At 39.9% G+C, this 72,089-nt stretch overlaps 1 protein-coding gene across 2 annotated transcripts; it reads right to left on the bottom strand.

Annotated features, from left to right (window-relative positions):
* Positions 1–15,884: 15,884 nt before the first annotated feature.
* LOC134343551 (uncharacterized) lies at positions 15,885–62,139 on the bottom strand. 2 transcript variants are annotated; one of them, XR_010017261.1, is made up of 4 exons: positions 62,018–62,135; positions 37,702–37,932; positions 24,246–24,306; positions 15,885–20,412 (listed from the first exon to the last, which is right to left on the bottom strand). XR_010017261.1 is itself a non-coding variant. In XM_063042290.1 (3 exons), the coding sequence occupies exon 3, from the start codon at positions 17,626–17,628 to the stop codon at positions 16,918–16,920; it is 711 nt and encodes a 236-aa protein (XP_062898360.1). In that variant the 5' UTR covers positions 17,629–20,412; positions 37,702–37,932; positions 62,018–62,139; the 3' UTR covers positions 15,885–16,917. The 2 variants fall into 2 exon arrangements, 1 of the variants encoding a protein (XP_062898360.1); XM_063042290.1 differs by lacking the exon at positions 24,246–24,306 and having other exon boundaries at positions 62,018–62,139.
* Between the last annotated feature and the right edge of the window lie 9,950 nt (positions 62,140–72,089).

Raw genomic sequence — 72,089 nt, 5'->3', positions numbered from 1 at the left:
ATCTCTCAGGATTAGAAATATATAAAAGTAAATCATCAGCATAGAGTGATAATTTATGGGACTTTAATCCCCGAGTTATCCCAGTAATATTTGAAGATTCTCGAATAGCAATTGCAAGAGGTTCTAATGCAATATCAAATAATAGGGGACTAAGAGGACAGCCTTGTCGAGTACCACGAAAGAGAGGAAAAAAAGGTGAGTTTAAAGAGTTAGTACGAACCGAGGCTACAGGGGAGTAATATAACAGTTTAATCCAGGATATAAATTTCAAGCTAAAATTAAACATTTCAAGCACCTTAAATAAATAAGGCCATTCTACTCTATCAAAAGCTTTCTCGGCATCTAAAGAAATAACACACTCAGGAACATTTTGTGAGGGAGTATAAACGATATTTAACAATGTACGAATATTATAAAAAGAGTAACGACCTTTAATAAAACCCGTTTGGTCTTCCGAAATAATAGAAGGAAGTACTTTTTCTAGTCTATTTGCTAATAACTTAGAAAAAACTTTAGAATCAACATTTAATAAAGATATTGGTCTATAAGATGCACATTGAGCAGGGTCTTTATCCTTCTTTAATATTAAAGAAATTGATGCTCTATTAAAAGATTCCGGAAGTTTACCAAGTTTCAAAGAAGCCTCAAAAACCTTATAGAGCCAAGGAATCAATACAGAAGCAAAACATTTATAAAATTCAACGGTAAACCCATCAGGGCCAGGAGCTTTCCCCAGATTCATAGAAAAAATAACATTCTTAATCTCATCCATTGTAATGGAAGTATCTAATAAAGAAGACATATCCCGTGAAATCTGAGGGAAGTCTAAGTTATCTAAAAAATCATTCATATATTTAGAATCTCGAGGAGACTCTGATTGATATAAAGAAGAATAAAAATCACAAAAGGTTTGATTAATCCCCACATGATCCAATATCAATCGATCATTTTGGTTATAAATCTGATTGATTTGAGATTTAACATAATTAGATTTCAATTGATTAGCCAGCAGCTTGCCAATTTTATCACTGTGAACATAAAAATCACTTCTTGTTTTCTTTAATTGGTTTACAATCGAGGACGAGAGTAGTAAACTGTGTTCCATTTGAAGTTCAGTTCTTTGTTTGTATAGCTCCTCAGAAGGAGCCATAACATATTTCTTATCAATTTCTTTAATCTTGTCCACAATTGCCATCTCCTCCTGCTTCTGTTTCTTCCTCAAAGCAACGGAATACGAAATAATCTGACCCCGAATATAGGCTTTAAAAGTGTCCCAAAGAGTGTTAACCGAAATATCTTCTGTATAGTTAATTGTAAAAAAAAGCTCAATCTGTTCATTCATAAAATTAACAAAGTCCGAGTCCTGAAGCAACAGCGAATTAAAACGCCATTGTCTATTGTTTGGTATATTGGCCATAATTTTAATAGAAAGCTTAAGTGGAGCATGATCCGAAATGGTTATAGAATCATAATCACATTTAATCACTGAAGGAATGAGACGAGAATCAATGAAAAAATAATCAATTCTTGAATAGGAATGATGAACATGTGAAAAGAAGGAAAAATCTTTTTCCTGAGGATGCAGAAAACGCCAAATGTCCGTCGACCCAGAATCAGAAAGGAAAAAATTAATCAAATTTGCAGATTTATTAGGTAAAGTCCGTAAAGGAGCCGAACGGTCCAAAGCTGGAGATAAACAGGTATTAAGATCTCCGCCCCAAATCAATGAAAACTCGTTCAAATTCGGAAACTGATCAAACAATGATTTATAAAATTCCGGACAATCCATATTAGGAGCATAAACATTAACCAAAACTACTTTTTTATTAAATAGTAAACCACTAACCAATAAAAATCTACCATTCGGATCAGAGATAATATCCTGTTGTATAAAAGTAACTGAGGAATCTATAAAAATAGAGACGCCTCGAATCTTAGCATTAGAGTTCGAATGAAATTGTTGTCCCTTCCAGAATTTGAAAAAACGTAGTCTGTCCCCCCTCCGTACATGGGTCTCTTGTAAAAATAAAATTTGTGCTTTAAGTCTCCGGAACACTTTAAAAACTTTTTTCCTTTTAATAGGATGATTAAGACCATTAGTATTCCAGGAGACAAAATTAATAATAGACTCCATAAATCCTAAAGTCAACCCACAACAAGGAGGATTGACAATAGGCGCGACCCACAAACCCGGAGAGGAAACAGAACATACAAAAGATACCGGGGAAAAGGACGCAACCAGTACTTCAATAATGTATATAGCCCAAAGAGAAACAAACTAAAACGTGAAGCCCCTCCCACCACCCACCACCCCAAGACCCCAAGGCAAAATCTAAAGCAGACCCGCCAGAAAGAAGCAAGCGCTAAAACTACCCCCATGACTTCCGGTATACGCTCCCTAAAAAAAAGGTATAAATATGAAAAAGATCAGCTAATTGTAAAACAGTAAAAAAATAAGTAAAAAAAAGTTAGCTCAATTAAGATACATACAGAACAGAACAAAAGCCGGAAAATATATATTAAAAAAAAACCACAATAAACCTCAAACTCATGAATAGACACAGCAACAAAAAAAATAGAATTATTAACATAAAGTGATTATAAAAAGCAAAACAGAATAAAATTTAAAAAAAACTACAAAATTTAAGGCCGCACAGGAAATACGTAAGATGACAAAAGGGAAGTAACCACCCAGAATCCCCTGGGAAAAGAAAGAAATGACGCAGTTAAAAAGAAAGTTTAGCAGCCATATTAAGAAATCAAAAGTAAACTTTTCTGCCCAAATAGGGCACAGAAAAGTTAAAACCAACCAATTCACAGCCTCCGATCAACGGAGATAATTAAAAAAAGGCAATTAAGATGTTGAAGATGAAAGTTGATCCAGATAACTCTGGGCATCCGATGGAGAATCAAAAAAACGAAGGGCTCCATCTAACATGCGAATCCTTAGACGTGCAGGGTACAGCAGCGCTGGTCTTAAATCCATCTTATAGAATTCCGACATCACGGATCTGTAACGGACCCGTTGGTCCCAGATTGGTTTACTGAAATCTTCCACGAATCGGAACTTAAGATCCGAAAAATCAATGAAACCTTTAGATCGAGCGAATCGAAACAGTCTCTCCTTGTCTTGAAAATAATGAAAACGTAAAATAACATGCCTAGGTCTATCTGACCTAGACGAGTATGATGGGATTCTGTGAACACGATCCAGTAGCGGTGGTTGGTCAGGAAATACAGTAGGGAATGCATCTTTTAAAAGTTGAGAGAAATATTTCATGGGGTTGTTGGCTTCAACGGCTTCCCTCACGCCGATCATTCGTAAATTCTGCCGTCGCATTCTAGATTCCAAGTCAGAGTTTTTAAAAGTCAAAAAGTCCAGTTTCTTCTTCATTACATTAATTGTTTCTTCGATTTTCCCCATCTTAAGCTCACTTTGTTGCGCGAATTTTTGAAGATCAGATATAGCCGACTGATGTTCCGCAATACATGTTTGCATCTTATCAATTAAATCGGCAATTTTCTGGAAATTAGTTGAGATTTCCGTATGAATCAGGTCTTTAACAGGGCCTGCAATTTCCGTACGAATCATCTCCCTAACAGAGGTTGAAATTTCCCTCTGAATTAACTCCGATATCGCTTTCAAAGTCACCGGTGATTCAGTCGGGGGGAGATCCGTAGCTTTTGGTTTAACCGGAGGTTTACCATCCTTGCCGTCTTTCCCGTTCTTAGACATAGCAGATCTAAGTATCATCCAATTGTCAGAGAATTCAGTTTAATTCAAAGTATTATAAAAATTGATGCCTTAATGGTTAATTAAAGTATAGCTGACCATAGAGAAAAAAAACTCAGAGGTAATGGAGCGAGTCAAGAACGCGACTTCACTCCATGAGCGCTACCGGGATCTGTACCCCATTCCTGCCTTCTCCCCATATCCCTTGACTCCGCTATTATTAAGAGCTCTATCTAACTCTTTCTTGAAAGCATCTTCTGGGGCAGAGCATTCCTCAGATCCACAACTCTCTGGGTGAAAAAGTTTTTCCTCAACTCCGTTCTAAATGGCCTACCCCTTATTCTCAAATTCTGGCCTCTGGTTCTGGACTCCCCTAACATTGGGAATATGTTTCCTGCCTCTAGCGTGTCCAATCCCTTTATAATCTTATATGTTTCAATCAGATCCCCTCTCATCCTTCTAAATTCCAGTGTATACAGCCCAGTCGCTCCAATCTTTCAACATTTGACAGTCCCGCCATTCCAGGAATTAACCGTGTGAACCTCCACTGCACTCCCTCAATAGCAAGAGTGTCCTTCCGCAAATTTGGAGACCAAAACTGTACAGAATACTCCAGGTGTGGTCTCACCAGGGCCCTGTGCAACTACAGAAGGACCTCTTTGCTCCTATACTCAACTCCCCGTGTTATGAAAGCCACATGCCATTAGTTTTCTTCAATGCCTGCTGTACCTGCATGCTTACTTTCAGTGACTGATGAACAAGGATACCAAGATTTCGTTGTACTTCCCCTTTTCCTAACTTGACACCATTCAAATAGTAATCTGCCTTCCTGTTCTTGCCACCAAAGTGGATAACCTTACATTTATCCACATTAAACTACATCTGCCATGCATCTGCCCACTGACCCAACCTGTCCAAGTCATCCTGCATCATCTCAACATCCTCTGCACATTTCACACTGCCACCCAGCTTTGTGTCATCTGCAAATTTGCTAATGTTACTTTTAATCCCTTCATCTAAATCATTAATGTATATTGTAAATAGCTGTGGTCCCAGCACCGAGCCTTGCGGTACCCCATTAGTCACCGCCTGCCATTCTGAAAGGGACCCGTTAATCCCCACTCTCTGTTTCCTGTCTGCCAACCAATTTACAATCCATGTCAGTACCCTACCCCCAATACCACGTGCTCTAATTCTGCCCACTAATCTCCTATGTGGGACCTTATGTATCACAGCTTGTTGTGGCAACTCCTCTGCACATGACTGCAAGGAACGGTCGTGAAAGGTGAACACAGCTCAGCACGTCTCAGAAACCAGCCTCCCCTCTATGGATTTTGTCTATACTTCTTGCTGCCTCAGTAAAGCATCCAGCTTAATCAAAGACCCAATTTATAGTATCCAGACATTTTTCCTTCTCCCCTCTCTCATCAGGCAGTTAGATGCAAAAGCCTGAAAGCACAGTCCACCAGGCTCAAAAACGGCTTCTACCCTGATGTCATCAGACTTCTGAATGGTTCTCTAGTATAATGTAATAGACTTGAGACCTCGGAATTATTATCACCGGCATGTGGCATGAAATTTGATAACTTAGCAGCAGCAGTTCAATGCAGTACATAACCTAGCAGAGAGAGAAAAAAAATTTAAAAATAAGTAAATCAATTACGCATATTGAATAGATTTTTAAACAGTGCAAAAACAGAAATACTGTATATTAGAAAAAGTGAGGTCGTGTCCAAAGATTCAATGTCTATTTAAGAATCGGATGGCAGAGGGGAAGAAGCTGTTCCTGAATTGCTGAGTGTGTGCCTTCAGGCTTCTGTTCCTCCTACCCGATGTAACAGTGAGAAAAGTGCATGCCCTGGGTGCTGGAGGTCCTTAATAATGGACGCTGCCTTTCTGAGACACCATTCCTTAAAGGTGTCCTGGGTACTTTGTAGGCTAGTGCTCAAGATGGAGCTGACTAGATTTATAACCTTCTGCAGCTTCTTTTGGTCCTGTGCAGTAGCCCCTCCATACCAGACTGTGATGCAGCCTGTCAGAGTGCTCTCCATGGTACATCCATAGACCTCATTATAATCTTGTACCTTACTGCCTGCCTGCATTGCACTTTCCCTGTAGATGTTCAAAGTAAATTTATTATCAAAGTACATATATGTCACCATATACAACCCTGAGATTCATTTTCTTGTGGGAAATCACAGTAAGTCCAAGGAACGCAATAGTATAATTGAGAGACTGTTCCCAACAGATTGGACAAACAACCAATGTGCAACAGACGACAAACCGTGCAAATACAAAAGCAAAATAAACAAATAAACAAACAAACATAAATATCAAGAACATGAGATGATGAATCTTTCAAAGTGAGAACTTAGGTTGTGTGAACAGTTTAGTGATGGGGGAAGTGAAGTTGAGTGAAGATACCCCTTTGGGTATGATATTGTGGCCATCACTGAGACGTGGCTAAAGGATGCATGTATCTGGGAGCTGAACGTCCAAGGATACACGGTGTATTGGAAGGATAGGAAGGTAGGCAAGGGGGAGGCGTGGCTTTATTGGTAAGAAATGATATTAAATCATTAGAAAGAGGTGATATAAGATTGGAAGGTGCAGAATCTTTATGGGTTGAGCTAAGAAATTGCAAGGGTAAAAGGACCCTGATGGCAGTTATTTATAGGCCTCCAAACAGCTGCAGGGATGTGGACTACAAATTACAACAGGAAATAGAAAAGGCTTGTCAGAAGGGCAGTGTTAGGATAACTGTGGGGGATTTTAACATGCCAGTGGATTGGAAAAATCAGGTCGGCACTGGATCTCAAGAGAGAGAATTTGTAGAATGTCTGCGAGATGGCTTTTTAGAACAGCTTGTTGTTGAGCCCACTAGGGGATCGGCTGTACTGGATTGGATATTGTGTAATGAACCGGAGGTGATTAGAGAGATTGAGGTGAAGGAATCCTTAGGAGGCAGTGATCATAACATGACTGAGTTCACTGTGACATTTGAAAAAGAGAAGCCGAAATCTGCTGTGTCGGCATTTCAGTGGAGTAAAGGAAATTACAGTGACATGAGAGAGGAACTGGCCAAAGTTGACTGGAAAGGGACACTGGCGGGAAAGACGGCAGAGCAGTAGTGGCTGGAGTTTATGCGAGAAGTGAGGAAGGTGCAAGACAGGTATATTCCAGAAAAGAAGAAATTTTCGAATGGAAAAAGGATGCAACCGTGGTTGACAAGAGAAGTCAAAGCCAAAGTTAAAGCAAGGGAGAGGGCATACAAGGAAGCAAAAATTAGTGGGAAGACAGAGGACTGGGATGTTTTTAAAACCTTACAAAAGGAAACTAAGAAGGTCATTAAGAGAGAAAAGATTAACTATGAAAGGAAGCTAGCAAATAATATCAAAAAGAATAGCAAAAGCTTTTTCAAGTATATAAAGAGTAAAAGACAGGTGACAGTAGATATAGGACTGATAGAAAATGTTGCTGGAGAAATTGTAATGGGAGATAAGGAGATGGCAGAGGAAGTGAACGAGTATTTTGCATCAGTCTTCACTGAGGAAGGCATCAACCGTATACCGGACACTCAAGGGTGGCAGGGAAGAGAAGTGTGCGCAGTCACAATTACGACAGAGAAAGTACTCAGGAAGCTGAATAGTCTAAAGGTAGATAAATCTCCCGGACCAGATGGAATGCACCCGCGTGTTCTGAAATAAGTAGCTGCGGAGATTGCGGAGGCATTAGCAATGATCTTTCAAAAGTCGATAGATTCTGGCATGGTTCCGGAGGACTGGAAGATTGCAAATGTCACTCCACTATTTAAGAAGGGGGCAAGGAAGCAAAAAGGAAATTATAGACCTGTTAGCTTGACATCGGTGGTTGGGAAGTTGTTGGAGTCAATTGTCAATGATGAGATATGACAAGGTAGGCAGAACTCAGTATGGAATCCTTAAAGGAAAATCCTGCCTGACAAACCTATTACAATTTTTTGAGGAAATTACCAGTAGGCTAGACAAGGGAGATGCAGTGGATGTTGTATATTTGGATTGTTACGTACCCTGTAACTGGGTTGCCAACCAGCAGAAATGGACCACTCAGTTGGAGTCTGGATTACTGGAACTAAGAAAGTTTTATTAAAGAAATAAGCAACACAGTACTCTTATAGTAAGGATATAAATGCAACAGGTTAGCAATGAATAAACACACATGTACATAGAACTAGGATAATAGGGTCAATCAGCTCTATCGCAGTCTAGGGGCAAAATGTTCAATTACAAGTGACAGAGTTCAGTTTAGTTCAGTTTACAGTAATCGCCGTCATGCCGTTGGAGTGAGAGAGAGAGAACGAATGAATATTCAAATCGGATTCCAAACAGACCTTTGATATTCCTCGCAGTCAGCTTTCGGGCGAGCCCTTTGTAATGTCTTCTGAGGTCACTGACTGTGACCCCTCCGTTTCAGATACGATCGTTCTTCAGCGGTGAACCCAGCACCCAGGTAAGGGTGGACACACACACCAGGTTCCCGCCGATCCGTACCTTTCCACCCTGCGCGTCTATGGCTGGTCCCGCGACCAGACCTCCAACAACTCCCACCAACTAGTGGGGGGGGGGGCACACCGCTTTCAGGGTCTCGTTACCTTGTGGAGTCGTGTGTCTATTGCCTTAGTGAACCTGTCCCTTTTTATCCCCCTGCTGGGGTATCGCCTGTCCATCACACTTCAAACAGTTCAGGTTTCAAAAGGAGCCGGTCTTGACAATACTCAGACCAGTGTCTCCTTCGGTTAAACTCTCTCGTCTCTTCATTAACATTTCCAAATGCTGCTCCATTGTCTTACATATCTCTCTCTCCTGAAGACATGGCAGATCAACTGTTGCTCCCACTGGTGCTAGCACAGGACAGTTAACATCTTAGTCTATGTGTACTTTTCTAACCCTTTTTCGTCACAGGATTTTCAGAAGGCCTTTGACAAGGTGCCACACATGAGGCTACTTAACAAGATAAGAGCCCATGGAATTACGGGAAAGTTACATACGTGGAGAGAGCGTTGGCTGATTGGCAGGAAACAGAGAGTGGGAATAAAGGGATCCTATTCTGGTTGGCTGCTGGTTACCAGTGGTGTTCCACAGGGATCCGTGTTGGGGCCGCTTCTTTTTACATTGTACATCAACGATTTGGATTATGGAATATTTGGCTTTGTGGCTAAGTTTGCTGACGATAGGAAGATAGGTGGAGGGGCCGGTAGTGCTGAGGAAACAGAGAGTCTGCAGAGAGACTTGGAGAGATTGGAAGAATAGGCAAAGAAGTGGCAAATGAAGTACAATGTTGGAAAGTGTATGGTTATGCACTTTGGCAGAAGTAATAAACGGGCAGCCTATTATTTAAATGGGGAAAGAATTCAAAGTTCTGAGATGCAACGGAACTTGGGAGTCCTTGTACAGGATACCCTTAAGGTTAACCTCCAGGCTGAGTCGGTAGTGAAGAAGGCGAATGCAATGTTGGCTTTCATTTCTAGAGGAATAGAGTATAGTAGCAGGGATGTGATGTTGAGGTTCTATAAGGTGCTGGTGAGACCTCACTTGGAGTATTGTGGGCAGTTTTGATCTCCTTATTTAAGAAAGGATGTGCTGACATTGGAGAGGGTGCAGAGAAGATTCACTAGAATGATTCGGGGAATGAGAGGGTTAATATATGAGGAACATTTGTCCGCTCTTGGACTGTATTCCTTGGAGTTTCAAAGAATGAGGGGAGTCCTTATAGAAACATTTTGAATGTTGAAAGGCATGGACAGAGTGGATGTGGCAAAGTTGTTTCCTATGATGGGGGAGTCTAGTACGAGAGGGCATGACTTAAGGATTGAAGGGCGCCCATTCAGAACAGAAATGCGAAGAAATTTTTTAGCCAGAGTGTGGTGAATCTATGGAATTTTTTGCCACGGGCAGCAGTGGAGGCCAAATCATTGGGTGTATTTAAGGCAGAGATTGATAGGTATCTGAGTAGCCAGGGCATCAAAGGTTATGGTGAAAAGGCGGGGGAGTGGGACTAAATGGGAGAATGGATCAGCTCATGATAAAATGGCGGAGCAGACTCGATGGGCCGAATGGCCGACTTCTGCTCCTTTGTCTTATGGTCTTATGGTCTTATGGTTCAAGAGCCTGATGGTTGAGAGGCAATAATTGTTCCTGGACCTGGTGGTGTGAGTCCTGAGGCCCCTGTACTTCCTTCCTAGTGAGAAGAGAGCATGGCTTGGGTGGTGGGGGCCCTTGTTGAAGGATGTGGCATTCCTGAGACAGCACTCCTTGCAGATGTGCTCAATAGTGAGGAGGACTTTATGCATGACGGACTGGGCTGTATCCACTAATTTTTGTAGGATTTTTCCTTCAAGGGCATTGGTGTTTCCATATCAGGCTGTGATGAACTAGTCAATATACTCTCCACTACACATCGATAAAAGTTTGTCAAGGTTTTAGAAGTTGCACCTTATCCTGCATTCTGGTATTGTTTTACCTAATATTACCTCAACATATTGTGGTAATGAATTGATCTGTATGTACAGTAATGCAGGACAAGTTTTTCACTGGACCTCATTACATGTGATAATAATAAACTACTTTACTATAATACCATTTGTTATAGGAGCAGAAATAGGCCATTTGGCCCATCAAATCTGCTCCACCATTTGATAATGGGTGATTTATTATTCCCTCAACCCCAGTCTCCTGCCTTCTCCCTGAAATTCTTACTAATCCAGAATCTATCAACCTCAACTTGAAATATATCCAATGACTTGTCTTCACAGCCATCAGTGGCAATGAATTTGACATATTCACTAGCCTCTAGCTAAAGAACTTCCTCCTCGTCTCTATTCTAAAATGATGACCTTGTATTCTGAGACTGTGACCTCTGGTCCTAGACTCCCCACAACTGAAACCATCCTCTCCAAGTCCACTCTATCTGAGCATTCCAATACTTAGTAGATTTTAATGAGATCTGCTTCCCCCCATCAACTCCTGCACCCCTAGATTATTTTAATCTCCAGCAAATACATGCTCAGAGCCATCAAACACTCCACTTAAGTTAACCTTTTTATCTCCAGGATCATTCTCGAAAACCTCTGGAACCTCTCTAATGCCAGCACATCTTTCCGCAGATGTAGGGCCCAAAACTACTTACTATACTGTAAATGTGATCTGGCCAACACCTCATAAAGCCTCAGATTCATATCATTGCTTTGATATTCTGGTCCTCGCAAAATGAATACTAACATTACATTAGGCTTCCTCACCATTAACTCAATCTACATTCCTGTCTCCTAAGGGTTCCTTTACTTTAAGTCTCATATCATTTTACCATTTGGGAAATTTAGGGCAACCTCATAAGTTCCACCAAAAAAAAGGGCGTCCATCATCTGGTTATGTGACTGATCAAAATTACCTCTGAGATAACTTTTCATGCACAGTTAATTATCAGTTCTTGAATTATTTTTTTCTGTTTCACTACAAGGGCAACTACAAGTGACTGTTGGGCACTAGAAATGAAGGGTTACAGAGGCCTCTTTTTCAGAAAGTGACACCTCCTGTCTTGGTTTTCTTTTCAAATTGCAAGCAGATAATCTGTTTTGTCATGTACAGTAAATTATTACTTGTTGGAACATCAGCCAACAAGTTTGGAATCCAGCTGAAGTGTTAATTTCTCATTCCAGCTGCCTGATCTGCTGAGCATTTTCAGTGTTTTTGATTTTTATTTGAGATTTATAATACTGTAGTTAGCTTCTTGTTCATGGTTAGTCTGAATTCACTGTATCCAAATCAGCTTCTTAGTTTCCTATCTTGCAGCAGTGATAATTCTTCAAAAGTACCTGGAAAGTACTGTGTGATACCCAAGGCTGTGAGGAACACTAGAGAAATGGATGATTTCTTTTATCTTTTCTCACAACATCACAAAACAATCTAACTTGCTTGAAGTATTTGTGAAGTTTCATTGCAAAACACCTGAGTAAATCACACAGAATGCTGGAGGAACTAAGTAGATCAGGCAGCAACTATGGAAAGGAATAAGCAGTCGATGTTTCAAATTGATATCCCTCATGAGAACAATCATCAGTTGCAAAATACGCATTGAAGCATCAGTCTAGTGTCTCTTGGAAGACAACCCCAGAGCCTCTTGACATAATGATAGCCAATGAGCCACAGACTAAAGCTGTAAACAGCTGCATAAGAATATATCTGCCTTTCCTTTTCCCTCACATTGTTTGCCTCTTTTACAGTCTGATTCATAAAGTGACAACAAAATGAACTTTGCTCATTTTAGCTTTATTTCTAAGATTGGATAAATAACAGATCTGAAAGTTGCTTAGGGGTTAGTACTTAAATATTTGAGTGTTTAATTAGTATGACACGACAGAATTGTAAGTACTCATATCGATCTTTAATTATAGGTTTAAAATGTCTATTGTTGGTAAGGCTGTTAAATGACTCACTGCTAAATGGTTTAAGTGCAGATCTTGGGTTATAAATGAGTCAACATCTTGAGCTCTCTGTTTCTTCAATTTACTCAGGAACTGCAAAATCCAGGTCAAGGATATCTTTGCACTTTAATGCACAACAGCTGACAGAAGTGAGTAAGCTGACAAGATATTTGTGCTTGAGAAAATAGTTTTTTTTGTGAATAAAAACTGACTATTACTTACTCTGCTTTTATTTTGTCTGCCTCTTTTGTGTGAAGAATGATGGTACATGAGGAGTGACACAATTAATTCTATTGTTGGTAGTGGAAAAACTTCACCAGCAGAAACACAACTCACTCAGAGAATTGCCTGGTTGAGTGACAGAAAGTGACATGGAAATAGCCATGATCATATTTCACTTGAGGAACAATTGATTTTCAACCATATAATGCTGGATGAACACTGTTATGTGATTGAATTCAATACATATTTGTCTGAAGCATCAAACCCCTAAGTTTGAAGTTCAAAGTAAATATTATTAACAAAATACATATATGTCACCATATACAACCCTGAGATTCATTTTCTTGTGGGCATACACAACAAATCTATCGAATAATAATTATAACAGAATTAATGAAAAAAACGTCAGACTAGGGCATTCAACCAGAATGCAGTAGACAACAAACTGTGCAAGTACAAAAAGAAGGAATGACCATAATAAATAAATAATCAAGCAATAAATATTGAGGAATGAAATGAAGAGTCCTTGAAGAATAGTCTATTGGTGATGGGAACATTTCAATGATAGGACGATTGAAGTTGAGAGAAGTTATCCCCTTTGGTTCAAGACCCTGCTGGTTGAGTGGTAGTAACAGTTCCTGAACCTTAGTTGTGAGAGTCCTGAGGCTCCTTTATTTTCTTTCTGATGGCAGCAGCAAGAAGAGCACATGTCCTGGGTGGTGGGAGACCCTGATGATTGATGCTGCTTTTCTGTGACAGAGTTTTATGCGCACAATGGTTGTGAGGGCTTTACTTGTGCTGGATTGGGCCATATCCACTATTTTTTGTTGGATTTTCCATTCAAGGACATTGGTGTTTCCAGACCAGGCTATGATGCAACCAGTCAATAAACTCTCCACTAAACATCTACAGAAGCTTAGCAAAATTTTAGATGTCATGCCAAATCTCCACAAAGCTCAAGGGAAGTAATGGTGCCACTGTGCTTTCTTCATAATTGCACTTATGTACTGGGCCCAGGACCGGTCCTCTGAAATAATAGCACATACGAATTTAAAGTTGTAACCCTCTCCATATCTGATTTCTCTGATGAGGACCTTCTGTTTCCTTCTCCAGAAGTCAACAATCAGCTCTTTGGTCTTGTTAACACTGTTATGATACCATACAGCCAGATTTTCAATCTCCCTCCTATCTGCTGATTCATCACCCCCTTTAGAACATAGAACATAGAATAGTACAGCACAGTACAGCCCCTTCAACCCACAATGTTGTGCCAACCCTCAAACCCTGCCTCCCATATAACCCCCAACCTTAAATTCCTCCATATACCTGTCTAGTAGTCTCTTAAACTTCACTAGTGTATCTGCCTCCACCACTGACTCAGGCAGTGCACTCCACACACCAACCACTCTCTAATATCCCCCTTGAACTTCCCACCCCTTACTTTAAAGCCATGTCCTCTTGTATTGAGCAGTGGTGCCCTGGGGAAGAGGCGCTGGCTGTCCACTCTAGCTATTTCTCTTGATTCAGCCTATGACAGTGGTATCATCAGAAAACTTGAATATGATATTGGAGCTGTGCTTAGCCACACAGTCATAGGTGTAAAACGAGTACAGCGGGGAACTGAACACACAACCTTGTGGTGCACCTGTGCTGATGGAGATTGTGGAGGAGATGTTGCCAATCTGAACTGAGCAAGTGGGGAAATCGAGGATCCAATTGCACAAAGAGGTGTAGAGCCTAAGGTCTTGGGGCTTATTATTTAGCTTTAAGGGATTGATGGTGTTGAATACTGAGCTGTAGTTGATACTGAGCTGATGTACATATCATCTTTGCTATCTGGGTGCTTCAGGGTTGAGTGAAGAGCTAATGAGATGGCATCTGCTGTGGACCTGTTGCTCTGGTAGACAAACTTGAGCGGATCTAAATCACTTTTTAAGCAGGAATTGATATGTTGCCTCTCAAAACAGTTCACCACTGTGGATTTCAGTGCTACTGGGTGATAGTCATTGAGGCAGGTCACCATGCTCTTCTTGGGCACCGGTATAATTGAAACCTGCTTCAAACACAGGGGTACCACACACTGCCAAAACTAGAGGTTAAAGATCTTAGTGCACACTCCAGCCAGTTGAGCAACGCAGGACTTCAGTACTTGGCCAGGTACCCCATCTGGGCCAGGTACTTTTCGATGATTCATCCTCCTGAAGCCCGCTAGCACGTTGGCTTCAGAGACTGAGATCATAGGATCATCAGGGGCTGCGAGAGTTTATGATGGTTCCTTCATGTTTTGCCATTCAAACTGAGCATTGAAGGCATTGAGCTCATCTGAAGTGAAACCCCACTGTCCCCTATGTCGCTTGATTTAACTTTGTAAGAGGAGATAGTATTCAAGCCCTGATATCCTTCATTGATTTAAGTTTGGTCTGGACTTGCCACTTCACCTGTGAGATGGCTCTCTGGAGATTGTATCTGGACCTCTTGTAACTCTGTTGGTCACCAGACTTAAATGCCTATGATCTGCCTCTCAGCAGATTTCGAATCTCATGGTTGATCCAGGGCTTCTGGTTGGGGACACAGTCATCTACAGTTGTCTTAATAAAGTCCATTATACCATGGTGTATTCATTCAGATCCACAGATGAGTCCTCGAAGCAGCTCTGTAGCCACGCCTCTGCCTCCCGTGATCACCTCTTTGTCCTAATCTCTGGAGCTTTGCCTGTATGCAGGCAGGAGAATGGCAACCAAGCAATCAGGTTTCCCAAAATGCACTGGGGGTATGTAAACTGTGGTCAGGATCATCGATGAGAACTCCCTAGGTAAACAGAATGGATGACTTTAGACCGTTAGGTGTTACAATTTGGGGGAACATGAGATTGACAAAACATCCACATCAGAGCGCCACCGAGAGTTTATCATGAAACACACACCTCCACCGTTTGCCTCCTTTTACCTGTAAAACCTCTTTTTACTGGGTGTCTCTAGAGAGGCGGCTGGCTAGCTCCTGGCTAACAGTCACTGGACTCGCGCTGAGTAAACCACCTTTCTTGGACTCCATTCATCTCGGGTCGATACGATTTGGGTCCCACCAAACCTGTGAGGTTGGGATGTCTCACCCACCCAAACCCCGATCTGTATGAGTACTGTATAACTTACTGCTCCCATGCAATCGTCTGGCAGCAAGAAATAACAGACCAAACCCTACATACAATTATAAAGAAAGTATATTTATGAATGTTAAATTAACTAAACACTTATTAATGAAAAGAAAGAAAAAACAAAAGGGCCCATCATAATTAAACAATCAAATGAGCACATAAGTTGGAACACATCTTATTTTTTTATATATATAATTTTTATTGAGTTTTCAAAGTGATACATGAGAAAAAAAATCTACCCTCCCCCTCCCCTTAACCCTCCCCACCCCCGATATATACTCTTACCTAAAAAGAAAAGAAAAAAAAAGGAACCGCCTGAATATTGGAAGGTTTGCACATGCTCCATGGGATAAAAATAAATTTACTATATATTTGTTACTTTCCCCCAAGGAACCAAGATCTTCATCATCGGAGCTATAAATAAGGGCTCCAAATATTCAAAAATGTTACATATTTATCTCTTAAAATCTAAAACATTACTTAGCTTCTCAACTCTCGTAGTTCCCTGGGGAATCTCTTTGAACTTCAGCACGTTGCTATGTGTTTCCCTCCCAATCATCCAGGCAAAAAGAAAAAAAAAGAGATAGGTAAGATGCAAAAAAAAGAAAAAACAAAATACCCCCCCACTAATGTTGTGAATGAAGAGATACACAACACTACCCCGCTCCATTGTGCGGGTCGTGGCTATTGCCACGTTTGCACACATGAATAACATAGCGATTGGTCAGTGTTTCTTCCAGCTCCCCCGTAACAAAAAAATATATATATAATAGAAAAAAAAATTAATGTTATTATTCCCAGCTAATATTCCTCAAATTTTAACCTGTCTTCCCCACCTCATATAATTAATAATATATTTATATATTCATCCGCCTAAAAATTCAACAGGCCTAATCCTTGATCCAGTCTTCATCTTCAATCCATCTCACTCCCCTAAGTTTGTTCTTGTATCTGGTGAGTATTCAAAGAATCTCGCACAAACTCCTCCACTTTCTAGTAATCGTCAAAAAATCTATTTTCTCCACCAAGCAAGAAAATCTTCAAGGTTGCAGGATAGTGCAATATAAATTGATAACCGTGATCCCATAGGGCTTTTTTCACTGGATTAAACTTCTTCCTTCTTTTCAAAAGTTCATAACTTATGTCAGGATAGAAAAAAATTTTCTTCCCTTTTATCATCAGTGGCCCTTTTCTCTTCTTGGCAGCTTGGGTAGCCGCCTGTAGAATCCTTTCTTTGTCTTGAAATCTTAAGAATTTTATTAAAATTGATCGTGGATATTGGTCATCTTGTGGTTTTGGTCTTAGAGCTCTATGTACCCGCTCAATTTCAATTGATCGGTCTTCCTCTTTCATTTACAAGGTTTTCGGGATCCACCTTTGAAAAAATTCTATTGGATTATCTCCCTCTATACCTTCTTTAAGACCAACAATTTTAATGTTATTACATCTACTAAAATTTTCCAACACGTCCACTTTCTCCAAGAGTCGATTTCTTCCCGTGTTCCAGACAAGCACATTATTTTCTGTTTTTTCCACTCTATTGTTAATATGCTCGATTGTTCTTTCCATCTTCTGAAGATTCTTATCCATTTTATCCTGTCTTTTCATAGCTTTATCATAGCACATCTTCACGTCTCTAAGCTCTGTTCTTAATTTTCTTAATTCAGCCGTTAATTGCAATAAAGCCTCTCTTATGTCTCCATCGTCTCCTTTACTTCCAATCTCTTCCGGTTCTTTCTCCTCTTCTTCATCTGTATTCTCTGCAATATCCAATTCTGACTCTGAGTCACTTTCAGTTGCAGTGGCCGTTGGTTCTTGTAGTTTAAATTGTGTCGATTTGCGCATGCGTACTTCTTTGCGCATGCGCAATTCCGGCATCTTCTTCTGAGAGACCGCTACCGCCGCCATTGCTCCCCGTTCTTCTACGCCAGAGATAAAATGCGTCTCATCTGAAGGAGATCCAACCTGAATCCAAGGCTCCATCGCTGCAGTAGGCCCTTTTTTCTTCCCATCTCGCGGCGACTTCACAACAACAGACTTCTTCTGTTGCGGTTTACGAGGCATATCGTAGAGTAGTCTTACGAAGTTTATAAGTAGTTTTCAGAAAGTATTTATTAACTTTACTTTGTTTAAACGGTACTTTGCTGATTTTTTACGGGAGAGTTGGATTTACACGTCTCAATCCCACGTCATCATGTGACGCCCCCAGTTGGAACACATCTTGAAGTTGTCTTTAACTCAAACACTGAACCCTCGGTCTGCATGAAAGCCTACACCACCTTGCGAATGTCGCTCGAAATCCATCTCGAACAAATGAGCTCACCCCAGGAGTATTGGCCTTCCTCCTTGAAGCCATTCATCTGCACAAAGCACCTTGTACAACAGGGATGGCATCCTCAGCCATCTTCCCTCCTGTCGTCTCCTGGCTCCCTCCAAAAAGACCCTGTCTCTCACCAGCGTCCATCACAAAATCCTCTCCACCCAGCGTTCTCTAGAACCTTCTCACAATTCCATCATCCTGATTAGCTGACACAACATTCTTAAGTTGAACACCAAAGCCCCTTATCTTAACTGAAACCTTCTTGGCTACTTGGACCACTGGTTTTGGCCATGGCCTCCAGTCAATATTGGAAAGAATTCTTTCAGCCTCTATGCAATCTAGCTCAGTGGCTACTTTATTATGAATGGTATAATGAACTGGATGGGCTTTGTAAAATTTGGGTGACTCATTCTTAGTTAACACTATTTTACCCTTGATGTGTTTGAGATTTTCAATGCCATTCTTAAACACTGCAGTGGCATCATCATCTTAATTCCAGGGGATGTGGCATTCAAATTGTAGTTGACTTTCTAATCAGTTTGTAGTTGTCTCAACCAATCATGGCCCCAAAATGCTGGTCCTTCTGTTTTTACCGCATACAAGCCCAATGTAGTTTATTGGTTGTTGTATTTTACTGTTACAAATGTTATTCCCACAGGAGTTATCTTTTCTCCAGTATAAGTTCTTAGTTAGATATCTGCAGGCTTCAGTTCAGTATCCTTGAAATGCCATTCAAACTTATTTTGTGGACTAAAACACTCAAGCCAGTGTCCAATTCCATTTTAATTAATCTGCTATTCACTTCTGGTGTAAGCCATATTGTTTGTCTCTTATTGATTTTCACATTGTACATGTCAAGGCTACGCAGTCCTGTATCACTCATTACTATCAGATTTTCATGAACAGCATGCTGATTATAGCTGTTCTTGAAACTGCAACTTGACTTTTTCTTTTCTTTTCCCTGTGTAGTCCATTCATTTTTGTCTGTCCAACATGCTCTTTATATCATACGTGTCTTACTTTGTTGCATTTTCTGCAAGTTTTACATTTAAACCTGCATTGGTCGCTAGTGTATGTGAACCCCTGTCATAACAATAACACAATTTGTTTGGCTAGGCAGGTTTCTATTTAGACATTGCAATTTTGTGCTTTCATCAGTGACTGTAACTCAATTGCATCTCTGTCTGCTGTTTCAGTTGATACAACTATTTCAAATGCTCTTTTAAATGTAAGTTGTGCTTCAGTTAGGAGCCATTTTGAATGCTTTCTTTTAAGATTCCACAAACTAAACAATCTCTCAGTGCACCATTAAACCCATCACTAAACTGACAATCCTTAGACAATGTCTTCAGCTCAGTCACATTTGCTGAAATGGACTCCACTTCCTTTTGATTCCACTTATGAAACCTAAAGCATTCTGCAATCAATAATTGCTTTGATGTTCCTACATTACTTTCACAATATCAGAGAACCTATTTTCAGCTGGTTTGTTTGGAGCCGTTAAACCTCTATGCAAACTGTATGCTTTTCCACCCAATGCACACAGCAAAACTGGCTTTATATTGGCTTCAAAATAGTGCTCAATTTGCCGAGTATACAATATTCAGTTATCCTTTGTTCAATCAACCGTGTCCGTCTCTCTGATGTAGCCATCCATTTCTGCTCTTTCTTAATTTATGATTATTATCACCCAGTACTCACTATTTAAGAACCAGTGATTTTTTTCCATTGTCTGTAGTTTTTTAAAAATTCAAATGTCTCATTGTGCATTTTTTAAAACTTGAACATCTGGCTATGCTTCAACAGATAGGCAGTCGTCTCGATTCATACCACTGTTATGTTTTGTAACTCCAAACCATAGTACTAATTGAAAAAAATGTCCAGCTGGGAATGCATGCCCTAGTTTCATTTTTAATTCTAGCAAGACTTGCCCTTATGACATAATGGCATAATAATATATGCCATTTACATACTTTCAGAAACAACTCATAATGAATTACTTAAACAGAGAATGGTAAATACATAACAGGAAATTTCAATGAAAGTATGAAATAGATGTATAGTAATCACCTCTTCTTCAAAGAAATCAATGCGTTATTTACTAACTCTAGTCTCTAATAAGCCTTTTTGCCTAAAACATGAATCATGTCCCCTGAAGTTCATTGGCTATTGCTGAATTTGGCCTTATATGTACAATCAACAAAACAGCAGAACAGGAGGGCTCATAAATCCAAAGAAAATGGAAATCCTTGAAACAAGGTAGAAGGGACAAAAACTTAAATCATTCCAATGAATTTAAAAGGTAAATATCACTTTTTTTGTATTAATACAACTATAAGTTTTTAAAAAGGTGGAAGTAAGCACTTAAACAGCAGCAGTTCTTGTGGCCAAGGTACTCTCAATGTCCTGTTGGGTGGGTCATATAGCATTTTGTCAGGGCAAAAATGCAAAAATGCTTCTAGATGGTGTAAGACATGGGATATAGCAGACTGACAGGTTGTTCTCATGTTCCTATGTACCTTGTCGATCTGTTGGATAAAAAACAGATAGTTGAGAGGTAATATCAATGTACTACTGGTGAGCAATGCATCTGCATGGTGGTGGGTAATTTGCACAACAATGCGATGCCTGTACTATTAATGTTTACATCTTTTCTCTTTAGCATTTCAGAGCCTCAGAAGAAGCCACCTGGCCAGTTCCACTGCCATTGAACTACCCCCTAGAAGAAGAGGGAAGGGAGGGTAAAAAGGAAAAGAAGAAGACAAACAGAAGCCTGTATCAGCCAAAAGCCAGTTTAGGTACTGGCATTATGAAGGGCCAAAGGGCTGGATTAGAGGTATGTGGGAGAAACTTGGCATTAGTGGGCTTCAGTAAGGCCAGAGAGATAGGGAAGGTATCGCTGTTAATACTGGTATTGGTTTTGACATTGTTACTTTTATTGTCACATGTACCAAATTACCGTGAATCATTTGTCTTGCATATTGTCCACACAGATCAATTCATCACACAGTGCATTGAGCTAGAATAAGGCAAATCAATGACAGTAATGTATGGCATGTCCTAGAGAGAGAAACGTGATTGAGAGGTATGAAATGGAAGTGTACATGAGAAGGCTGCTGTCAATGAAAACGCATAATGATGCTCCATATTAGATTTATTTGGTCTGCTTGGCTGTCAAAGAGCTGTTAAAGTCAATCTTCATGCAGAGCCAGAAATGCAGCACTTCCAGTTGCTATGATGCACACCTCATAGAGTAGCTGGCTTCTGTTTCCTTGAGTTGAAGGCAAAGACCAATCTAAGTCAGTGCTTTGGGGGAGTCTCTGGCTGCTCCGTTCAGAGCTTCACACACTGTCATTCAGGAGCACGCTGCTGCCCTGAAGCCCTGAGAGGAGCCACCTAAGTACAACCCGCATACCTTGCAGGAGCATTGAGCAGAGGACTGACATCCCAGGGCACACAGTTGCCATCAGCGACCACTCGGTTGACATGAGGGGGCTGACTGTTTGCTGATCTGGATCTCAACAGAAACACAGCACATTGGAATGTTTGGTCCTTGGAGACTCTACTCTGCCCCCTCCCCAACCCCCTGCATGGTGAAAATTGAAGTTTCTGAATTTCCTAGGATGTCCACACATCTTCTCCCACTGCTGGTTCTCAGGTAGTGGTTAGCATGTTCCCCATATCTAGTTACAGGTGTCCCCCACTTTTCGACCGTTTGCTTTACAAAACCTCACTGTTATGAAAGACCTACATTAGTTCCCTGTTTTTGCTAACAGAAGGTGTTTTTACTGTTACGAAAAAAGACAGCGTGCGTAAAAAGCAGCACGCGATAAAAGGCAACGCGCGAAAAAAATTCAGCGCTCGCCCCGATCAGCCACTCTCTCCTGGATTCAGAATGGCATTCTCGCCAGCATTGCTTAAACACGTGCCTGTGAGCAGCCGTCAGCAAGATGAGTTCTAAGGTATCGGAAAAGCCTAAAAGAGCTCGTAAGTGTGTTATACTTAACGTAAAACTAGATTGATCGTGGTGAACGAAGTAAGGACAAGGTGAGATTGGCTTGTGGAAGTTGACGAAGATGATGTTGAAGAGGTTTTGGCATCCCATGACCAAGAACTGATAGATGAAGAACTGATGCAATTGGAAGAGGAAAGGATAACAATCGAAACCGAATGAGTAATGATAAAGTATGACTTTAATTTTGAAAGGGTACATTGGTTTAGGGCATATCTGCACGATGGTTTGAGTCCTTACAAAGAACTGTATGATAGAAAAATGCGCGGGGCTCAGCAGTCAAGCACACTGTTGTTTTTTCAAGACTTCCACATCAACCACAGCAGACGACGAACCTTGACCTTGACATCAAGGCAGGCAGACATAGAAGAAGATGACCTGCTTGCCCTGATGGAAACAGACGACACTCCAGTGTCCCACCACCTCAACCACCAGGCTGCGGACATATACCGATTCACGGAGAGTGTAGCGGTAGCTGGGAGGCACACAGCACATCTACAAGAAAAAAGCAGAAATAAACAAGCTAATTAATTACGTGCCAGGCGGCACCTAATTAATTAGCTTGTTTATTTCGGCTTTTTTCTTGAAGATGTGCTGTGTGCCTCCCGGCTACCGCTGTACTCCTGCATGCTTCACGAATCAGTATCGGTTCGCTGCCTGGAGGGTGGGGGCCAATGCACCACCCAAACTCCGACAACTCAGCCTAACACACCATCATCAGTGTGCTCAGCGCTGTCCCAATTCTGGTAAGTGATACTACACTGTACATACATTATTTCTACTTTATATAGGCTATGTATTTATCATAACATTCCTGCTTTTACTATATGTTACTGTTATTTTAGGTTTTATGTGTTATTTGGCATGATTTTGTAGGTTGTTTTTTGGGTCTGCGAATGTTCACAAAATTTTCCCATACAAATAAATGATAATTGCTTCTTTGCTTTACGACATTCCGGCTTATGAACCGTTTCATAGGAACGCTCTACCTTCGGATGGCGGGGGAAATCTGACTGTGGCCGCTGAGGCAGAGAGACTGTTCAATACCAGTCAAGCCTTCTCGGACTTGTGTTCCTCACCAATCACAACGATCTTCAGAATCAGAATTAGGATCAGGTTTATTATCATTGACTTTGTCATGAAATTTGTTGTTTTGTGGTAGCAGTACAATGCAATACATAAAAAATTACTGCAAGTTACAGTAAGAAATATATAAAAATATGTAAGTAGTGCAAGAAGAGAGCAACAGTTGAGTGAGTGTTCATGGTCTGTCAGAAATCTGAAGGGTGAGGAGAAGAAACCATTTCTAAAACATTGAGTGCATGTCTTCAGACACCTACACCTCCTCCCTGATGAGAAGACTGCGAAGAAGGCATGTCTTGGATGGTGAGGATCCTTAATGATGCATGCCGTCGATTGAAGATGTCCTCCATGGTGAGGATAATGGTGTTGAATGCTGAACTGTAATCAGTAAAGAGCAGCCTGACATAGTTATTGCTGTTGTCCAGGTGGTTCAATGCTGAGTGGAGAGGTAGTGAGATTGCATCCACTGTAAACCTATTGTGTTGGTAGGTAAATTGCAGTTTGTCTACATCTTTGCTAGGACTGGAGTGAATTCTAGCCATGACCAACCTCTCAAAGCACAGTAAGTATGAGTGATACAGGGCAATAGTCAATTAAGATAGGCAGATGGATGGTAGAAAAATGGAGGGTATGTAGGAGAGAAAAGTTAGATTGATCTTAGGGTAGGTTTAAAGCTTGACACAATATTGTGGGGCGAAAGGCCTGTTTTTTGTATTATAGTCATTTTTAATGACTCATATAGTCACCTTTTAAGGACTCTAACAGTGTTTTCAATTTTGTTAGAAATAAGTATTTTCACATCCTTTGAAACTGGAGTTTGTCCAGATGCCTTCAAAATTCTGGCTGTCAAACTCCTACTTACCAAGTACCTTGATAGTGAGATATTAGGTAACCACAGGCCTTTATCAAATCTTTCCTTCCTGTGCAAGGTTTTTAAGAAAGTTATTTTCAACCAACTCAGCAACTTTCTGAATGAGAACAATATTCTAGGAAATGTTTCAGTCAGGTTTTATAACAAACCACAGCATGGAAGTGGCCCTTACCAGAATTGTCAATGATGTTTTCAATAATACCAACAGAATCTCAGTTCTAACCTCCCTAAATCTACGTGCGGCATTCAAGAGAATTGACTGCAATATTCTCCTAGATCACCTTGAGAACTGGGTTGGCCTCTCTTATAGTGCCCTTAATTTGTTCTGCTCCTATACTTAGAGAGAATTTTTTTTGTCTGTCTTGGAGACCATTTTTCAAAGAGATATAGTGTACCTTTTGGTGATGCTCAGGGAAGCTATCTTGGTCCCTTGCTCTTCTCCTTATACATGCTGCCCTTGGGAAACATAATTAGAGAGCATAAACTTGATTTCCATGGTTATGTAGATAACACACAATTGTTTATTTCAGTTGAGCCTGAGAATGATAACACTCTAGCTTTTCTGATTTCTGCTTTGCCTGCAATAAACAAATAGATGAGCAATCATTTTCTAAAACTAAATTAAGATAAAACTGAAATACTTTTAGTTGTTCCAAAAGAAAAAAAAATAAACATCTTCATAAACTTGGGAACTTGGCTCCCTTGTAAAATCTGAAGTAACAAGCCTCAATGCAATCCTTGATTCTGATTTGAAGCTTAAATCTCACATAAAGAAAGTGACCCCAGAACAGCATTTCTACACTTCAGAAATATTGCAAAGATACATTTGTTTCTGTCATGTAAAGATGCTGAAAAATAATTCATGCCTTTATATTGAGTAGACTACATTACTGAAATGCACTTTCCACAGGCCTTCCAAAACAATCTATTGACAAACTTCAACTCATTGAGAATGCTATGCTAGACTTTTAACTAAAACAAGGATGAGGGAACATATCACTCCCAGTTGACACTTTTCAATGATTCAGGAACAGCTTCTTCCCCTCTGCCATCCGATTCCTAAATGGACATTGAACCCATGAACAGTACCTCACTTTTTAAATACATATTATTTCTGTTTTTTGCACAATTTTTAATCTATTCAACGTTATGTACACTGTAATTTATTTATTTATTACTATTATTATTTTCTCTCTTCTATATCATGTATTCCATTGAACTGCTGCTGCTAAGTTAACAAATTTCACGACATACGCTTATGATAATAAACCTGATTCTGATAAATGCCAGATCAGAACATATTTACTGTATTTATCGTTGCTTTTAACTAGCACCATTTTCTCTTTATTTTCATGTTTGCATTTTATCCCATTGCAAAGCACATTTGCATGAAAAGTGCTCTATCAATAAGTTATTATTATTTCTATTTTTTTCTCAGCTCAAGCTTGTAAAACCTGAGGTACAGGCATGGTCAAGCATAGTCATTTCTCAATTGCTCGAAACTTTTGGACTATTCTAGTGGTGTTTAGTTTAGTACTGTGGTTTTTGGAGATTTAGACAAATTTTCCTGTTATGTTATGTTGAACAACATAAGTATTGCTTATTGCTATTGTGTAGTGACTTTGAGAAGATACCAGTTGTAGATATAACTACTGGGAAAGTATGCACCCTGTTAATATTCCATAGTCTTTCAATTTCCTCTTTTAATTCAACATATTACTGGTGTTTTTACTTATTGGTTTCTGTATGTTGTGTGTGTTTGGAATGGTTATATCCATTAAGTATCCATCAAGCATATTCATGCTTGTTTATTTGTAATATTATATTAGGGCAATCCATAATTCCTGCCAGATTTGTAACAATGGATCACTCCTAATATAATATTAGGAGTGATACTGGACCAGGCTTGTACTTATAATAAGGTATGGTGTCTTTTATGAGTTTGGATTTTAAAGCAAGATTTTGGTGAATAATGTTTGCCACTTGTTTGTGCCTATGTAGGTAATCAGAATGAATTAAACTGCTGCATCATCTTGTAATGTGTCGAATTGTTTCTGGTTTCTCTTGGCATTTTCTGCATTTGTCATCATGAATTTGTTGGTGTTTCTTATGTATTTTTGATAATTTTGTGCATTGACCACCTGATTCTGTATTACCACAATGAACCCTTCTGTTTCTGGGAAGAGGTCCTCTAACTCTTAACTAGACGTTTGATCCTTCCTTATTGACATCTACTCTGCTCAGATCATGGGGATGTTTTCCATGGAGGGTCATGTTCTTCCATTGGTTAACTTTTTCTTCAATAGTGATAATGTCTTCATTTTTCTGGGTTGTGCTCTCATTTAAGTTTAGTGGTGTATACTTCACATCAGAATTACATGTGCTCGCAAGGAGTGCTGAATCTTGTCTTTGTTGATGAAAATACATCCTTAGAACTTTTATCTGACTGTTGTGTAAATTTTTAATGTCTGTTGTTTCTCTTCCACCTTCTGTCCTAGATAGGGCTAATCAAGTGTATATAGTGTTTTCTTAAATTTGTCATTTCAGTTCTTATTTTCCTTTGTAAATTTTCCAGATTGATTTCTAACCAATATGCCAAAAGAGTACGTTAATATGTGTAGAGTGAAAGTGTTTAACTTTGTCATATTTTTTCTATTGAGCTCAGTATGGCTGATTTTCTTAAGCCATTATCACACTATGATTTTTTTTTTTGCTTGTTGATATCCTAGATATTTATGTTTCATATTCATCTATTGGTTGTATTTTATCCTGCTGCTTGGCTTTATATTTCTACTAGCTGTATTGCACCTTTCTTTATGTTTAATGATCTGCACTTATCTAGCCCAAAGTTCATGTTGATATCTTTCAAAAATGGTTCTACAATTTGAATTAATTGCTTTTGCTTTATTAATAAAGAAGTGTATAATTTCAAGTCGTCCATGGTTCAAGTCGAAGGAGTGTCAAGGTGTAATTTATTTGGTTGTCTCTGATTTGAACCAATCTGAAGAGAAGGAGGAAGAGACAGTTGGCTCACAAATAGAAAAGCCTGGAGGCAGTGCGAGAGGGAGGATAGGCAGGTGATGAGAGGGAGGATATTCAGACCAACGGTTTCAGATGTATCTATTTTAATGCAAGGAGTATTATGAACAAAGTGGATGAGCTTAGAGCATGGATCAGTACTTGGAGCTATGATGTTGTGGCCATTACAGAGACTTGGATGGCTCAGGGGCAGGAATGGTTACGTCGAGTGCCAGGCTTTAGATGTTTCAGAAAGGACAGGGACGGAGGCAAAAGAGGTGTTGATCAGAGATAGTGTCACGGCCGTAGAAAAGGAGGAAGACATGGAGGGATTATCTACGGGGTCTCTGTGGATGGAAGTTAGGAACAGAAAGGGGTCAATAACTCTACTGGGTGTTTTTTATACACCACACAATAGTAACAAGGACATCAAGGAGCAGATAGGGAGACAGATTCTGGAAAGATGCAATAACAGGGTTGTTATGGTGGGAAATCTTAATTTCCCAAATATCGATTGGCATGTCCCTAGAGCGAGGGGTTTAGATGGGGTGGAGTTTGTTAGGTGTGTTCAAGAAGGATTCTTGACACAATATGTTGGTAAGCCTACAAGAGGAGAGGCTGCACTTGATCTGGTATTGGGAAATGAACCTGGTCAGGTGTCAGATCTCTCAGTGGGAGAACATTTTGGAGATAATGATCACAATTCTATCTTCTTTACGATGGCATTGGAGAAGGATAGGAGCAGACAAGTTTCGAAAGCGTTTAATTGGAGTAAGGGGAAATATGAGGCTATCAGACAGGAACTTGGAAGCATAAATTGGAAACAGATGTTCTTAGAGAAATGTATGGAAGAAACGTGGCAAATGTTCAGGGGATATTTGCGTGGAGTTCTGCATAAGTATGTTCCAATGAGACAGGGAAAGGATGGTAGGGTACAGGAACCGTGGTGTACAAAGGCTGTTGTCAATCTAGTCAAGAAGAAAAGAAGAGCTTACGAAAGGTTCAAAAAACTAGGTAATGATAGAGATCCAGAAGATTATAAGGCTATCAGGAAGGAGCTCAAGAAAGAAATTAGGAGAGCCAGAAAGGGCCATGAGAAGGCCTTGGCAGACAGGAATAAGGAAAACCCCAAGGCATTCTACAGGTATGTGAAGAGCAAGAGGATAAGATGAGAGAGAATAGAACCAATCAAGTGTGACAGTGGAGAAGTGTGTATGGAACTGGAGGAGATAGCAGAGGTACTTAAGGAGCACTTTGCTTCAGTATTCACTACGGGAAAGGGTCCTGGTGATTGTAGGGATGACTTACAGCAGACTGAAAAGCTTGAGCATGTAGATATTAAGGAAGAGGATGTGCGGGAGCTTCTGAAAAGCATCAAGTTGGATAAGTCACCAGGACCGGATGAGATGTACCCCAGACTGTAGGAGGCGAGGGAGGAGATTGTTGAGCCTCTGGTGATGATCTTTGTATCTTCAATGGGGACATGAAAGGTTCTGGAGGATTGGAAGTTTGAGGATGTTGTTCCATTATTCAAGAAAGGAAGTAGAGGTAGTCCAGGAAATTATATACCAGTGAGTCTTACTTCAGTGGTTGGTAAGTTGATGGAGAAGATCCTGAGATGCAGGACTTATGAACATTTGGAGAGGTACAATATGATTAGGAATAGTCAGCATGGCTTTGTGAAAGGCAGGTCATGCTTTACGAGCCTGACTGAATTTTTTGAAGATGTGACTAAACACATTGATGATGGTAGAGCAGTAGATGTAATGTATATGAATTTCAGCAAGGCATTTGACAAGGTATCACATGCAGGGATTATTGAGAAAGTAAGGAGGCATGGGATCCAAGGATCCAAGGGGATACTGCTTTGTGGATTGAGAACTGGCTTGCCCACAGAAGGCAAAGAGTGGTTGTAGATGGATCATATTCTGCATAGAGGTCGGTGACCAGTGGTGTGCCTCAGGGATCTGTTCTGGGACCCCTTCTCTTGGTGATTTTTATAAATGACCTGGATGAGAAAGTGGAAAGATGGGTTAGTAAATTTGCTGATGACACAAAGATTGGAGGTGTTGTGGATAGTGTGGAGGGCCGTCAGAGTTTACAGCGGGACATTGATAGGATACAAAAATGGGCTGAGAAGTGACAGATGGAGTTCAACCCAGATAAGTGTGAGGTGGTTCATTTTGGTAGGTCAAATATGATGACAGAATATAGTATTAATGGTAACGCTCTTAGCAGTGCGGAGGATCAGAAGGATCCACCTCACACTCAAGGCTGCTACGCAGGTTGACTCTGTGGTTAAGAAGGCATACGGTGCATTGGCCTTCATCAATGGTGGGATTGAGTTTAGGAGTTTAGAGGTAATGTTGCAGCTATATAGGACCCTGGTCAGACCCCACTTGGAATACTGTGCTCAGTTCTGATCACCTCGCTATAAGAAGAATGTGGAAACCATAGAAAGGGTGCAGAGGAGATTTACAAGGATGTTGCCTGGATTGGGGAGCATGCCTTATGAGAATAGGTTGCGTGAACTCGACCTTTTCTCCTTGGAGCGACGGAGGATGAGAGGTGACCTGATAGAGGTGTATAAGATGATGAGAGGCATTAATCGTGTGGATAGCCAGAGGCTTTTTCCCCAGGACTGAAATGGCTAGCATGAGAGGGCACAGTTTTAAGATGCTTGGAAGTAGGTACAGAGGAGATATCAGAGGTAAGTTTTTTACGCAGAGTGGTGAGTGTGTGGAATGGGCTGCCCGCCACGGTGGTGGAGGTGGATACGATAGGGTCTTTTAAGAGACTCCTGGACAGGTACATGGAGCTCAGAAAAATGGGCTATGGGTAACCCGAGGTAATTTCTGAGATAAGGACATGTTCAACACAGATTTGTGGGCTGATGGGCCTGTATTGTGCTGTAGGTTTTCTATATTTCTATGTTTCTATGATACCTAATTTTTGTTAAATTCAGTAAGTTAGAGAGCAGGTTTGAAGCTAGTCAAAAACCATAGTGGGTTCTGAGAGTCAACCTGGAAAATACCTCTGTTTATTTTGATAACAGTGGTTGTTCTTTTTTCCTGCCGAAGGGTTTCAGCCTGAAACGTTGACTGTACTCTTTTCCATAGATGCTTCCTGGCCTGCTGAGTTCTTCCAGCATTTTGTGAATGTTGCTTGGATTTCCAGCACCTACAGATTTTCTCTTGTTCTCTTCTAATTGGAGAGAGTCCACAGGAGATTCACGAGGATGATTTTGAGAATAAAGGGGGTTAACGTATGAGGAGTGTTTGGCAGCTTTAGGCCTGTACTCACCAGAATTTGGAAGAATACAGGAAATCATTGAAATCTGCCAAACGTTGAAAGATCTAGATAAAGTGGATGTGGAGTGGATGTTTACTATGGTTGGGGTATCCAGAACTAGAGGGCACAGCCTCAAAATTGAAGAACCACCCATTAGAACAGAGGTAAAGGGGAATTCTTTTAGCCAGAATATAAATCTGTGGAATGCTCTGCCACAGGCTATGGTGGAGGCCAAGTCCATATGTATATTTAAGGGGGAAGTTGATCTTCTCCTGATCAGCCAGGGCATCAAAGGTTATGGCAAGCAGGCAGGTATATAGGGTTGAGTGAAATCCGGAATCAGTCATAATGGAACGGCAGAGTAGACTCGATGGGCTGAATGGCCTAATTCTGTTCCTATGTCTTATGGTCTTATGGTCAGGTTGCCTCACACAAAGCCATGCCAGTTGTTCCTAATTAGACCATGTTTCAGAATCAGAATCAGGTTTAATATCACCTGCACATGTTGTGAAATTTGTTGTTTTGTGGCAGCAGTACATTGCAATACATAATAATTTTTTTAAACTATAAATTACAATAAGTATGTTCAGTGGATTCCAGTTAATTGGGACACATCAGGTCCAGTACATTTTGGCCCAATTATGTGGCTAGTCCAATTAGCCGAAGTTTAATGGAAATAGTTAAAAAAGTTTTTTAAAAAAACAAACTAATGTTCAACCGAGTAACAATGATATACTTAAATGAAATACAGACAAATTAGAACATTATCAATACTACTGCAGTAACATAAAACAGTGTATTAACTCCTAATGGTTATCAAGGAGTAACTAACACAGTGGGTGCTGCCATGTTCTTTTGATAAACTATGAGTGAACAAAGTCAGCGTAGAAACCTAGCGTAGATGATGGACTGCCTTCATACAATGCCTTCAATGATTGCATCCTCCAAATCTTCATTTTTATTGTAACATTCAAGATGATTATTGATACCATCAAATTTTTCATAGTTCCTAACTTATTGAAATAATGAAGTTGTGTCATTTTCACCCCTGACATTTTTTGGCTTCTCCAAGCCTGAATGCTTGAAACCATATTGAGCAAAACAGTTCTGAATTGCCTTACTGCTTATTTCCTGCCAACTATCAGTGACAAAAATTACTGCTTTTTGAAGATAAGCACACACAACTGACGCTGTTTAAAAACTGTTTACTCTAAGTAATCTTTAGTGTCTAACGGCCACACCCATGCACATGTCTGAGGTTAGCTAGAAACTGTTCAGTAACAGATTCTTGCCCTAATTAAGTGACAGATGCCACCTTTTTGAGGCATAGCCTTTTGAAGATGTCCTCGATGCTGGGGAGGCTAGTGACCATGATGAAGCTGGCTGAGTTTACAACTTCCTGCAGCTTTTTCCGATCCTGTGCAGTGGTCCATTAATAGCAAATGTGATGCAACCAGTTAGAGTGCTCTCCATGGTACATCAGAGTCTTTTGTGACATACCAAGTCTCCACAAATGCCTAATGAAATGTAGCTGCTGTCATTTCTTCTTTGTAATTGCATCAACATGTTGGGCCCAGGATAGATGTTCAGAGATGTTGACAGCCAGAAACTTGAAACAGTTCACCCTTTCCACTGCTCATCCCTTGATGAGGACTGGTGTGTGTTCCCACAACTTCCCCTTCCTGAAGTCCACAATCAAAGCCTCAGTCTTATTGACATTGAGCGCAAGGTTGTTGTTGTGACTTCACTCAACCAGCTGATTCATCTCTCTCCTGTACACCTCCTTGTCACTAGCTGAAATTCTGCTAAAAATGGTTGTCATCAGCAAATTCATAGATGGCATTTGAGCTGTGCCTGTGACAAGTACTTCTGCTACATATTTCTACAATGAGCTCACAGTGTTCTCTCCTTCTCTCTAATTCTATGCATAGTACCTTACCCAATTAGCTTGTAACATATTGAGTAAGATCTACTTCATGTCTTTGGGTATTTCAGCCTGGTGAATTACCTGATAGCTAGTTTATTAGATACAAGGTCATTGCTAAATGGAAGAGGATTTCTTGGCACTTGCAGTAACAATATTTAAGTAGTTTTTCTCTCATGTGATGTTCATGTTAACAAGCATTTTCAGGCTCAGTTTCCTATTGCAATAATTTGCAGATGAATGCCTGAAATAGCTATAATTTTTACATGATAAATCCTAGAAACTATGGAAATTATTTTCAGTTTACCAAATGGTTTAAAATGGCTTCAACAATTCTCTATAAATGAATATATTAGATTTTTGGGGGTACAGAGTATATCTTTTAACTTGCGTCAAAAGGTATTTTTTAATTATATTTTTTAACTGTACATTGCATTATAGGGCATTAGTCTATTTGTTAGGAAGCATATTAAATATACATAAGTTGGGAAATTTATCCTGTTAGTGTTTCCAAGTCGTAAATATTCAAACCAACTGCATTACCTGTGCGGCTTCTGAAATTCAATTCCAACTGGGGTAGTGATGTAAATACAAGTAAATAGAGCTCAGGTGGTGATCAACAATCATCATCAAGCTCCAAAGATTATGAACCTCATGCCCTGTGACAGGATTGATCCTTTATCTAGCTTATGTCCAGATAACTATGATGAGCCTACAGGACAGAGAACACTTGACACTTTCCATTTTATTAGATGTGATCACTGGTGATCTTATTGGGTCAGAAAGAGTGGTGACAATTCTAGTAGCCTGAGAATTAGGTTATGAATTTAAAATATTTTTAATAATGACTATAAATGTGACAGGATTTCTTAGAATGTGAATTGCGTGGTCCTGCACATTCAAATGTCATGTAATTGAATTTCCATTTCTTCGCATAAAAAATAATTTTGCTAAATCTGAAGCTAGGTTGGTAGGAGCTTGGGAACCAGAGTGTTATGTCAAATAATGTAGCATTTGGTGTAAAGATACAGTAAATTCAGATACTGTAATGGAGGATAGTCAGTGAATAGGGCATAAATACAGTCAGCTGGATGGGTTGAAATGTGATAACTTTAATATGAGAAATATGAAGAGCAAGGGTTGTAAACTTATAGAATGGATCAGTACATAAAATTTTAATGTTGTTGCCATTACCCGGACTTGGCTGTTGCAGGGGCAGGATTGGCTACTTGATGTTTTGGGGTTTAGATATTTTAAAAGGGACAGGAAGGGAGGTAAAAGAGGGGTAGCGGGTGAGTGGCATTGCTAATCAGGGAGGACGTCATGAGGAATCATCTATTGAGTCAGTGTGAGTGGAAATCAGAACCAGGTAGTAAGAAATCTTTCTATTGGGAGTTTTCTCTAGACTGCCCTAATAACAACAGGGACACTGAAGAACAGTTTTTGGAAAGATGCTATAATAGGATTGTTGTCAATAAAAACTTCAACTTCCCTAATATTGATTGGCACTTCCTGAGTGCAAAAGGTTTAGACGGGCAGAATTCATTAGTCGATGGTATGGGAGAGTACTTGATTGGGGGAACACTAATTCTGAAGGTATTAGGTAGAAATTTAGAAATTTGGGATTGTAAATTGGGACTAGATGTTCTCAGGGAAATGCATGGCAGAAATGTGGTGATTGTTTAGGGAAAACTTGCATGGGGTTCTGGATAAGTTTTGCTCATTGAGAGGGAAAGAATGGTAGGATGGAGGAAACATTGTTGACAAGAGAGGCTGAAAATTGAAACATTTAGTCAAGAGGAAGAAGGAAGCATTCTAAAGGTACCGGAAGCAAATATCAGACAGGGCTCTTGAGAGTTATAAGGTTGCCAGGAATGAGCTTAAGAAGGGACTTAGGAAAATGGGAAAAGAGAAAGCCTTGGTGAGAAGCATTAAGGAAATATCCAAGGTATTCAACGCATACGTGAAGAACAGAAGACTGACTGAAGTGAAGATAGGTTCACTCATGAATAAAGGGGAAAATGTGCTTAGAGTTGGAGGAGGTCAGAGAGGTCCTTAATAAATACTTGCCTTCAGTGTTCACCAGTGAGAGGGACTTTGTTAAATGTGAGGTCAGCATAGAACAGGGTAATGTTCTAAAGCATATTGAAGTTAAGAAAGAGGCAGTGTTAGAGATTTTATAAAGCATTAGGATAGATATATCCCCAGAGCCAGATTGGGTATACTCCAAGTTACTACAGAAGTGAAGGAAGAGATTGGTGGGGTATTGATGATGATCTTTGTGTCTTCACAGAGAATTGGAGGATGACAAATAGAGTACCTTTGTTCAAGAAGCGTAATAGGATAACCCTGGGAATTACAGACCAGTTAGTCTTGCGCCTGTGGAGGGTAACCTGATGTAGGACATAATTTATGAACATTTAGAGAAGCATAGTCTTTTTAAGGACAGTTAGCATGATTTTGCAAGGGTCAGATCATGCCTCACAAAACCTGATTGAATTCTTAGAGAAAGTGACAAAACAAATTGATGAAGATAGAGTGGTGAATGTGGTGTATATGGTTTTTTGTAAGGTATGTGACAAGGTTTCCCATGGTAATCTTATTCAGAGAGTCAGGAGAAATTAGATCCAGGGAAACATAGCTGAGTGGATTCAGACCAGCCTTGGATAAGGAAGTGGGACGGAGTGTTAGTAAATTTGCAGAAGACATAAAGGTGGATAGTGTTGTGGATAGTGTAGAAGGTTGTCATAGGTTACAACAGGACATAAAACATGGTGTAGAGCTGGGCTGAGAGGTGGCAGATGGAGTTCAATTCAGAAAAGAGTGAAGTGATACACTTTGGAAAGTCAAACTTGAAGGCAGAGTACTGTACATGGTTAATGGTATGATTATTAGCAGTGTGGAAGAACAAAGAGATTTTAGGCTCCACATCCATATGCCACTCAAAGTTGCCGTGCAAGTTGAAAGGGTAGTTAAGAAGGCGTATGGTGTGTTGGCCTTCATTAGTTGGAGAACTGAGTTCAAGAGCCGAAAGTTAAGATTGCAGCTCTATAAAACTCTGAGTAGACCAAACTTGGAGTATTGTGTTCACTTCTGTTCACCTCTTTATAGGAAAGATGTGGAAGGTTTAGAGAATGTGCACAGGAGATCAACCATGATGCTGTCTAGATTAGAGAGCATGTCTTATGAGGTTGAGTGAGCTAGGACTTTTCTCTTTGAAGCTAAGGAGGATGAGAAGCAAATTGATAGAGGTGTATAAGATTATAAGAGGCATAGATGGAGAGGACTGCCATATGCATTTCCCAGGACAGTAATGGCTAATACCAGAGGACATCCTTTTAAGGTGAGTGAAGAACATTTTAGGGATGATGTCAGAGTTACGTGTTTTTTTTTACACTAAAAGTGGTAATTACCTGGAATGCATCACCAATGATGGTAGTTGAGGCAGATACACTGGGGACATTTCATGACTCTAAGATGGAACATTAGGAGGGAGGGGTTAGACTGAACATGGAATAGGCTGATATAGGTTGGTCCAGCATTATGGGCTGAAGTCCTGTACTGTGTTGTAATGTTCTATGTTTTATGATTCAATTAGATATTTGTAAACTAGACTGAGAAGCTCTAGGCACAATGTGCATTAGTGCTCATCAAATGTTTACAATTTAGGACATGTATTCAGAACCACTGTCAGTTGCACAATGGTTATTTAGGACAGTAACAATGGAAATACAGTCACAATTTTTCTGGATGAGAAAATTTGTTACACTCTTAGAGATCCATATTTCTGGAACATTGCATTCACTGTAAAACTATTATTTAAAGAACTGCTTACCCACTTGATTCCTAATATTGTAGACTGCTGCTGTTAAGACAGAAAGCTAAGTCAAGAAGAAGAGAATTTGGAAAGCCAGGAGGACCATGAAAAGTCCTTGGCAAATGGGATTAAAGAGAATTCCAAGGCATTCTATACATACATCAAGAGCAAAAGTATACCTGAGGAGAAGATGGGACCACTCAAGGATAATTGAGGAAGTGGAGGATGTGGATGAGGTCTTAATGAGTACCTTACATCAGTATTTACCAAAGAGAAGGAGGTGGAGGATAGGGAGGTCTGTGCTGAGCATATTAATATGCTGTAGCATTTGAAGATAAAGGAGGAGGTAGTGTTAAAGCTCGTAGGGAGCATTTATGTGGATAAGCCCCCAGGTACTGATGGGATGTACCCTAGGCTATTGAGCAAGGCAAGAAATGAGATTGCTGGAGCCTTGACTAATAACTTTGTGTTCTCTCTATCCACAGGCAAGGTTGTGGGGGACTGGCAAGTAGCTAATATTGTTCCACTATTCAAGAAGAGAACCAGGGATAATTCTGGAAACTATAGAACAGTGAGTCTCACATCAGTGGTAGGGAAATTATGGGAGAAAATTCTTAGGCATAATATTTATGAGCATTTGGAAAACATTGCACTCAATGTCAGTAAGGCCAAGGAATTGATTATGGACTTCAGGAAAGGGAAGTTGAAGGAACACACAGTAGTCATCATTGAAGAACCAGCATTGGAAAGAATGAGCAATTTCAAGTTCCTTGCTGTCAACATCTCTGAAGATCTATCCTGATCCCAACATATTCATGCAATTCCAGAGAAGGCGTGACGGTGGCTATATTTCATTAGGAGTTTGAGGAGGTTTGGCATATCACCAAAGACTCTCACAGGTTTCTACAGATTTACTACAGAGAGCACTCATACTGGTTCTATCACTATCTGATATAGAGGAGGTACTGCACAGGATTGGAAAAAGCTGCAGAGGATTGCAAACTCAGCCAGCTCTATCATGTGCTCTAGTCTCCCTAGCACTGAGAACATCTTCAAAAGGGGATGCCTTAAACAAGCAGTATGCATCATTAAGGCTCTCCGTTACATAGGACATGCCCTCTTCTCATTGCTACCATCAAAGGGGTTGTACAGGAGCCTAACGACACACACTCAATGACTTAGGAACAGCTTCTTCCCTACGACCATCAATAAACCTAGGTATATTACCTCAATTTTTTGCTCTCTTTTTTTATTGCTTATTTTTTACATACATTTCTTACTGTAATTTTTTAAAATGTATTGCAATGTATTGCTGCCACAAAACAACATACTTCATGATGTACGCCAGTGATCTTAAACCTGATTCTCATTCACAAATAAGCAGATAACCAAGTTAGTGAATAAATTAAGACACCGTTTAACAATTATTAAGTTCTTGAGGGATCAACTTTTACAGAAACACTTGGTTCAATTTTTATCTTTGTATATCAATGTGAAATACCTTCAGAAGAGGAAACGTGAAGGACCAACTTTAAAAAGAAAGCAACCACCCTTCTTATTCCACATTTTTATTAAATAGGTCTTTGTTCACGTATATTATGGACACAGCTACAAATGACCTGTTCTTAAGCAATGGTAACACATATTCTCTTCATTGAATATTTTCCTGATATTTTTGCCTTTATCCATGTGCTATATTTGTTGCAATTACTCATTAAGCTACTTACTATACCTGGAAATGAATTCTGTCAATATAATAGCACCATTTTATTTATTATCATACATTTCATTTAAAAAATACCTCTTTGAGTTAGTCCTGACGAAGGGTCTCGGCCTGAAATGTCGACTGCACCTCTTCCTACAGATGCTGCCTGGCCTGCTGCGTTCACCAGCGACTTTGATGTGTGTTGCTTGAATTTCCAGCATCTGCAGAATTCCTGTTGTTTACCTCTTTGCAAAACTTGTTTTAATGGAAATATTTGTTCCTTTGTTATTGCAAAGGGGGAAATCCTTCAGTAGTCTTGTAAACTTGCTGGAAGCAGAAAAAAAGCATGGGTAATCTTAAAGGAAGGGAAAGGATGCTAGAGGTCCTCCACCCATTGGGTTCAAGGAGCCCTCCAGCCAATGGTTGAAGCAGCAATGAAGAGATGGTAATACCAAGCTGGTGAAGACAAGTACAGCTCCAGTGGATAAGCGACTAGAGGACAAAGTGTTCGTCATTATTATCTAAGGCCATTGACCAGAAACATTAGTTCAATTTCTCTCTCTATAGGTGCTACCTCACCTCCTGAGTATTTACAGCATTTTTGTTTTTATTGGAATTTGCAGTATCCTTCTATATGGTCTATTTTATCACTTGCTGCTCTCCCATTTTTCTACATTCTATTCAGATTTTAAACGCTGTTCACCTAAGAGTGCACTTCTTAATTGTGCCACCCCCCTCACTTTCATTGTAATCCCGTACATGGGGATGCCAAATAACCAACCTGTTAGCTCTCCAGCTGAGTAACAAGACCGGAATGAAAAAGAAAACACATTTGTCCTTCAATGGGACAATTTCACTCACACTGTCAAACAATGAGTGCAGCTCAGAGACTGTAATAGATCAGTAGAGGACAGCAGTCAGGACAAGAGAGCAGGTGGCCAGGCAGCAGCTCTCACAATGGATTGCATACCATTTCTGCCCCGGGAGATATATTTGAAGACTTTGATTAGGCATAAGGAAAAAGAGTTCAGTGCATTGGCAGGCTTGCCCATGAACATGACTGAAATTACTAAGAGCATGTGGTCATTTCCAGTCATGTACAGGCTCCTATCCTGGAGCCAATTCTGAAAAGCCCTGGAGTGTCAGCTCCATTTCAACTCTAGCTGCATGCAGCATCTGATGGATGATTTCTTAATTTCCATTGCAAGGCAAGCAGAGGCTACCCAACATCCAAATGCCACACTGGAATATTATTTACTCTATCTGCAGGCAGGTTTAGATTTTTGAGACAGAAATTTTAGAAAATGTAATGAATACTCTCAGATTGTCCAGTATTTCCTCAGTTCCAGATGTCCTTGAACAGACCATTAGGATTGCTGAAGAGTTGCATTAGGGGAAGGGCAATATGAATCTTCTGTAGCAACTCAAGTTGTATCTTCATGAATGTACTGTCTCATCTCAGGGTTATAGCCTTATCGTCAGACCATCTTCAGTGAGATCTGATTAAACTATGTGATCAACTGTAGAGCCAATAAACATGGATTCCAGGAATGACAACACAGGAATGATTATCTTTCCAGGATAACCAAGTTCAGCTGGTAAGTGACTTGAGGGGAAATTAGTGTTTTCATATGTCCTGCTCTCTTTTATGATTAGTGATTTCATGGGTTTAGTAGGAACTGCTAAAAGAAGCCTTTGGGGTGTTGATGTAGTATATTCTGTAGTTAGTCTCAAGCACAGGCACAGTATGAGAATAAAGGTACATAGATTTAAACCTTCCCCCAAATAGAGGAACACGAGAAGTAGATGGCGATCCCTCGCCTTGGTTGTTGCTGTCCCAGTGGTGGAGGGAACTAGAGAATATGGAGCTTAACAAACCAAGTCATTATTAGTGTGCTTTGTTATATGTTATTTTTGTATATCAAAGGATGTCAATGAGAAATATAACCCAATGTTGTTATAAAAGGGAAAGGGAAACAAAGCATTCAAGCCCTTTCAAACATTTTGGTATACTTTGGCTTCAATATAATACTTTAAACTGAATTGACTGCTAAACATTGACATAGTTGCAGAAAAATATCAATAAAGCAAGTGAAAAGCAGTGTAAATTTAACAATACTCTGTTATTGGAAGATTACGTAATTTGGAAGCTTATCTACACTTGGGAACTTGGCACTATTTCAGTGCTATACTTGCTAACACAGAATACTTTGCAATTTGCTTGTCTGTCATACAATGTAGGATGTTTTTATTCACTTCCTTGTTATTTAGATCTTGAATGATCTAGAAATTACACAGCAGAAAACTCAAAATAAACTTCAGTAACATGTTCTGAAAGGGTAATATTTTGTTCCAACACAGATGCTGTCACCATGGTTTAATTTAGTTTATTTTCAAATGATGCACCCTGTAATTTTGTTGCCTTATCTTTCACTTCTAGTTGGGAGATAATTCTGCAGTTAGTTGTTCTCCAATGACATCTGCCAATTGTTGTTCTTTATTCATGTGATAGTATTGAGTACTGATGAAGAATTTCATCAGTCAGTCCAGCACAACCAGCCTAGCCCTATACTGAAGAGATTATGAGATCTTTTTTTCAGAAACAGGATCTGTCTTTAATATTTCTTCGCATATGTCAATGCTCTGATGTTACTTGGACTACACAGACAAACCTTATCATCGCAACACATTCCCTGTGGTGGAATCCCATTGCAAGACAATGCTTTTGGTAATAAAATTATTGAGTTACTTATGAGTTAACTATAAAATATTGCAAGTGAATTCTCATTTGTCCACCAATTCTCCATGTACAGTTGAAGTCAGAAGTTTACATACACCTTAGCCAGATACATCTAAACTCAGTTTTTCACAATTCCTGACATTTAATCCTAGAAAACATTCTCTGTCTTAGGTCAGTTAGGATCACTACTTTATTTTAAGAATGTGAAATGTCAGAATAATAGTAGAGAGAATGATTTATTTCAGCTTTTATTTCTTTCATCACTTTCCCAGTGGGTCAGAACTTTACATACACATTGATAGCATTTGGTAGCATTGCCTTTACATTGTTTAGCTTGGGTCAAACGTTTTGGGTAGCCTTCCACAGCTGGAATTTTGTTCCATTCCTCCAGACAGGACTGGTGTAACTAAGTCAGGATTGTAGGCCTCCTGGCTCGCACACGCTTTTTCAGTTCTGCCCACAAATTTTCTATCAGATTGAGGTCAGGAAATGATGTCAAGTCTGGTTCATCCTTGGGAGCAATTTTCAAATGCCTGAAGGTACCACGTTCATCTGTACAAACAATAGTACTCAAGTATAAATACCATGGGATCACGCAGCCATCATACAGCTCAGGAAGGGATGCATTTTGTCTCCTAGAGATGAAGGTACTTTGGCACAAAAAGTGTAAATCAATCCCTGAACAACAGCAAAGGACCTTGTGAAGATGCTGGAGGAAACAGACAGACAAGTAACTATATCCACGGTAAAACGTGTCCTATATCGACATAACCTGAAAGGCTGCTCAGCAAGGAAGAAGCCACTGCTCCAAAACCGCCATAAAAAAGCCAGACTACAGTTTGCAAGTGCATATGGGGACAAATATCTTACTTTTTGGAGAAGTGTCTTCTGGTCTGATGATACACAATTTGAACTGTTTGGCTTTAATGACCATCGTTATGTTTGGAGGAAAAAGGGTGAGGCTTGCAAGCCGAAGAACACCATCCCAACCGTGAGGCATGGGGGTGGCAGCATCATGTTGTGGAGGTGATTTGCTGTAGGAGGGACTGGTGCACTTCACAAAATAGATGGCATCATGAGGAAGGAAAATTATGTGGATATATTGAAGCAACATCTCAAGACATCAGCCAGGAAGTTAAAGCTAGGTTGCAAGTGGGTCTTCCAAATGGACAATGACCCCAAACATACCTCCAAAGTTGTGGCAAAATTGCTTAAGGACAACAAAGCTAAGGTATTGGAGTGGCCATCACAAAGCCCTGACCTCAATCCGATAGAAAATTTGTGGGCAGAACTGAAAAAGCGAGGAACTGAAAAAGGAGGCCTACAAACCTGACTTAGTTACACCAGTTCTGTCTGGAGGAATGGAACAAAATTCCAGCTACTTACTGGAAGGCTTGTGGAAGGCTACTCAAAATGTTTGACCCAAGCTAAACAATTTAAAGGCAATGCTACAAAAATACCAACGAAGTGTATGTACACTTCTGACCCACTGGGAAAGTGATGAAAGAAATAAACCTGAAATAAATCATTCTCTCTACTATTATTCTGACATTTCACATTCTTAAAATAGAGTAGTGATCCTAACTGGCCTAAGTCAGGGAATGTTTTCTAGGATTAAATGTCAGGAATTGTGAAAAACTGAGTTTAAATGTATTTGGCTAAGGTGTATGTAAACTTCTGACTTCAACTGTAACTATTTTTAATTCTAAATTACTGCAACAACAGAGGTAGACCTACTGAGCATGAGAATTTTTTAATACAGGAGAATGTGACCTCAGGACTTTATGTCATATCCATGGCCTTTATTTATTTATTCATGAACTAATATAATTTCCTTTTAAGTGGAATATAGCTATTTAGCACATTTAAAAATTACCGTTATTGATCTACATTTATGTATGCCATTTTCCCTATATAGCTCATGACATAACTTTCTGAAACCACTTCTAATCAAATCTGATAATCTAGTTTTGTGGATCGATTTTTTTTTCCATTTCCAATTGCATTTTAAAACCAGTTATATTGGGGCTAGTCGTCCCAACTGCTTCACCACTTTTAAATCATCAACATGATCCATCTTATTGTTCAGAATCTAATGCAGCAATAAATCAGTCCCATAATCCATGTCATTTTTTTGTCTGGGAAAAGGAATCCTTTACGTACATACTTTAGCCATTCCATTCCATTTTCTTCATAGATTCCATATGTGATTCTATTGTATGGATAATTAAAATTTTCTAGAATGATCATTTTGATATTCCTCTTCATGTCTCTAATTTCATTACTGATTTCTCTTCCATTTAATTCTCCTATTCCAAAATATCATTAATTAAAATCTTCCTGGGACTAAATGAACTTTATAGTAGTGCCAGCATATTATACCTTTCACTGTGAGCATTAACACCAATGGAAAGAGCAGTGGAGAGGAGACAGCGTTTGTGTATTTAATATTTCAGTAACATTTGAGTAATATTGTAAATCTATTGTTTGCTTAAGCATTCTTTGTTGTTTACATAATTCATTACTGGTTATATGTAAAAGTATGGCAATGGCTTATGTTATTATGCCACCACATCATGTGCGCATGCCTCAGTAAAAGTAAAAAGAAACTAGAGCACATGTTTATCCTGGTCTACTTGTGTTTTTCTATTGATTAATTTCTGGGGTTACAAAATATAATAGTGGAGATGAGGAAGTTTTAAGCAAACTTTAGATGACTACTGACCTGTTGAAGTGCATCAAGATGCTAGAGTTAAAAAGAAGCGCAGCTAGATATTAGAATTAAAAAAATAAACTCAGCATATATTTTCTTCAGAAGAAGGGAACAGAGATGGCAAAGTTTTAAAAAGCAAAAAACAGACAAAAATCATGGGTTGTTAAACAGTGAGTACCAGGTGATAATAATGTTATTTTTTTAAAAAAAGCAGAAAAGGCTGGCTATATCAGAAAGATAGGGAAGTTTCATTGCAAAAATAGTAAATGGGTGATTTATACTGAGCAAATTGAGAATAGCCGATGAGAAACAAATGCCAGTTTTGTAAGTGTATTCAGTGGAAGAGCATACGGTTTGTTTAGAAGTTCAACTGTTCCAACCAAACCAGCCAAAATGAGCTTTATTGATATTGTGAAAAAATATTTAGAACTGCAGATCACTTTAGGTTTTATAGGCAGAATCAAAAGGAAGGGAATTCCATTTCAGCATATGTGGCTGAATTGAAGATATTGTCTGAACACTGTGAGTACAATGATGGGCTTAATGATGCACTAAGAGATCATTTAGTTTGTGGAATCTTGCAAGAAAGCATTCAAAAGCAGCTCCTAACTGAAGCACAACTCATTCAAAAGTGCAGTTGACATCATTGTATCAATAGAAACAGCAGACAGAGATGAAATTGAGTTGCAGTCAGGAATGATAGTGAATGTGAACAAAATTGCAATATCTGAGCAGAAATCTGCCTGACCAAACAACCTGTGTTACCATTATGGCAGGGGTTCACACACAAATAGGATTAAAGGTAAATGGTGCAGAAAATGCAACAAGTAGGACACATACAAAGAGCATGTCGGGCAGACAAAACAAAGTGGACTGCATAGGGAACAGAAAAAAATAAAAAGTTAGCTTGCAGCTTTATGTAACTGATGAGAGTGACAGAAGAATGTGTGACAGAGAGTTGAAGAAACCTCAAGATTTACAATGTGAAAAATAACCAGAAGCAAGAAATGTGGCTTACACCAGAAGTGAACAGCAAATTAATTACAATGGAATTGGACACTGGCTCGGCTGTTTCAGCATTCCACAAAATAAGCATAAATGGCATTGCAAAGGTACTGATCTGAAGCCTGCAGATATTCAATGAAGATCTAGTACTGGAGAAAAGATAACTCCAGTGGAAATGACATTTGTATTGACGGAATACAACAACTAACAAACCACAAAGTTTAAATGTGGTAAAATAGCAGGGCCAGCATTGTGGGGTCTTGAGTGGCTGTGAAAATTACAACTTGATTTGAGATCTAGCCACTTCTTCCATGCCACATCTCCTGCAATGAAACCAATTGAAAGTGAATTCAGAAAGGTACTGGGTGATGCCATAGCAGTGTTTTTTCAAGGATAGCATTGCAGTACTCAAACATATCAAGGGTAAAGAAGTATTAAATGAAAATGCCACACTCAAGTCTTACAAAGCCCATCCATTATAAAGTAGCCAGTCAGCTAGGTTGCATGGAGGCTGAGGGAATTCTTTCCAAGGTTGAGTGGAGCCCACAGGCAATGCCAGTGGTCCCAGTTGCCAAGAAGAATGGGTCTGTCAGTATCTGCAGTGATTTTAAGGTCACCATTAACCCATTACTGAAAGTAGATCAATACCCTCTGCCCAGAATAGAGGATATCTTTGCAAACCTTTCTGGAGAGAAAGACTTCAGCAAAGTGGGCTTAGCTGAGGCCTACTAATAGATGGAGATGGAAGAAGAGTCCAAAGGGTTTCTCACCATAAGCACCTACAAAGTGCTTCATAATTATAATCAGCATATTTTTGGAGTAGCATCTGCACCTACACTCGGGTAGAAAGCTGTGGACCAGGTGCTGCCCAGCACTCTGTTACCTGGATGGCATCATTGTTACTGGTAAGGATGACAAGGAACATCTCCAAAATCTCAATACAATGTAAAAAGGATTAGAAGATTATGAGCTCAGAAGCAATAAGTGTGAATTCTCTAAACCAAACATCACTTACTGTGGTCACACTATTGATGCACAAGGATTACACAAGTGTGCTGAGAGAATTCAAGCAGTGGTGGATGCCCCAAGGACAAAGGATGTGCCACAGTTAAGATCCTTTTTTAAAATTTGTCAAATACTGTAACTGATTCCTGCCAAACCTGGTAACTGTGCTCCACCCCTTGAACTCACTACTGCAGATTGGGAAGAAATGACAATAGACAAAACAGTGTGAGGTGGCTTTCAAAAAGGTAAAGGAAATGGTGACGACAGATATTCACATATTATGATCCATATTTATTGTGTGGCCCAGCAAAGTTTGTTTATGATGCCTCACTTTATGGTATAGGTGCAGTCATGTCACATGTTATGAGCGATGGAAGTGAACACCCCCCCCCCCCATAGACTTTGCATCACGTTCCCCTGCCGCTGCATCAAAAAAGTACACACAGATTGGCAGAGAGGCTTTGAGTGTAACACATTTCAACCAGTAGTTGTATTGGAGAAGGTTTACCCTCCTTACTGACCATCAACTACTGGTGTCCATTTCAGTCCACAGAAGTGTGTTCCATTAACGGCAGCAAGCACAAATGTAAGGATGGGCTCTGGTTTTTGGAGGATATAATTACAAAATGAAATTCAAGAGGACAACTAATCATTAAAAAGCTGATGAGTTGTCCTGTTTATCCTTAGAAACAGAAATACCTGAAAAATTTACAAAAGAGGACAGTCCTCTTAACATATTTCCCCTAATGCAAATTGAAATTCTCCCTATTACCACAAAGATGATCTAAAGCGAAACTAGAAAAGACCCCAAAATGTCTCAGGTCAACATGGCCACCCAAAATGGCTGGATTGTGCAACAGAAATCCCAATTTACCCATCCTTACTAGCATTAGGACAAACTTGCCCTTGACAGGGGTTGCCTTATGTGGAGATTGAGAGTTGTTGTACCATTGAAGCTGAGATCTAAAGTGCTACAGGAGCTGTATGCATCTAGGCATGGTCAAATGAAAGTGTTGGCTTGAGGCTTTGTCTGATGGCCTGGAATAGATCAGCAGATTGATCAGCTTGCCATCCACTGTTTGGGATGCCAACACATCCAGAAGATACCAAGAGCAGTGCTTCTCCATCCCAGAGGATGGTCTACATGGCTCTGGCAGAGGATTCATGTGGATTTTTCCAGACTATTCATGGGCACAAATTTCTTGGTGGTAGTGGATGCAGCTGCAAAGTTGCCAGATGAGTTCCCAACACCATCAATTATAGCCTTGACCACTGCTGATGTGTTGAGAAGCCTCTTCTCAATGACTGCTGTCCCAGAACACTTAGTCAGTGATGATGGACCACAATTTGTTGTGGAACAATTTCAGTAATTCCAAATAAGAATGGAATAAGACATAATACATCTACACTGTACCATTCAGTATCAAATCACTTGGCTAAAAGTTTTGTCAAGAGTCTAAATAATGCACAGTGAGCAATGTCAGCAAACACACTACATTAACACTGAATCAGAAGCTTGCCAATTTCCTCCTTGCATAACCACAACCAGCAACTCCCCAGCTATGCAGTTCCTGGTTTGACCCTTGCACTTACACTTGGATCTCCTCATACTCAATCCCAAGGACTATGCAGGACGAACAGCTGAGACAAACTGAGCGTTCCTCAAACAAGGAGGTGCGATGTTTCACTCCTGGACAAGCAGTACTGATGAGGGCCTACAGAAGTGATCAAAAGTGGGAACTTGGAAAAATTAAGGACAGAACTAGACCATTCTCCTACACAGTGGAGATTGCACCTGATTTCATCTGGAGACAACACATCCATCAGTTGAGAAGAGCAGAGCCAATTGTTGGAGAAGAAATGTGTCCAGAGCTGTCAGAACTACTTCCTGCAGACCCAGAGTCAACTCCTATAATCACCACAGAGGAGGCCCGAGAACCAAAAGTCATTTCACAGCCACAAGTCTCACCTGCCAAGCAGAGTGACCCCCTTGTCAGGAAAGGCATTATCCAACAAGAGTGAGAAATTCTCCACACTGATTAAATCTTTAGGGCCGAATGGGACAACTTAAAATATACTATGCTGTGGATGTCTATATAGTAGTTGTATTGTATAGTATATTGTATATATGTATATAAGTTGAGATGCATTCTATTTGGAGTTGAATTTTATAGCTAAGCAGGGAAGTGTGTTGACTGTTTAATATTTCAGTAATATTTGAATATATTGTAAACATACTGCTTGATTAAGCATTCTTTTTTATTTAAATAATTCATCACCGTTTGTATGTAAAAGTATGTGAATGATACATGTCTGAACGCCACCACATCATATGCATATGCCTCATTAAAAGTAAAATGAAACTAAAGGACAAGTTTACCCCGGAGAATTTCAGAACATGAAATTCATGTGGCTGAGGGCACAATCACAAATATTGGAATGAAGAAATGGATAAGAAGTAGAACAGTTCAGAATCAAGACAATGAGAGATTGGAAAGTTTTTTGTCGGAGATGTGAAGGATGAAAATTGTGGTGATTCAAATGACACAACTGATAAATTAACTGTCAGAATAATAGGGAATGTATTCATTGTTATTCAGTAATAACATGTGAGAATTCGCAAGTCCAGGAAATTGGCAACAAATTCTAGATTTAATAATGAGAATGAACATTTAACTGTGTAGTATCTCAGTAAACAGAGTAGGGTTGTTTGGTACACATATATTATGACCTGGAAGCGACTGGGTGGCCAACGTCATTCCAGGAAGTGAGGTCACTGGGGGGGGCGGGAGTTGGAATTTCAGGTCAGACTGAACTGATGGGGAACACAACCAACCTCCTGGCCAATATACAGTTGTTGGAGAACGAAAAAGAGGACCCAAGGGCAAGATTACTGTCTCTGGGGGAAATGAGCTGCCTTTTCTGTTTCACTAAAATGTAGCTCACCTCTGCTACCCGCCCCCCCCCCCACCCGCCATTCCAAATCTGTGCTTCTCAATCCACCAAATGGACCCGATAGTGGCATCAGGAAAGGGCAGAAGGGCAGAGGTATCTGCTTCAAGATAAACTCATTGTGCTGCTCGGACGTAGTGGTCTTATCCCGAACTGGAACATCTAAGGATTAAATATCAACCATGTTAGTTACTGAGGGAGTAATCTGCTGTGATGCAGAATACAGTTTCCATTCTGCTAAAGACAGATATTAAGCTAGCACTTGATGTACTGACTGCCTTGTTTAACAAGTAAGAAACAACCTACCCTGACATCTTTCACATCCTTGCCAGGGAATTTAATCAGACTTGCTTGAAGAAGTCTCTGTCCAACGACCACCACCTGCAGCACCAGTGAACCTAACACACACAGCCACGCTACACTACCACCAAGAATGCCTACTGTCCTAGCCCTGGACCACTTTTTGGGAAACCTGATCATCTGGCTGTCCTCCTCCTCCCTGCAGATAGGCAGAGGCAAAAGAAGGCACTAGAAGTAAGGACTACAAAGGGGTGGTCATGGGAGGCTGAGGAGCAGTATCAAGTGGGAACTTTGAGTTGGTGGACGAGGCCATGCTGAAGGCTCATCAGATGAATAATGACTATGCTGCAGTTGTCACAGACTTTATCAAGACTCATGTGAACAAATATGTCCCCACAAAATCATTCAGAGTCTTCCCCAACCAGAAGTCCTGGAATAGGCAAGAGATTTGCAAGCTTCTGAGGGTTAGATCCCCATAGTGTTCAGATCTGGTGACCAAGGGAAGTGCAAGAATTCCAGGTATGATCTCTGAAAAGTCATTTCATGTGGCAATTCCGGACTAAACTTGAATCACAGAGGTATGCTCAACAACTGAAGCAGTGCTTGAATGATATCACCTCCCACAAATTAAAACCAAGAAATGAGATTTTGCTCTCAGATACCTCTTATGGTTCCTTTGACTGACAGAACATGGAAGCACTTTCACACTCTCCACCCCTTAACGACCCTGCAATCTCAGTATGTCAGACCAATAAGGGAGCAGGAGGGTGAATCCATGGAAAGCATTTGGTCCAGATAGCAAACCTGGCCAAATACTGAAGATCTGTGCTAATTAATGGACTGCCACATTTACGGACATTTTCAATCCCTCACTTCACCAGTCTTGGATACTCACTTGCTTCATTCAGGCTTCAGTCATATCAGTGCCAAATAAAAATGTGGGAACTTTTAATGACTTCAATGACGATCATCTAGTAGGACTTACGTCGACTGTGATGAAGTGCTTTGATAGGTTGGTCATGAAGCATATCAACTCCTGCATGAAGAGTGACCTGGATCCATTCCGTTTTGCCACAACAAAAGGCCAATAGCAGATGCCATTTCATTGGCTCTTCTCTCAGCTCTCAAACACCTGGGTAATGAAGATGCATACCTCAAAATGCTTATCATTCACTGCAGCTCAACATTCAACGCTGTCATCCCTTCAGCACTCATCACTAAGATTCAGGACCTGGACCTCAGTGCCTTTCTAGCCATCTGGATCCTCAATTTCCTCACTGGCAGATGCCAGTTAGTATGGATTGGCAACAACACCTCCTCCACAATCTCCATCAACACAGGTTCATCACAGGATGTGGCCTAGCCCCACTCATCTGCTCACTTTACATGTATGATTGTGTGGCTAAGTGCACCTCCAATGCCATATTCAGATTTGCTGATATCACCACTGCTGTTAGCCGAATCAAAGGTGGTGACAAATTGGCATGAAGGAGGGAGACTGAAAATCTAGGTGAATGATGCCACAACAACAACCTCTCATTCAACATCAGCAAAACCAAAGAACTGATTATTATCGACACAAGGAAGAAATTGGGGGTCTATTAGGGAAACAGAGGTAGAGATGTCAATAGTTTCAATTTTCTTGGGGTGAACATATCAGAAAACCTGTCCAGGAACCAGACTGTCATCTCAAAGAAAATACAACAGAATCCTTTAGTTTCTTAGAAGTTTGCGTAGATTCATCATCTCACCAAAAACTTCGACAAACTTTTGTAGATACACAGTGGGGTGCATCTGCCTAACTGGCAGCATCACAGCCTGGTATGGAAACAGCAATGATCAGGGATGAAAAAGGCTACACAACGTGGAGGAAATGGACCGATACATCACAAGCAAAGTCTTACTCACCATTGAGTACATTTACAGGAAAGCAACACCAATTATCAAAATACATCACCACCCACACCTTGTCTTCTGCATCTCTCAAGCAAGCAGTCCACTCTTTTAAATAACCTTTCAGAGAAATGCATTTCTACTCAAAAAGCCAGATCCTGCTCGCTGCAGCACCAAAATATAATGTTGAGTCAGACTTGCAGGTCTGGCAAGTGAGACAGAAAACAGCGACAGCAAATAAGAATATTTATCTTTTATTTACAAACAGTAAAAATTTCACCAAACATTCACGTTCCCCAAGTTACAGAAAGTACAAAGTTGAATATTCAACAAGCATACTTAGTTAAAAGTGTGCACAGAGCATACCTTCCCAATGGCCATATGCATTGCTTGCCTTAAACAAAGAAAGAGAGAAAGAACCTCCCACGCATGCTCTCTATATATCCAGGATATTTGAAACTGGACACCAGGCAGTTAATCAATGGGAAAAGCAGCTGCAGTTTCTAAACTAACCAGTCATGACAAAGCAAGTTCAACAATCAGATTAAATTATGTCCCCCAAACCACCATGGATAACTTCAATCACCGCTACTCTGAATAGATTCTATGACCTACAGACCCACTTGCAAGGCTTCTTTGCAATTCATTTTCTCAGTTTTTTTTTTAATTTTCCACAGTTTGTCTTTTTTTGCACATTGGTTGTTTGTCAATCTTTGATTATGTATTTTTTTTTGTAAATTCTATTGTATTTATTTTTCCCCGTAAAAACCTGTAGGAAACTGAAGCAGAAATAGCCACCAGGGCTTTCCAGTGATCATTTTTTTTTATTAAGTGGAATCATGAACAATAGCCAGATCAGAAATCCTGATCAAGTGAATTAGTTCCCAAAGAGAACTCTGATAGGTCGATCAGATGGTTCACTGCTGCTCAGCGATAGAACACAAAAAAAATCATATGTACAATTAAGAAACATTTAAAAAATAGTAGAAATACTGGAGTCATGATGATCACGATGAAGTCTGCTGGAGGGAGACATTTATACATATGCTGGCCTCCATAATTCAAAGAGATTGATGGATAAGGTTGCACGGTGACAGAACGTGGCAGGAGCACTTGGAACTAAAAACTAATCCCTACCAGGAGAAAACAGCACCTGTTTTTCTGCACTGTTCTCCAGCAGTTTAAGGACTAAGTCCAGCTGTATCATAACTCACAAGTGCTCTTGAAAGTCAAGTATTAACTCTACCTACCAACAACCAAACATTGCCATCCCCTTCATGATAGCTTATGAAGAAGCATGCGACTTCCCTCCCAGAGATGATAGGTGTTTGTGCACTCGACTCTTGAAGGCTTGGACCCCATTGTCGCAGATGTTTCCAACCACAGCATCTGGAAGGCAGTTCCAAATTCTGATAGCGCAGTGAAGGAAGCTTCTATCCAGTGTGTAGGTTCTCCCACCAGGGATAGAAATAGCATGAGCAGGCATAGATAAACTTGATCGTGTGGTGCGCCGTCTCTCATAAGATGAAGGCAGCATGGCGTGAAGGTCTGCAGGATTGTGGCTGGTGTGCATTTTGTATAGCACAGTAGCTGCAGCAACCTGTCGTCTGTGGTGTAAACTACTGATGGCTAGCTTCTCACGAGCTGTGGCTTCAGCTACACCAATAATCCTGAGAGACTTTCTTTGAATGGAATCAAGCTGGTTGAGGACACTCTGTGAGGCATTCAACCATGATAAGCAGGCATACTCCATAATGCTTCGTACTTGGGCTTTGTAAACCATGGCTCCGCCCTCTTTGTCTAGTTTGGATGCTATTTTTCACAGAGCTCCAAGCCTTGGCCCAGCCTTGTTTGAAATAGTGGAAAGGTGTTTATCCCACACCAACTTGCTGTCAATATTAACACCAAGGATTACAAGCTCCTTCTTTAAATCCATCTTGCAGTTCCCAAAATACAGGTCGGGGTTAGATGGATTCCTCTTCCTAGTCATCACCATCGCCTTGCATTTAGTAGGGTCAAAGGTGACATGCCAGTCGTCTGCCCAGGCTTTCATCCTGTCAAGATCCCTATTCAGGCCCGCTGCCACTGTATCACTGTCTCCTGCTCTAAATGGTGCAAATAGTGTGGAGTCATCAGTGTACAGGTATAGCTCATTACTGTGTGCATCAACCAAGTCGTCAATAAAGATGGAAAACAGAAGTGGCCCAAGTATTGAACCCTGTGGTACAGACACATTGATGGTTGAAGAATCAGAAGCCTGACCAGAGATAACAAGGTTGATGGTCCGTCCATGAAGGTAGCTCTGCAGCCATCTAAGCAGCTTTCCAGATATTCCTTTGGATGTCAGCTTAACACAGACTCCATTATGCCAGACATTGTCAAATACTCCTTTGATATCCAGGGCTACGACACACACTTCCCCACCTTTGTCTAAGAAGGTGTTCCATGTCTGAAGCATGTTAAGCATGTTAAGCATATGCATGTGTGCATAATTTCTTAAATACTTTAATAAACATTTCCAAAGGTCTGTCAAATTTCAAGCCACATCAGCACCCTTACTGCTGCAATTCTTTTCTGATAGGAGTCTATAACATAGAATCAAAAGTTTACATATTCCTGTTTAGATTGTGCATATGAAAGCAAAAATGTCTTACTTTTTATAGATAAATCCTTTCAAGCTATTTTCTTTAATCGTTTCTACTTGCCAAACTTTGTGAGACTTGCAGACAAAATCTCGAACAGTTCAGTTTCACATCAAATTTTTTTGTGTGGCTATTGCTTAACCCATTACTTCTCATTTAAATATGCAAAGAGGGCCCAGGATCTGTTTTAGGTAATCACCAAGGATGCCCAAAACTCCCCAATTGCAAAATAATTAAGAACCAATTTCTCCCTTCTATTTCTGTTCCTTTACTAAAGCACATAGATTTAAAATAGGATTGAGATACTTTTTTATATATATAGAAAGGTTTGTCTTGCTTTACCCTTTATTTTTTCTTTTTTATTTAGAGATGCAGTGCAAGATAAGTCCTTCCGGCCCTTCAAACCACGAGGGAACAACCACTAATTTTAACTCTAGCCTAAACCTAATCACGGGATAATTTATAATGACCAATTAACCTACTAACCGGTACATCTTTACACTATAGGAGGAAACCAGGCCATCCAGAGTAATCCCATGCATTCCATAGGGAAGACATACACCTCTTTACAGAGAATGCCAGAATTGAGCTCCAAACTCCAACATCCAAGCTGTAAAAGCGTTACGCTAACCACTACCACACCATTGCGCTTTGTCATCACGATGAAAACAATTCCACTTTCGGTAAACGTAGATAAGCACAGGTGAAATAGTTTAGAAGTCATACACAATTGTGTAAATAAGTGATCCTGAAGATCCTATATCTGTTCCTGTTTACTCGAGGGGGCGGGAGGGTGGGTGGGGTCATTGTTTAATTATGGCTCTGTGTTCTTTAAAAATACTGAGAAAATATCAGCAAGCCAAAATTAAACAAGTAATACACTTCCTAACATGTTATTTGATTTTTTTTGTAAGATAGAGTGTAAAGACCCAAAATTCTTGTCCAGCCATTTCATTATAGTAAGTGGTTAATATCTATTCCCTTCATGGGCATCACGTGTTCCTTTTTCAGGCTTTTTCCAATTGGACAACTCGTGCACTTCTGGCTTATATGGATCTCGTGTTGTCATTCACTATAACTGAACAAAAAAGGAAAATAAGAAAATCTGCAGATGCTGGAAATCCAAAGCAACACACACAAAATGCAGGCCAGGAGCATCTATGGAAAAGAGTACATGGTTGAGATTTTGGGCTGAGACCCTTCATCAGGGCTGGAAAAAAAAACAGACTAGGTCAGAGCAATAAGGTTGGTGAGGGGAGGAAGAAGCACAAGGTGGTAGTTGATAGGTGAAACCAAGGCACATCTTTCCCTCCCCACCACTTTCCGCTTTCCACTTTCCACAGGGTTCACTTCCTATGTGTCTCCCTTGCTTCTTAATCCTTCCCCACTGATCTCCCTCCTGATACTTATCCTTGCAAGCAGAATAAGTGCTACACCTGCCCCTACACCTCCTCCCTCACTACCATTCAGGGTCCTAGACAGTCCTTCCTGGTGAGGCAACACTTCACCTATGAGTCTGATGGGGTTATCTACTGTATCGCTTCATGCCCAACATAGATTAGGAGTCCGTTTCACCGAGCACTTACGCTCCACCCATCAGAAAATGCGGGATCTCCCAGTGGCCAGTTCTACTTTCAGTTCGACTTCCAATTCCTATTTCGATATTTCAGTCCATGGCCTCCTCGACTGCCACAATGAGGCCACACTGAGGTTGAAGGAGCAACATCTTATATTCTGTCTGGGTAGCCTCCAACTTGGTGGCATGAACATCAATATCTCAAACTTCCAGTAACTGGCCGCCATTCGCTTCACCATTCCCCCGTTCCCGTTTCCCTCTCTCACCTTATCACACTGGTGTTCCCCCCACTTCCCTTTCTTCCATGATCTTCTACCCTCTCCTATCAGATTCCCCCTTCTCCAGCCTTTATATCTCTTTTGTCAATCAACTCCCCAGCCCTTTACTTCACTGACTCCCCCCTCCCAGTTTCACTTATCACCTACCACCTTGTACTTCTTCCTCCCCTCCCCCCACCTTCTTACTCCGACTTCTCATCTTTACTCCCAGTCCTGACGAAGGGTCTCGGGCCAAAGCATCGGCCGCCTACTCTTTTCCGTAGATGCTGCCTGGTCTGTTGAGTTCTGCCTGCATTTTGTGTGTGCTGCTCAAAAAAAATAGGTGTCCTAAAAAGATAAATTTTTGTCAATCTAATTCCAATTTATTCATGAATGTATTTCAAAGATTAGGACAATTTTATTGAACATCTTGCAACAAAAGAAATGAATAGAGCTTGTTCACCTCTTGCCAATATTAATTGTGCTTATCTTGCACTTCTAATTTCTCGATAACTGATGAATAAGCAAGAACGCTATTAACATAATGAAAAAAAACATCGTAGGCCGCACTTCTGACATATTGTTTATGATCTAAAGTGCCTATACTTAAATAATTTCTGTTTACTTTGTTATCAAATCTAACAGAACTCCTGAAGTGATAAATAAACTCCTTTGTTTTAAATGGATGGATGATAGTTATGTAGGATTTGATCTACGGCTGAACCTTGACTGGGAGTGTTTTAATACAGGTCTCACAATGAAATTATACTTAATATTTGTATTAAATTTTTGAAGGTTTTACATAGCATCTCCCGTTCAGTATTTCTACTCCCCCTTTAGTAAACTTCACTATCCTAAATACATAGAATACTAATTATTTTGTTCAACAGTTAGTTAAAAAGGCAGGGATTGGGCCAATCTATGATCTTACTAAATTAACATTTTTGGTAAGTTATTTTGACCTCCCACAAGTTTTTTTTGTTTTTTTTTGCTTTGTTTTATTTCTCAGAGTGTGAAAGTTTCATTCAGGATGCAATTGGAAAATACACCCAAAATTCACTAGGTGTACAGTGTGGAAATTACACTGAAATTCCTCACAGGCATAAAGAGTACAGGTAAAATTTTCATTGGATCTATATAACCAAGCAATAATATTGAATATGTTTGATCTGATATTCAAACAGGACCAAATGAGACCCAAGTTGTATTGTTTGGGGCATAAAACAAGCAAAGAAAGCAAAGTTCCTTTCAGAATAAGATTGAAATCTCTTTTAGTTGATACCTGCTATCTACAGTCATTAAATAACTAATTATTGATGTGAAGAAGAAGACATTTTACAGTTTTAACTGAGTATTGATCATCTCTTTGATTTACAAAGTCCGGATCAAGTTAAGATCAAATAATTGTCAGAAAGATGTAGAGTAAGATTTGTATAAGATTTCAGCTGACTTGGTCACAATAGTTAAGATAACTGACACTAGTTTCATGTAATCAACATTGCCAATGTGCCCAAAATAGGCAATATTGAATCCAATGAATGTCATCGAATGGATGCACTTGGAAAGCTGCCAGTCCACCCTGGAGGTATGACCATATTTGAACAAAATCACATTCAGATTCATTTATTTACATGGACATCAAAACAAATAGCGAAATGCGTCTTTTTGTATTAACAACCAAGGTAGCATGGTAGTTAGGGTGAGACTATTGCTCAAGGCATTAGAGTTCAGAGTTCAGCGTGGCGTCCTCTGTAAGGAATCTGTATGCCTGTGGAATATGTGGAATTTTTTCAGGTGTTCCGGTTTCCTCCTACAGTACGAAAGTGTGCCAGTTAGTAGGTTAATTGGATATTGTAAATTATCCTGTGATTAGGTTAGGGTTAAAATGGGTGGTGCGCTCGATGGACAGAAATGTGCTGTATCTCTAAAATAAAAACACTCAACACATGCAGGAATGTGCGGGGGCAGGCCATAAGTGTTGCCATACTTCCTGGGCCAACATTGCAAGCCCACAATGCTTGGCAGAACAACACAAAGCATGGTAAGCAACAAAACAACAACAGCAAAACAAGCCCCATTCGTCATACCACCCACCCACACGCAAAGTTAGCGTCACTTCAGTCCAATGGACTTTAATAATCATCGATATTCCAGTATATAACGGCTATAGATATTATTCACTAGTGGTTAAAAAGTTTCAGTCGCAAGCATGCTTCACAACATAATGAGAACCTGGATATAAGTGCATTTCTCATATACCTTTGCATAAGCCATTAAATAAATTACGGATTTTCTTCGCAAGTTGGTGCAGACATTCATTGATTCTATTACGGTTATTATTCTATTATGGATTTATTGAGCATGTCTGCAAGAAAATGAATCATAGTGTATATGGTGACATATATGTACTTGCATAATAAATTTACTTTGAACTTTGAACACTTTTGGGATGTCCTGAAGACCTGGTGGCCTGTTGTCAAACCTTTGCTCCAACTGTTGCAACACACTCAGGCAGCTGGTGACAAACTGTGGAAAAATATTTCTCTTGCTTTTTAATTCAGTTAACCCCGTCTCTCCAAACTTGATCATTTTCCAATAGATTATTGCACTTGGAAGTAACATTTTATAATTCCAAGTAAAAGCTTCATCTTTACAATATCAGAATAATTTGTTCTGACCTGTAATTAAATCACCTTAAAAAGGTTGAGAAGCTGTGCTGATAACAGCTTCACATACTCTTATTAACTTTCACTTCATGTCTTGTAATCTTAAGTCATTACAGCTAAAGTGCTTTATCTTCCTGTATCTCTACATAATAATATTTCATATCATTGGCCTTCACCATCACTGGGCTAAAATCCAGGGACTCCCTCTCTAACAGGATTGTAGGTATACCAACACTTCAACGATCACAGCACTTTAAGGGGACAACACTCCACCACCTTCTCAAGGTCAATTAAGGGGTGAAAATAAATTGTTAGGACAGCCTGCGAAGCCCATATTGCTCGAATGAGTAATAAAAAATCTCCTTTCCACGCAGAAATACAAGTACATCAAACTATCTGCCATTCACCTAATCATCTAAATAGCACATCTATTTAATTGAACAGATTTGTTTGAAGACTATCAATTCTTATACTGACGACCCCTGCCAACATATCTCAATGGTCTAATCAAATTTGAAAGAAATACCCTCTAAATAATTTATCAGGAAGCTGGTGATATGATTGTACACACGTGGAACTGTTTTTGTCATCTCTAGTCAAAGTTTTTTTCTCTTTCTTAACTCTATTTTCAATCAAGGGATGAAATCCCATTTTGCACATGATGTACAGTGAATACATGGACTTTGTCAGTTCTGTTGCATTTATTAAGAAGAAAACTGAGATAAGTAACAAGTTAAGAGTGGTAAGCACAAGAGATTCTGCAGATACTGGAAACCTAGAGTAGCACACACAAAATCCTGGAGGAACATCAGCAGGTCAGGCAGCATCTAGGAGAGGAATAAAGAGTCGATGTTTCAGGACAAGACCCATCAGTCTTGATGAAAGGTCTTGCCCTGAAATGTTGACTGTTTATTCCTCGCCATCAATGTTGCCTAACGTGCTGAGTTCCTCCAGCATTTTGTGTGTGTTACTCTGTACGCTGAGAGTCTCCTGCACTTGCACATATTAATCATGCAGTGTAGGTTTTGAAATCTGGACTCCAGCAGGTGGTGAATTTATTGAAAAAACATGGTCTCTAATTATAACCTACTTGAGACTGGTGCAGATATGTCACCTGTGTGTAACCCTGAGGTTCGGCCAGCATACGTTTGTCTAGGGAAAGATGTCTGGTGCAGCTAAACTGAGAAATCTCGTTTGTGTGGATGCTACGTTATGTGTTGCCTGGTTACAATTCCAAACCGCAAAATATCAGACAGTACACCATATGCAACTAAATGAGTAAACTTTATAAATCTTAATCTGACTGTAGGGTTAGTAAAGAAAATAAAAAGAAAAAAGGGCCCATTTTAATGAAACAATCTAAAGACACGTTGAGGCTCACAGAATCATCCATTAGACCCCCATCAACCTCCTCCGAGCATCATGGACCGTCAGACCCTTGCTCTAAGTCCACTCGATCCTGCGTCCACCAACTCTTTCCATTCAAGTCTTCTCCCTTCATCTCTTGCTGACAAAAGACTGCAAAATCCCTGCTCCCAGACCCACAAGAAAGAACAACATTACTCTCATTGGCTAACATACATTTCAAAGCCCCCACTAACTCTAGTCATAACCCAAACATCGCTGCTACACAGAAACTATTACCTTAGCAGTGAAACATTACAGAGAGGCCATTACATTAGCAGTGAAACCTTACAACGCTTTATATGTGCTTGACAAGTCACATCAGATAGAATCAACAGTATTCATTAGGCAGAAAGTAGCATGAGCATTTTTTCATATTCACTTTAATTAGTAATTAATTGTTAATGTTACTTCCATGCACAAATAGCTTTAAGGCAGATTTACTGCAGAAAATGTAATATATTAATACAGACAGCTTACTAAATTTCTGAATGTTATTGTACAGTTGTGTGTTGTTGCTCAAATTCTCACTCTACGGCAAATACAATTTGTTGATCCCTCATACTTGCTGCAATTAAAAAACACCATTTATCCGTACTTATGTATGAATTTGTGGAGGTTCCAACATACTTTAAACAATAGAAGCTGAGAGAGCATAATGTAAATGAAGAAATGCCAATTTTTATTTATTATTGCAAGTCTTGGAAAGTGTCCTGCTGATTAAGATGAAATCCAGTAAAATGTCTGGACTAGATTAATGCAGTTATACTGCTGGTTCAGTCAGCCCCTTGAGTACAGGATATTCACTATATACTGTACATCTCGACAAACTGGAAAGTCTGATTATCCTTCTGCCTCGCCATGGATGAGTCCTGATTCTATAGAATTAAATACGTACTTGATTTTCTTCGTCCTAGTGTGATTTATAAGGTGTCATGCCTGATGTACATTGATAATTAGTCTGTTTTATCTTTGCCTGGGAAATGACTGAAATAAATCTGGATTTATGTGAACTAGACATGGTTGAGAAACATAACACAATTATTTCACTCTGCGACTGAAAAAACATGTTCTGATATGAGATGATGATACCTGATGGGATTTTGTGCATATTCAAAATTTCACAGGCATCAATAGAAGTGAAAAAAAAATATGCAATTGCATTTTTAGTACCTTTTGTATTATTAGGAATTACCCTGAAGAACAATCACTCTTGTTAATAGGTAACTTAAGTGTGATTGAATGGTGAGATTTTGTACAATTTTTTTCAAGGAATATTCCTTATTAAGTCAATAAGCAGAATGTCTAGCATCACTATGAAGCTTCTCATTAAAATCCTCCTAATTCACTGGAAAGATAAGTGAACTAGCATTTTCATCCTCTCCTCAGCCAAATGCCTAGTTGTTTGCAGTTGGCCGTGATGCCTGATGCCCGACAATGGAATCATATGCTATATTCCAGGTGGAGGTTCCCTGTCCTATGGAGAAAACGTTTAACACTGCTTATAGTTTCCTTAAAGAAATTCGAGCTCCACACTGATCCTGGGAACCTCTGGCCCTGGATCACTCAAAAGTGCAGAAGGAACTTACAGGATGTATTAAGGACTTTGAGGCCATGTATTGGGTGCACACAGAAACCCTGTCTAAGACTGGATACGGTGTACCGTGCAACCATATTCCAACCTTCCTGCCCTCTCAGACACCTTCTGCCTCTTTAGCGGAAGCCTATGGTTCACATACTGGCTTCATGAAGTGGCAAACCAGAAAGAAGCACATCTTCCTTGAACACATGGACTGCCTGAGAAGAAGAGTTTTAGAGCTTAATGAGACCAGCTTTGAGTTCCATATGAATTTTAAAATTTATATAATATTGCAGAACTCAAATTGGCCGTTCACAACTCAGCAGCTTTTTGGGGAAAAAAGTACCTTATAGTATATGAGAAGGACTTCTTTACCTACATACTGCTTATAAAGGGGAGTTTATTGCAGTTCCTCTTTTTTTGGTTACTTTGACAACCAGAGCTAGCATGGACTAGATAGGCAATAATCTGTTCGCTAAACAATTATATTGATAACTGAACATTGTTTGAAGTTTCAACCATTTTTTTAATGGCTGTATATATTGGAAGAGCAGGTGAATTGAAGCTTCATACATGAAAACTATACTTGAATCAGGATTATATTCAGCTCACAGATTAATTCATAGTAGGATAAGTGATTTTATTTTGCAAGTTCTACTATAACTGAACTGTTTGGGGAAATTATAATTGAAACATAATGCATTGAAACTCTTAGCTTCAATGGATGAGACAGCTTTTTCCCCTTTCAAACACCATAAACCTTGAAATGACACTATGAGATAATCAGTGTTTGGTTGGGATAATTTGGACATGAATAGAAACGAAAATCAGGAGAGGTCTATGTTGTCAGCTGAATCAGCAGCATCCTGTTATGTTATTAACAATATTGCTCAAAGCCAAATCCTCTCCAGTGTACTTAGAGTATGTGAATTTTTTCTCCACTGTTTTTAAACGGATTGGAAAAAGAGCCAGCTGCAACATGAGCGAGACAGCAAGCTTTTATGTTCTGACATTCACAGAATGAAACAGTATAGTAACAAGTCCTTCTGCCCAAGGTTTCCCTAATTAGATTAAACTGATTTTATTCTCCACACATTCCCTTCAACCTCTTCCAAGTTCTCTCACTCTTCTACAATCAGGACCACTTTACAGTGGCCAATTAACCTGTTAACCCACACAGCTTTGGGGTGTGTGATGAAACATACACTGGCAAAGGGAGAACGTGAAAATGCCACACAGGTATCTCCAGAATTCGGGACTGGACCCAAATTTCTGTAGTTCTGAGGCTTCAGTTCTACGAGCTGTGCCACTGGTTTTTCATTTTATAAATCTATATTTTCACTTTAAAAATAAATGCTAGTACCTCCTTTGAAATAGTAGGGAATGAAATTTTAATTGATGATGCTTAACTCAAATTATGATCACAACGTTATGTATTGAATTATCTATCACAATTTGCAATGGTGGTACAAGCTTTCTCCTTCCATCAGTTCCTTATGATTGTTTTTGTGTTCTTGCATGCTACTCAAAATAAAACTTTTTAAACTAATTATGAAGAAAAGAAACTAATCTTGCCTTGTAAGGGTCAGATCTTACAAGCCTTAAAATGTTAATTAAATATGCATAAAACAGCATAAAAATTATTAACATAAAGAAAACATATTAAATAAAATAACTTACATTGTCCTTTTCCTCCTAATCCTTTGCTTTAAGATCCTCGCGGAAGTAAATTATGCCTGCACACTTCCCAGCACAGACCAGGTGGAGGATCCAAGAGTTGACTGGTCAGCATCCTGGTGGGCATTTTAGCAAGACTGGAATCTGCCTGGAGTCAATTGGCTGAGCAAATTAACAGATTTAGCTTTCCATATCTATTGGTAAGTTTGAACTTGATACTTGGCAACCCTTGGGCTGAAGTCAGTGACTTACTGGAGTTTCAGCAGTTAAGCACTAATAGTTCTGAAAGGTACCAGTCTGCAGACATGACTCACTATGAATGAAAAACTTGAAGCCTTTAAACAAAATTGTCAGCATAGAGTTATGTATAAATCAAATAAGTTTAAGTAATTAAAGTTCAATCTTTCAAACCTGATCAACCAATCGATTAGATCGGTGTTAATCTGTACTGCCTGCCATCAATGACCTTTGGTGCCATATACCCTGATAGTATCAGCTATTAAAAAAAAATCATTCTCAGTCTTGAAAGCACTAATTTTCCAAGGATCTAAAGCCTCTTGAGGAAAGAATTCTTGTTTTCTGGTACTATTGCAACTTCTCAGTTTTTGGCTTTTGCTAATTGACCACATGGTTTTGAGAGTTTAGCACTTTACAAAAAAATAACTGCATTGATAAATGCAATGAACTGTTTGTATTGGCTGTTGCAATGAACTCCAACTTTAAAAAGTACATCTGATTTTTTTTCAATATATTGTGGGGTAACCTTATCCAATCTTTATTACTGGGCATCCACTCAACTACTGAATCGATGGAATTGCTGAGCTCTGCTCCCATGTCTTATGGTCTTATTCAGGGCATCAAAAGTTACAGGGAGAAGGCAGGAGAATAGGGTGGAGATGGATAATGAATCAGCCATGATGGAACAGCAGAGTGAACTCCATGGGCCAATTGGCCTAATTCCACTCCAATGCTTTATGACCTTATTTAGAGAGTCATGAGTAAAAGACTCAGGGCAAAACCGTGCTTTGTTGTTATGAGAACATCAGCAGAATGTCTGTTGTTTGGTTGAATTAACACATGATTGAAACAAAATTGAATTATTGCTTACGGGAAGGAAGGAGGAAGCTATTTAAAGTGATAACAATTTCTCATAATATAGTAATTTTTCAAAAATATGTCCAGCAAGTAGATGTGATTTGTTTAATGAAATTGCCACAGTACTTGGCCGATCCAAAGAATTATTAACTCTAAAAGTAGTACTTTCCACTTATGGGATTTTTGGGTACAGATTGAAAATTATTCTCCATCCATTTTATGGTTGAAAATTCTAAAATACATCTACCGTATAAACATTGTCATTGGAGAGTATAACTGCAATGTTTCAAAATTCCTCCTACATATCTTATATTTAGTAGCAACAACATTTTGACCACAACAGGAAATCTAGGTCTTTATCTTGCTTCTCTCCGCACAACTGTTGCCTTAACTGTTGAAGATCATTTTCACTTACTATTTCAGATTTTCTTGTATGTGCATTTTTTTTCTGTTTTCAACATTTTGATAATCTTTATCTGCTGGATCTGGTGGTAATGTGGGATAAAGTTACTGGAATAATAATCCAGCAGCCTGGATTGCGAAACCAAACACACAAGTTATGACACCACCATGGCAACTAGATTAATTTCATAATGTGGAACTTAAAATGTTGATCACAAAACTCATCTGATTCACTAATCCTAATGGTTCAGGGAAGGAAACTGACCATCATTCTTTTACCTAGCTTATATGTGACTCCAAACCATCATCAATGTGGTTAACTCTTATATAAACCCAGAAACCCAGGAGGAGAAGATGGTGGCGCGACGACAGCGCGCGCGACCTCTCTGGTGAATGATATCTGTTATCTGTCAAGTAAGGGACCGTGCACAATTCTGATTTGATGGAGACAGACATGAGAGTACAGAGGAACATCTGGAAAACTTCTGAAATGCCCACTTTGCTGCCGCTGCTACTGTGTGGTAACTGGAATCTCCGCAACAGAAGGCCCTGAATCCTCGGCTTTGTTTGTTTCAGTGGCCGGGACGAGGTCGAAGGCGCTCAGCAGAGGATGGCACTTGGGAGGCAGTATTGGAGGGGCTGGTTGGAGGCTCGACGTTTTCGGATGGACGACTCAGTGTCGGCTGTGGTCGGCTGCTTCCAAGGCATTGGCAAGTTGACGGTGCCTGGAGGTTTATGGCAGGGAGTTTCTCCCTTTTGCCATCTGCTATCGGGGACTCGGGAGTCGATTGACTCGGGGACTTTGAGACTTTTTTTTACCGTGCCCATAGTTTGTTCTTCATCAAATTATGGTATTGCTTTGCACTGCTGTAACTATATGTTATAATTATGTGGTTCTGTCAGTGTTAGTCTTTGGTTTGTTCTTTCTGTGATATCACTCCGGAGAAACATTGTATTATTTCTTAATGCACGTATGCATTTCTAAATGACAATAAAAGAGGACTGCCTGTTCTCATAATCTAAAAAAAATGTTCATCAAGCCATTCTGTTCAGGGCAGTTTGGAATGGGTGATAAACGACGACCTTTCCAGCAATATCCACATTCTGAAAAATAAATAATTTTTTAAAAAGATTGACAAATCCCCAGTGATTAATTTAGTAAGAGCAATAATTAAATTCCTCTTTTCTTAACATGCTTTATAATATTCTATGAATGGTCAATGAATCATGATTTATTCATATATTACTAAAGCACTTTGATTTGTGCAGTTTTTAGTAATTATCAAGGTACTTTGGTTCTTTGTTTTAAGTTTGTATAGCTTTGATATTGAAATGAAAAAAATCATTAAATATTGCCTTTTATATAGTTTTAATCATTCATAGATGGATAACCAATGATTTACTGATCTCTCCCATTGTTTTAGCACTGATTCCATTTGAACACCATTTTATGTTATACATTCAGAGACACAAGGAGGAATATTGGAAACCACATTTACACTTCTGGCTGGAAATACGTCAGCTTCCATATTAAGAAGGTACAAGATTATGAATTTACAAATTCTCCAAGCACATAGCTGTCCTGACATCTGTTTACAACATTTGCTGCTTCTGAAGCACTATTCCAAATGATTCAGCTAATGCTGTTATGTACTGAACAAACAAGGGGGGAATTTGCAAACAATTCCAATGAAGAGGGCTCCTTTCAAAGTGCATTGTGTTTTACAAATGAGTACTGAGGTTTTGAAATTCTGCAACCCTCAGTTTTAAAAGTCCCTAGCTGGGAAAACCTTCTGTGTTGCTTAATGTTTCATGCTTTATGAAAATGAATTTTATGACAAATTACATTTGTTCATGCCTCATTATCTGCTGTTTAAACTTCTAATGCCCTTCTTCTGATGCTCTGGATTCTAGTTCACCTTCTGATTCCTTTGACCATCCACTTTCAGGCCTTATTCTTGCTCTTGACTACACACTGCCCTGAGCATATTCACAGATCCATCCTCTATGAGCTGTTATCTACACCAAACACTATACTAGCTTCATAATGGGTGGAAAACTCTTGTGAGGTTTTTTTTACATATGGCATTTATTCTATTTTGCATTGCACTTTGGGAAATGCATGATAAATATTTGAAAGTAGTGACTAAGCATGTATTGCTTAAAAATGGCTGGACTGCATGTTGTGTTGTTTTAATTCATCTTCACTGATGTGAAAGATGCTGGTCAGAATAGGCTCTGCCCATGAAAATCCTCTGTAAGCCTTTGACAGACACTTAACAGCATATGAAAACATAAAAATATAGTACATTGCTTTTAAAATTAATTTCTTATAAAGATCAACTCAAACACTTAACTGATGTAAAATGATAAACAAAACACCAACAGTTAAACCAAAATGCAATTTTTCTTATGCCTCCTTTTCTTCGCTACAATCTCCTGGAATGGGTTTGCAGATCCTGCACCAGATCTACTCTGACAGGAAGTTCAAGAACAAATGCTAAATTATAAGACCAATTGACCATAAGACCATGAGACAGAGGAGCAGAATTAGGCAATTTGACCCACCGAGTCTTCTCCAGCATTTGTTCATGGCTGATTCATTTCCCTCTCAACCCCATTCTCCTTCCTTCTTCCCTTGACCTTTCACACTCTGACTTACCAAGAATTGATCAAGCTCCACCTTAAGTACACCTAATGACCTGGCCTCCACAGCCATGTTTGGTAACAAATTCTGCAGATTCACTAGCCTCTAGCTAAAGGAATTCCTCCTCATCTCGAATCTATTCTACATGGATATCCTTCTGTTCTGAGGTTGTGCCCTCTGGTCCTAGACTCCCCCATTAGAGGTAACATCCCCCCCACATCCACTCTGTCTAGGCCTTTCATTATAGGGTAGGTTTCAATGAGATCCCAGCAGATAGTGCAGCGTATATCAGCAACTCTCTGTGGGCTTTAGAAAATTGTTCCGGTTTTCCTTTTAAATATACACCTTTCGAACTACTTTTGCTGCAATCTGCAACATGTAAATTTCCTCTTAATAATGGACTTTGCCACAGGAAACAGTTGAGGCCAGTTCATTGGCTATATTTAAGAGGGAGTTAGATATGGCCCTTGTGGCTACGGGGATCAGGGGGTATGGAGGGAAGGCTGGGGCGGGATTCTGAGTTGGATGATCAGACATGATCATAATAAATGGCGGTGCAGGCTCGAAGGGCCGAATGGCCTACTCCTGCACCTATTTTCTATGTTTCTATGTTTCAGATTTTTATCAATGATCTTCAGATTCTACAATCAGCAATCGAATGCGGAGCAGAACTCATGAGCTCCAGCTGAGCAGTTAAGCACAGCACCTTTAAGGGTCAACACCATGGCCGGACAGGCGAAATGCAAACCAGGCTGAATCACCGAGGAGTGAGGCCTCCTTTACTCAGCATCTTGTTGGCAAATGTGCAGTCACTGGAAAATAAAACGGACGATCGCAGGGCAAGGCTGCTGAATCAGAGGCAGATGAGACAGATCTCAATTTTTTGTTGCATTGAGACTAGGTTAACAGTGAACACGGCAGACGCAGCAATCCGAACAGAAGTTTTTACGATTTTCAGAATGAATCAAACCGCGAACTCTGTTAAGGAAAAGGGTGGCGGTGTGTGCTTTTCAGTCAATTCTCATCGGTGTTTGGATGTTGGGATATTGTCGACCTCTTGTTCCCCAGACATAGAACACCTAACGATCAAATGTAGTGTGTTCAATTTGCCTCAAGTATACTCATCCGTGATCCTGACCACAGTTAATACACCACCATTGTCCGATTATAAGCAAGCACTCGTGAAACTGCACGATGTCGTCTGCAGCAAGAAACAGCCCATCCCGATGCATTTTAAGTTATGGTCGGTGACTTTAACCAGGCCTGTTTAAAGAAAGCTCTGCCCAATTGTCATCAGAACAAAACCTGTTGCACCAGAGGTTCCAACACACTAGACCACTGTTACACTACGATAAAGAAAACCTTTCATTCCTTCCTGAGACCACATTTTGGCAAATCAGACCATTTCGCTGAACTCCTGCTACCTGCGTACAGACGGAGCCTAAAGAACGAGACTCCAGAGATCAAGACAGCTAAGAGGTGGTCGCGGGAGGCAGAGAAACAGTTACAGGATTGCCTTCAGTCAGTAGACTCGGCCAGGTTCAAGAACTCATCCGAGGATCTGAACGTCTATACAGCGTGTAACAGAATTTATTAAAACAGCTGTGGATGTGCGTGTCCTCATGAAATCATTCAGCATTTACTCCAATCAAAAGCTTTAGATATATCATGAAATCTGGAACTTGCTGAGAGCCAGATCAAAGGCATTCAAGTCTGGAGAACAAGAATGTTATAAGAGGTGCAGGTATGATCGCCGGAAAGCCCACCATTGGCAAAGTGAAGATTCCAGACTAGTCTGGAATCACTGAGGGAAGCTTAACAACTGTGGCAGGGTTTGAATACCATAACATCTTACCAAGTTAAATCTTGCGATATTGGAGACAGTAGACCTGCACTTTCACATGAGGTCAATGCCTTCTGTGCTCGCTTTGACCACCACCATGTCTCTCGATGATCAAGAAAAACGTGGTAGCCTGTCTCAATGGCTAACAGCCAGTGGCACTACTTCCACAGTTAAGAGGTGTTTAGAGAGGCTGGTGCTGAAATATTTCAGCTCCTATCTGAGTGGCGACTTTGATCCACTCCAATTTACCTACCAAAGCAACAGGTCTATAGCAGATGCCATCTCATTGGCTCTTCACACAACTTTGGAACATCTGGACATCAAAGATGCATACATCAGGATGCTCTTTATCAATTACAGCTCAACATTTAATACCATCATCCTCTCGAAAATAATCAGTAAACTCCAGATCCTGGGCCTCAATAACCCCTTGTGCAATTGTATCCTGGATTTCCTCACTTGTAGATCCCAGTCAGTCTGGATAGGCAAAAACTTCTCCTCCACAATCTCTATCAGCACAAGAGCAACACATGGATGTATGCTTAAACCCCTGTTCTACTCATTTTACACCTATTCATTCTACTCATTTTGCTAAGGTATAGTGCCAACATCATGTACAGGTTTGCTGATGACACCACTGTTGTGGGCTGTATCAAAGCCGGTGATAAATCAGCATGCAGGAGGGATGCTGAAAATTTGGCTGGGTGGTATAATAACAACACCTCTCAGTTAATGTCAACAAGACCAAGGAATTGATTGTAGACTTCAGGAGAGGGAAACCAGAGGTCCATGAGCCAGTACTCATCGAAGGAGCAGAGGTGGAGAGGGTCAGTAACTTTAGATTCCTGGGTGTCACTATCTCAGAGGACCCGTCCTGGATCCAAGATATATATATATATATATATCTATAATTGCAAAGAAATCACCACCCAGGCCATGCTCTTTCTCACTGCTGCCATCAGGTAAAAGGTACAGGTGTCTCAGGACTTATACCAACAGGTTCAAAGACAATTACTACCGCTTAGCAATCAGTCTCTTGAACAAAAGGGGATAACTACACACATTGTTTTTGTGGTGTTTCCACAACCGATGGTCTCACCTTAAGGACTCTTTATCTTGTTATTTCATGCTCTTCTTATTTATTGTTATTTTATTTATATTTGCCTTTGTACAGTTTGTTGTTCATTGATCCAGCTTCCATTTACACTTCTATAGATACGCTAAGCATGCCCGCAGGAAAAAGACTCTCAGGGTTGTATGTGGCGACATGTATATACTCTGATAACAAGTTTTACTTTGATCTTTGAATTTTGAACTTCAGATGCCCCCTCATTTTTCTAAACTCCAGTGAGTACAGGCCCAGAGCCATCTTCCTCATATGATAAGCTTTTCATTCCATTTGAACCTTTGAACCTTCTCCAATGTCAGCATATTGTTTGTGAGATAAGAGGCCTAAGCTAGTCACAACACTCAGAGTGAGGCCTCACCAGAGCCTCATAAAGCCTCAGCATGACATTCTTTGTCTTATATTCTAGTCCTCTCAAAATGAATGCGAACATTGCATTTGCCTTCTTCCTCACCGCTGACTCAACCTGCCAGTTAACCTTTAGGGAATCCTGCAAATCATTTTGCACCATGAATTGTTTAATGTTTTCCATGTTTGGAAAATAGTCAATGCTTTTTGTTCATTCTACCAAAGTGCATCACCATACACTTCCCGACATTGTCTTCCATCTGCCACTTCTTTGCCGATTCCCTTAATCAGTGTAAGTCCTTCTGCAGCCTCGCTGCATCCTCAAAACTATCTACTCCTCCACCTCTTTCATACTGTATGCAAACTTGGCCATAAAACCATCAATTCCATTATCTAACTCATTGAAATAGAACTTAAAAAGAAACACTCCAAATACCGAACCCTGTGGAATCACCAGTCACCTTCAACCAATCTGAAAAAGCTCCCTTTTTTCCCACTCTCTGCCTACTGCCAGTCAGTTAAGCTTCTATCCACGCTTGTATCTTTCCTGTCATACCATGGGCTCTTAGTTCGCTAAGTGGCACCTTGTCAAAGGCTTTCTGAAAATCTAAGCACACAACATCCACAATTCTCCTTTGTCTATCCTGTTTGTTATTTCCTCAAAAAATTCCAACAGACTGATCAGGCAAGATTTTCCCTTAAGGAAACTATGCTGACTTTGACACTTTACCACGTGCTTCCAAGTACCCATAACCTGATCTTTAACAATTAACTCTGCTACCCAACCATTTCAGTCTGGCTAAATTTCTTTCTTCTGCTGCTCTCTATTCTTGAAGAGAAGAGTGACATTTGCAATTATCTAGTCCTTTGAAACCATGCCAGAACTTAGTGATTCTTGAAAGATTATTATTAATGCCTTCACAGTCTCTTCAACTACTTCTTTCAAGCGTCTCAGGTGTAGTCCATCTGATCCAGGTGATTTATCTTCCTTCAGCTTCCAAACACTTTCTTCTGATTAATAGAAACTGCATTCACTTCTACCCCCTGACACTCTCAAACTTCTGGCAAACTTCCAACGCTACCATATTGGGTGGCACGGTAGGGTAGTGGTTAGCACACTGCTCAACAGTACAAGTAACCTGGGTTCATAAGCATAAGTATTCACTCTCACCCCCTCCCCCTTTAATATGACACACCAAATCATCACTGGTACAGCCAATTGGTTTTGAAAGTCACATTGTTATTTAAATGGAAATTTGTTTTTGCAGTTACGGTGCTTCAATTGATTGTAGTAAAAATACACCTGTATCTGGAAGGACCAACCACCAGTGAGTCAATACCTTGGCAAAATCTACACCATGGAGACAAAAGAACACTCCAAGCAACTCCGCGAAAAGGTTATTGAAAAGCACAAGTCGGGAGATGGATACAAGAAAATTTCCAAGTCACTGAATATCCCTTGGAGTACAGTTAAGTCAATCATCAAGAAACGGAAAGAATATGGCATAGCTGTAAATCCGCCTAGAGCAGGCTGTCCTCAAAAATTGAGTGACCGTGCAAGAAGGGGGCTAGTGAGGGAGGCCACCAAGAGACCTATGACAACTCTGGAGGAGCTACAAGCTTCAGTGGCTGAAATGGGAAAGACTGTGCATACAACGACTGTTGCCCAGGTGCTTCACCAGTCACAGTTTTAAGGGAGAGTGGCACAACGAAAGCCACTGTTGAAAAAACTCACAAGAAATCTCGGTTAGAGTTTGCCAGAAGGCATGTGGGAGACTCTGAAGTCAGATGGAAGAAGGTTCTATGGTTTGATGAAACCAAAATTGAGCTTTTTAGCCGTCAGAATAAACAATATGTTTGGCATAAGCCAAGCGCCAGCCACCGTTAAAACACACAATCCCTATCATGAAACAGGGTGGTGGCTACATCATGCTGTGGGGACGTTACACTGCAGCAGGCCCTAGAAGGCTTGTGAAGGTAAAGGGTAAAATGAATGCAGCAAAATACAGGGAAGACCTGATGCAGTCTGCAAGAGGACTGCAACTTGGGAGAAGATTTGTTTTCCAGTAAGACAATGACCCCAAGCTACACTGGAATGGCTTAAAAACAACAAAGTTGATGTCCTGGAGTGGCCAAGTCAGAGTCCAGACCTGTGGCTGGACTTGAAAAGTGCTGTTCACTCATGATCCCCATGCAATCTGACAGAGCTTGAACAGTATTGTAAAGAAAAATGGAGAAAAATTGTAGTGTCTAAATGTCTAAAACTGATGGGGATTCAAAGATTCAAAAAACTTTATTGTCATTCTAACCAAACATCAGCTCTGCAGGGCGGAATGAGACAGCGTTTCCCAGGAGCAGTGCAATCATAACATAACAAAACGCAACACTAAATAATAAACATAGCAATAAATAGTAAAACACAACAGCCACATGTCAGTTAAAATCAGTTATAAGTGTCCAGTGCAAGTTAAAAGTGTCCAAAGCAGAGTCAGGTGGAGCAGCTATTTATCAGTCTGACTGCCTGTAGGAGGAAGCTGTTTAGTAGCCTTGTAGTTTTAATTTTGATGCTCCTGTAATGTTTGCCTGATAGCAGAAGAACAAACAGTTCATGGAG

The sequence above is a fragment of the Mobula hypostoma genome, chromosome 3 (genome assembly GCF_963921235.1).
Source record: "Mobula hypostoma chromosome 3, sMobHyp1.1, whole genome shotgun sequence".
NCBI lineage: Eukaryota > Metazoa > Chordata > Chondrichthyes > Myliobatiformes > Myliobatidae > Mobula > Mobula hypostoma.
Note: the sequence above shows the minus strand (reverse complement) of the source record. Positions and strands in the feature narration are given on the sequence as shown.

Coding starts and splice junctions, on each gene's coding strand:
- LOC134343551 (XM_063042290.1), bottom strand. CDS start 17,628: ATGCCTCGTAAACCGCAACAGAAGAAGTCTGTTGTTGTGAAGTCGCCG.